Source organism: Pristis pectinata, chromosome 24 (genome assembly GCF_009764475.1).
Source record: "Pristis pectinata isolate sPriPec2 chromosome 24, sPriPec2.1.pri, whole genome shotgun sequence".
NCBI lineage: Eukaryota > Metazoa > Chordata > Chondrichthyes > Rhinopristiformes > Pristidae > Pristis > Pristis pectinata.
In genome coordinates, this window is record NC_067428.1 from 5,888,096 (window position 1) to 5,960,184 (window position 72,089).

Here is a 72,089-nt window from a genome sequence, read left to right on the forward strand (position 1 = left end):
AATTCATGGAAACTTGCAACTTACAACTCTGTTGCTAGATATACTATAATACAATGGTGACCATAATACAAAGTACTTCATTAATTGTAAACTCAACCATGTAGAGGTTGTGAAAGCCATTATATAATTCAAATCGTTTTTCCTTTCAAAACAGTCTTGTTTGTGGGATATCAAGGACAACACTAAAGGTTTTTACAAGTGTATCAAAAGAGTATTGTGGGCTGCTAAATGATAGACACAGCAAATATTGCAATTGAAAATCAGGAAATAGCATGCTTTGTTTCAGTCTTCATGGCAGAGGATATAGATAAAGTATCAAAAGGAAAAGGAAAATTAAAAATAACCAAAGCAAGGAACTAACTTAAAAATGATCACACCCTTTTAAATACTTCAGTCTGTAACACCATTCTGTAGATTATGGCTAACTCTTGAGCTATTTCCATGTCATTATCTCATATCCCTTACTATCTTTGATTGACTAAAGTCTAACAATCACAAATTCAAAGTAAACAATTGCCCAAACATGATTGTCATTTGCAGAAACTAGTTCCAAACTTTTTTTTTAAAATGTTTCCTAAGTTCTCATTCCAGCTTTTACTTTCAGACTATGTCCCCAGTCTTAGATTCCAACCCAAGGATCAGAAAAAGTTCTTTTTCCCTCTCTGATCAGTTCCCCCAACGTAGGTCTTCCCCAGATTGGAACTCCCGATCTATTGACATCTCATACATACAAATGAGTGTTTGGGAGACCGGCAGGGTGGATGGGGATGGATTTGCCAGCTGTTGCAGAACTTCAGGGATCTTCTGCTAGGTGTGCCTTCTCTCCCCCCCAAACCGACCGTCAAGCTGCAATAATCGAGAGCACTGAACAGACTCACTTCTTTACTCAGAGTCAGTGAGACCAGCTGGCGGCCACTCTTCCCATGCCTGCTTGCTCTCCCATCACAGCTGCTTCTGTGATCCTCTCCCATCACAGCTGCTTCTGTGATCCTCTCCCATGCATTGTTTTTGTTCATTTCCAATTTATGAACAATTCAGGTTATGAACAGTTCTCAGGAACGGAACTCTGTCAAAAGCTGGGGACTGCATAAAATTCTAAACCAAATCACCTTGTCCTTCAACATTCCTGTGTAAACATCCATGGTTTGTGTCTTCTCTCCTTTTAGTTTAACAGCTGTATAATTTGGGAAAGACCATGCTTCATTCCTCTTAAAGACCAATATGTCCTTCCTAAACTGCTGTGCTCAGAATTCCTTACAATATGCCTGGAGAGGTTGAACCAAGATTTTGAATAACAATGGCATAATCTCTACCACTTGCATTCTAGTCTTCTACATACAAATACTAAACCCAGTAGCCTTTTTTCTCTATATTTTAATGATCTTTGTTCATGGCCCCCATGTCCTTTCTAGCTTCTCACCATTTAGGAAGCAGTCTGTTCTATCTATCCGAGTCCAAACTGGATGACCTCACATTTGGCTACATTGAAAACTCTTTGCTACAATTTTGTGCATTTGCTTAACCTGTAAATAATCTTTGGAAGTTTATGCTTCCTTCTTCACTGGTTACAATTCTATTTATCTTTTTGTCAAGGCTAAGTTAGATATGTGGCTTGTTTTCCAATTATCTAAGTGGTTTATAAACATAGATCTTTGCAAGTCACTGGAGATATATTGCCAATTTGAGGGCCTCATCATCATCCCTACACTCTGTCCTCTGCCATTCAACCACTTCTTAATCAGATCCATAATTTCACTTCAATTCCAGAACCATGTATTACAGCTGACATTCTGTTGTAAGAGACTTGATAAAATGTCTTCTGCAAGTCCAAATAAATAACATCTGTAGACATTTCTAAAAGTGTGTCCATTAACTCCAATCAGCTTTGTTAAAAAATTGACCATTTACATAACCATGTGCATTTTCTGATCAGTTGAAAAATTTCCAAGATGTTCAATTACCCTTTCCTTAGTTATAGACTCAAGTAATTTCCAGACAATAGATATTAAGCTAGCATGCTTATACTTCATTTCAGCCATTTGCCTCTCGTACTCCCCTCCCCATACCAACCTGTCTGTTCTCAGCTTCCTCCATCGCCAGGGTGAGGCCAAACACAAACTACAGGAACAGCACCTCGTATTTTGCCTCGATAATCTACAACCCAATGGCATGAACATTGAATATTTTATGTATTTTTCTCTCTCCTCCTGATCCACCCTGGTCCAGTGGCAGTCTATAAAGCACTAGAGCACCTAAACTCACCATCCAGCATTTGGTCCATAGTCATAGAGGTCACATCCAAGTACTTTTAAATGTGAAGAGGGTTTCTACCTCTGCCATACTTTCAGGCAGTGATTTCCAGACTCCCATCACCATCTAGGTAAAAGGATTGACTATCTCTCCTCTAATCCTTCAACCAGTTACTTTAAGTCCATGCCCCCTATTTTTTTAACACCTCTGCTAAAGGAACAAGTCCTTCCTATTTATCCTTATTATGCATCAGTTGCAACTTTCCTGTCCTGCCAATGTTCTTGCAAATCTTCTCTGCATATTTGCTAATGCAATACATCTTTCTGATAATGTGGTGATCAGCACTATACACAGTATGCAAGCTGTGGCCTAACTCATATTGTAGACAGGTCTAGCATACGTCTCTGCTTCTATATTCCATACCTCAGCTAATAAAGGAAAGCATGCCGTATGTCTTTTTAAATTATTAATAAATTTTAAGAATTTGTGACACCAAAGTCTCACTGTTCTTCGACATCTTTTGATATCCATCCATTTATAGTGTAGTCCCTTGCCTCAACTCCCAAAATGCATTATGTCAAAATTTTTCAGATTAAATTCCATTGTCACTTCTTTCCCCAACTGACCAGCCCGCCGATATCATCCAACATTCTGAAGCTTTCCTCCTCACTGCCAAACACATGGCCAATTTTTCTATCCTCTGCCTTTTTTTTTTGTTGTCATGGCCCCTACAGTTAAATCTGAGTCAAAAATATATATTACAAAAGATCAAATGGTAAAGGACTGAGTATGGAACCCTGCGAAATCCATTGATAACAACCTACCCATCATAAAAAAAAATACCCATCAACCTTTAGTCTTTGATTCCTGCCAAAGAGATTTCTGGATTCAGTCTGCAACTCTCCCTTAGATCACAAGGCCTTTTACATTTTTTTTTATCTCCTGCGATGAGACACCTTCTCAGAGGCCTTGCTAAAATCCATGTGGATTATGCCATCTTCATCCTTTCTTGCTATCCCCTCAAAAAGAATTCAAGTCATACATGATCCCCTGCTCTACTCCCTGTATACCCATGACTATATAACCAGATACAGCACAAACTTGATCTTTAAGTTTGCCAATTATACCACTGTTAAAGGCCAGATCAACAATGATGAGATGAAGTACAGGATAGAGATTGTGAACTTTGTGTCATGGTGTCAGAACAACCACCTAGCCCTTAACGTCAGCAAGACAACAGAGCTGGTTGTTTACCTAAAGAAGTGGGGGATGTGGGAACACAACCCTGTCCTGATCGATGGACCTGCAGTAGAGATGGTCGACAGCTTCAAATTCCTTGGCATCAATATCACCAGCAACCTCATCTGGTCCCTCCACATTCATGCGGTGATCAAGAAAGCACATCAGCAGACGTACTTTCTTAGGTATCCGTTTGCCCATGAGGATTCTCTCAAACTTCTCCAGATGCACTATAGAAAGTATACTGGTGGGTTGCATCTCAGCCTGGTATGGCAACTACTCTACTCTGGACCAACAGAACCTGCAGACAGTGGTGAACATTTCCCAGTGCATCACATGCTCGTCATTTCCTTCCATCCGCTCCATCTTCATGGCACATTGCTTCAGGAAAGCTAACAGTATCGTCAAGAATACATGCCACCCTGGCCATTCCCTTTTCCCTCATTTACCTACCGGGTGAAGGTACAGGAGTTGAAAGCCTGGATGACCAGACTTAAGAATTCTTCTTCCCCACTGCTATCAGACTCCTGAATCAGTTATCTCTTTCTGGTCCCCTTCCTAGTGGTGGTGCCACATTCTCGAACCCTTAATCCTACCTCTCTCGGTAGTTCTGTTATTGTCACTTTAGCATTTCTTTTTACACTACTTCTGATTGCACTACTATCTTTACACCATTCTGTTGTTTTGTGCTCCTTACTGTATTTAGTGTTGTATTTATTATTACCATGTACACTGCTTTACTCTGTGAGCTTCACACTAGTAAGGAAATTCATTGCACCTTGGTGTATATGACAATAAACTATTCTGAATCCGAATCCCTTAACCTATGCAGATTGTCCTACAGATTGTCATGCGTTAATTTAAATTGTCCCTTAGAATAGATTCCAATAACTTGACAGCTACCAAAGTTAATTATAATTATCCATTTATCCCTTTATTTTCCTTTGTAAACAACAGTACAAATATTTAACAGTCCTCCAATCCTCTGGCACCACTGAAAACAGTAAATTTCAAAATGATGGTCAGAACCTCTGGAAGCTTCTTCCAACAACTTGAGAGGTACTTCATCTAGGCCTGGCAATTTTTCACTTTTAAAGTTTTGAAACACCTTAATACTGTGTCACTTACTATGTCTATCACGTCTAATACTGCACATTCTTCTTCTTTAACTGCAACATCAGCCTCTTTTGTCAAGACAGTTGCTAAGTATTCATTAACAACCTTATCCACACCCACTACCTTGACACATACATTACCTTCCTTATGTAGTTAATAAGCCCTGCTCTTTCTTTAAATTACCTCTTTGTTTCCATGTAATCAATTTGCTTTCCTAAATTTCCTTTTAATTTCACCCCTACATTTACAATCCTCTTCTGGGCTTTATGCAGTATTCAGCTCCTGGTGTCTATCATACCCTTTGTTTTATTGCTTTATCTTTACCCTTATTGCTCCTTATCATCTGGGGGTTATAGATTTGATAGCAGTACCCCTTCTTTGTGGGAACACTCTGAACCCCTTGAATTTCCTTCTTGAATTGCTCACCACATTAGAACATAAAACGGTACAACACGGGAACAGCCCCTTCAGCCCATAATGTCTGCACCAACATAAAGCCAAATTTTAAAATAAATCTCTTCTGCCTGTACATGATCCATATCCCTCCATTCCCTGCATATTCACATGCCCATCTAAAAGCCTCATAGACGCCACTATCGTAACTGCTTCCACCACTTGTATAAAAAAAAGTGCCCCACACATCCCCTTTAAACTTCCCTCCTCTCACTTTAAATGCATGTCCTCTAGTATTTGACAGTTCTACCCTGGGAAAAAGATTCTCACTGTCTACCCTATCTATATCTCTCATAATTTTATAAGCTTCTAAACCATATAACTTTATCAACTATAAACCATTGTTCTGGTAGCAATTTATTTCGAGTCACCGTTTCCAATCCACTTTGACTAAATCACTTTCTCAGTCTAATAAAATTGCCCATACACCTATTTACAACCTATTTGTTGTTGCTCCCCCACCCCTCCATTACCACATTAACCTATGATCACTACCATAAAGTGCTTTCACACTGGTACTTCCACCTGCCCAGCTTGATTCCCTAAAACTAAATCCAAAGTTGCTCTCTCTAATTCCTCTTGTTGGGCTTGCTATGCATTGGTGAATATAGCTCTATCGAATGCAATTTAGGAAATTTGTACCCTCTATCCCTTTTACAGTAACTGTACCCAACTTAATATTAGGGCCACCAAAATCTTGCAGTGCTGCTGCCGCAGTATTTTGGAACTTATCAGGAATTGGCCTCTAACGTTCCTCAGACTGTTTGTTGGTCTGTGGGAGATGAGGGGTACAATTTCAAAAGTATGATTGCTCATTTTCCCTTGTATTGAACTCTTTTTGATGATCCTTCTAAATAGATGTCCCTTCTTACAGCTACGATTATTTAATATTTCCAGCTCCCCCTCTTATCCGCTATGCTAAGCATTCATTTCCTTCACCACCAGTTCAATATGGCTGCAGTGTACACCATGTACAGAAATATCCTTAAGTTACTTGCCCCACCACCCTCCCAATCGAATTCACAACCTCTATCTCAAGGACAGCAGGTATTTGGAACTACTCCCACTTGTAGGATCCCCTCCAAGTTCCACACCATCCTAACTTGGAAATGTTGCATTGTCACTGGATCTAAATCCTAGAATTCTATCCAATAGCCAATAGGAATACAGTAATTCTAGAAAGTGAGTCACCACAATTTTCTCAAGGGCAAATAGGGATGGGCAATAAATGCTGTCTCATCCCATAATGAAACGATAAATTCTTCTTTACTGTTACTTTTGTTGACAGTAATCTTGGTGAATCCCCATGCTTAATTCAACATTGTTTCCTTGTCATATCTGGTATGCTATCCTCATCCCAATTGCTAATGCAAAGTAATTATTTAATGTGTCCACCATTTTCTTACCTTAGTTTCGATATTAATTAATGCTATCAATTTTAAAGCGGCACATTTGTCCACTTTACTAGTCTAATTGTGAAAAAATACTTGTCGGTCTGGATATTGCTTATTTAGTTTATTATCCATTTTATTATATCTTATTCTTTGCATTTCTTCAAGTCATCAGGATCTGTTCCGATAACATTAAGAAACATTGCATTGCAATATAATCTAAAAGGGTACAATTCTAAAGAGCTGGCAGGAATAGCAATACCTGGGTCACTGCGCACGGCAGGACAGGGTGAAAAAGTGATCAAAAGAGCATACTGGAATCCTGGACTTATAGACAGATGCATGGAGTCGAAAAGAGTATGTTGTACCTCATTCGATCACAACTGAAATATTGCATCCAATTCTGGATAAAGCACAATAGATTTTCTATGAAGACCCTAGAGATACTGAAGCAAGAATTAAAGAGAAGGGTCCTGATGATGACAATTTTCACCTACTTGGATAAGTGGTGAAATTGGGCTTGCTCGCCACTGAAGAAAGTAGAGAAAGGACAGAGGTATTTCAGGGATGTATTCAAAATCATCAAGGGTCTAGATAAAGTGAAATTGTTCCCACTGGAAGAACTAATGGTGATGTAAGGAAAAGCTTTTTCATTCAATCATCAGGAATTCACAGCCTGAAAGTGGGGTGGAAAGTGATTGAATTGGAACTTCCAAAATGGATTGAACAGAAACTCAAGGCAGAAAATATTGTAAAATCATGAAGAGTTGGCTGCAAATTGAATGCATTGCTCTTGCAGAGGAAATATAGACACACCCTCCTAAAGGCCTTCTTCTATGCTGTACATACAAACATCTATAAATTAAACCCTGAGGGGTTTTCTTTTTATTCATTTATATAAAAAAACATCACTGGCAAAGATAGATTTATTGTCCATCCCTAATTGCTTGTGGGATCCTGCTTTTGTTTTGAAAGTCTGCAGTTCCTGTGAAGGTAGTTCCACAGTGTTCTCAGGTAAGGAATATGCTTACCATAAAAGTTGCTGTGTAACTTTAAGAGAAGCTTGCTGGTGATGATACTCCCATGTGGCCACTGCCCTTATCTATCTAGGCTGTGATATTTTTGGGAAGTACCGCTAAAAAACAATCCTTCATCTTGTATTGGCAGATACACTACAGCCACTAAGTTTCAATGATGGAGGGATGGAAAGGTGGGTAGCCAGATACCAATCAAATGGGACGCTTTATCCTGCCTTCAATGTTTTTCTAACTGTATTCTTCAAAGCAAAGGTAGAAGCTTCCATCATTCTTCTGATGTGCCGGTCAGATGGTTGAAAGGAATTCAGGAGTTAAGAAGTGATTCACTCACCAGAGAAACAGAGCCTCTGACCTGCTGTTGCAGTCATGAAACAATTAAAAAATAAATCAATGCTACTGGTTCTGTATGTATATTGTAAAGGCTGAATATCAAGTGGGATTCGTTAAACTTTCTTGCCAGAGATAGCCATTGTCCAAGACTACAGTAAAGCCTAAAAGAAACCACAATGCCATACATGCCTAAGGCAGATCAGCAATGAACAAAGTGAGTGGACTGTTTACAATGTTGTGAAAATAACATGTCAGATAAAAGAGACCATGGGCTACTCAAATTTGAAGGGTGATGTCATATAAGTAAACGATAAAGTTAAGAGGATGGAAAATATAAAGCCAGAATATACAACTTTAAAAAGTACATAGATCCTAATGAATGATGTACAAAATTAGGTCTTAAACCAGGAATTATTTTTGCATTCTGATCACCGTTTGTAATAAATCTGAGGCCAGGGTTGGAAGATGAAAATCCACAAGCTGAGGTGTGAGTATGCTATTATCACTGAGTCCAATGAAGGCAGATGCACTTGAAAACTGAATACTCCTTTAGTTTGCCAATTATTGCTGCAGATTCTTTTCCAGTGATAGCATCCAAACTATGTCAATTCACTAAACGTAGTAAATAAGGCTAGAGATAAAAGGGACTGCAGATGCTCAAATCTAGATGAAAAACACTATGATGCTGGAGGAACTCAGCAGACCAGGCAGCATCCGTGGAGAAAAGCAGGTGGTCAACGTTTTGGGTCAGGACCCTTCGTCAGGACTGAAAATAGGAAAAGGGGAAGTCCAATATACAGGAGGGAAAAGAAGAGCAGTGATAGGTGGACAAAAGAGGGGAGGTGTGGTGGGCACAAGCTGGTGATAGGTAGATGCAGGTAAGAGATAATGATAGGTCCATGCAGGAGAGGAGAGGAGAGCAGATCCACTGGGGGATGGGTCAAAGGTAAGGAGAAAAAAAATGGGGTAGAAAAAAGAGGGGCTGGGAAAGGGAAGTAAAGAGGCAGAAGAGGCATGGTTGGGTGGTGGTGGGGGGGGGGGGGGGGGGCAAGGGGTATGGGAATTACTTAAAGTGGGAGAATTCTATGTTCATGCCATTAGGCTGCAAGGTTCCAAGACAGAAAATGAGGTGCTGTTCCTCTAGTTTGCACTTGGAATTCTCCTGGCAGTGGAGGAGGCAGAGGACTGACATATCTGAGATAGTGTGGGAGGGGGAGTTGAAGTGACTGACAACGGGAAGATGCAGATCGCGGTTACAGAGCGCAGGTGCTCTGTGAAATGGTCACCTAGTCTGTGTTTGGTCTCACCAATGTAGAGGAGGCCACACTTGGAGTACTGAATGCAGTAGATGATATTAAGGGAGGTATGGGTGAATCTCTGTCTCACCTGAAAGGACTGTTTGGGTCCCTCGATGGAGGTGGTGTAGGGGCAGGTGTTGCACCTATGTAGGAGGCAGTGGAAAGATCCCGGGGTGGGAGAGGAATGGGTGGGGAGGAGTGAACTGGGGAGTCGCAGAGACAGCAGTCCCTGCGAAGTGCAGAAAGCGGTGGGGGAATATTCTTGGTAGTGGGGTCCCATTGGAGATGGTGGAAGTGGTAGAGAATGATGTGTTGAATACGTAGGCTGGTAGGATGAAATGAGAGGACAAAGGGGACCCTATCCCTATTGGGTCTGGGAGGGGTGGGGGAGAAAAAACCAGTGTGTGGGAAATGGCAGAGATATGGGTACGAGCTCTCTTGACCACAGTAAGGGGAAAGCCATGGTTGGAAAAGAAGTTGGACATCTTGGATGTTCTGGAGTGAAAAGCCTCATCATGGAAGCAGATGCGGCACAGGTGGAGAAATTGAGAAAAAAGGATCGCATCCTTGCAAGAGACAGGGTGGGAGGAGCTGTAATCGAGGTAGCTGTGGGTGTCAGTGGGTTTGTTGAAGATATCAGTGGATAAGGACTCTCCTGAGGTGGAAAGATAGAAGAAGGAGAGACAAGTGTCAGAGATAGTCCAAGTGAATTGGAGAGCAGGGTGAAAATTTCTGTTGAAATTTACGAAACTGTCGAGTTCCGCACAGGTGCAAGAGGTGGCACCAATGCAGTCGTGAAAATAGCGGAGAAAGAATTGAGGAATGGGGCTGGAGTAGGCTTGGAACAGAGACTGTTCAACGTAACCAACGAAGAGGCAGGCATAGCTGGGGCCCATGCGAGTGCCCATAGCTACGCCCTTGGTCTGTAGGGAGTGAGAGGAATGGAAAGTGAAGTTGTTTAGGGTGAGGACAAATTCAGACAGGAGGAGAAGAGTGTTAGTGTAAGGGGACTGGTTCTGTCTCTGGTCAAGAAAGCAGACGGCGGTGAGGCTGTCAATGATGGGGAAAGGAGGTATATAGGGACTGGATGTCCATGGTGAAGATGAGTTTGTGCATGCCGGAGAACTTAAAGCTATGGAAGAATTAGAGAGTGTGTGATGTGTCATAGATGTAGGTGGGAAGGGATTGGACTGGGGGGACAGGATAGTGTTCAGGTACAATGATACAAGCTCAGTGGGGCAAGAGCATGCAGAGACAACAGGTCTGCTGGGACAGTCCATATTGTGGATTTTGGGGAGGAGATAGAAGCAGGATGTGTCACGGACTATCCACAACTGCGATCTGCATCTCCCCATTGCCAGTCACTTCAACTCCCCCTCCCACACTATCTTAGATATGTCAGTCCTCAGCCTCCTCCACTGCCAGGAGAATTCCAAGAGCAAACTGGAGGAATAGCACCTCATTTTCTGTCTTGGAACCTTGCAGCCTAATGGCATGAACATTGAATTCTCCCACTTTAAGTAATCCCCATACCCCACACCCCTCCCCCCCCCCCCACCCAACCATGCCTCTTCTTTACTTCCCTTTCCCAGCCTCTTGTCTTTCTACCCCCTTTTATTTTCTCCTTACCTTTGACCCATCCGCTGGTGGAGCTGCTCTCCCCTCCTCTCCCACACCTGCCTGTCACTATCTCTTACGTGCATCTACCCATTACCACCTTGTGCCCACCCCACCTCCCCTTTTTTGTCCACCTATCACTGCTCTGCTTTTCCCTCCTATATATTGGACTTCCCCTTTTCCTATCTTCAGTCCTGACCCGAAACGTTGACTGCCTGCTTTTCTCCATGGATGCTGCCTGGCCTGCTGAGTTCCTCCAGCACCATAGTGTTTTTCATAGTAAATAAGGCAATACCTAATTAAGTGTTTGGCCTGTCAGGGCAATAAATCCATTCTTGGGCCATGCACATGCTCCTGTTACCTCAATGTGCTGAGGTTGAGAGCTTCAAGTTCTTGGGAGTGAACATCACTAATAGCCTGTCTGATCCAAACACGTAGAAGCCATAGCCAAGAAAGTACACCAGCATCTCTGCTTCCTCAAGACGGCTAAAGAAATCAGCATGTTTCCTGTTTGACCCTCACCAATTTTTTATTGATGCACCATAGAAAACATCCTATCTGGATGCATCACGGCTTGGTACGGTATCTGCTCTGCACCTTCTCGCTGTCTCGGAAAAGCATCCAACATAACCAAAGAACCCTACTCACCCGGACATTCTAGCTTCTCCTGCCTCCCATTGGGCAGAAGACAAAGCCTGAAAGCACATACCTCCAGGCTCAAGGACAGCCTCTGTCCCTCTGTTACAAGACTATTGAACGGTCCCTTTGTTCAATAAGATGGAGTCTTGACCTCACAACCTACCTCATCATGGCCATGCACCTTATTGTTCTGCCTACACTTCACTTTCCCTGTAACTGTAACCACTATATTCTGCAATCTGATATTTACTACCTCAGTTTACTGATGTGATGAAATGTGTATGAATGGCATGCAAGTTTTTTCACTGTACCTCAGTACATATATGACAATAATAAACCCAATTACAATTTTTAAATGGAAATGATGAGGAATTTTTTTCCTGAAGGTTCAGAATCATTTAGAATTCTCTACCCTGAAGAGTTATTGAAGCAGAGTTTTTGAATTTTTTCAGTGCAGCCATTGAACCAAACAGACTGTCTTTGACCTCCAAAGTTGGTACTTATAATAAGCTCATAAAGCAATTTGCACTATAACTAAATAAAAGTGGATTAAAATGCAGGACATTATGAACTGGTGGAAATTTTTTTATGTCCCAATTAACCAAGAGTATAATCAAAGCAATAAGCAACCTTCACCGAGAAACTAATTATAAACTGTACACAACTACAAGTAACTTCTGGAAGGAGACTGTTGCTGTTATTATGACCCTGACTGTGTAATTCAATTATGCTGTCATTTTGAAATAACATACTGTCCAATTAGCTGAGATGGACTTATGGCTGGGCATTATCATCCAGATACCCATTTACAGCTCAAAACATGCACAGCCTATCTTAAAGCAAGAACTCACATCCGACAGTACATCAAGGATACATAAATGAGTCAACATACAAGGGAGAAATTTAAAAACTTAAACTACAATAATGAATTTTAACTAGAGTATCATTTTTAAAACCTCATCAGTAACATAAGAAAGGAATAGATATATAGAAAAATATATATTAAGCACACAAAAATCCAGGCCTGGCCATGGCCTCCAATACAGTATTGACGAGAGAAATGCACGATATGAGGCGATAAACATAAGCCAGGTCTCCCAGGAGGGCATAAGGGATCCCATGACACTGTTTTTTAAGGCAATGGAGTTTTTCCCTGGTGCCCTAGCTAAGATTTCTCCACTGGTTTACTAAAGCTGGTTATCACACCTGTTAAGTGAGTTTGCTATGCGCAAACTGGCTACAACACTCCCTACATTTCAACACCTGAGAAAGTGTTTTATCTCTGTGAAGCCTTTAGGTCGCCCAGACGTCATAACCAGCTTTACACAACTAGTTCTTCATTCGGTCCTCAGCATAAAGCTCACAATCATCTGCTGGTAGATCCCAATGCCTCGAATCTCGCTCCAAGCAACTTGACCAGAAACTCATTCCGCATCATGTGAGCTCGCCCCTCCCCGCATCACCACACAACCACCGCCGCCAGACTTTACACCTTTAGTGATGGCGTACCTCGGATCGATCATGGCGGAAGATGATGGACGTTGAGGGTATCCAATATGTGCGCGTCCAGAGGCGGGATGGGTTGTGAGATGGATGGCCGCTTGGTCCAATCGAGGGGCGCGGGGCGGTCTCATACTTGCCGACAGTGCGCGCGGAGGCGGCTGAGCGCGGGGTTGACTTTGTTTGATTTTAACGGATTTTTTTTCGCAGCTCTTCCCTGCTGGGGATTTTTTTTCCCTCCTCGTCCTCAGCTCGTGTCCCGGAGAGACGCTAGAGCCGCCCGCCACCATCACCCCGTGCGATTACGGGGCTCAGAGAGAAGTAAGTTTGCCTTTGTCGAGGGAGAAAATAAAACCGGCGAAGAGCCGGGAAACAGGCCGCGGCCATGCGGCATCGGGCCTGCGCTGGCATCAACTAGGCCTCTTGCTGGTTAACGCTGATAATAGAAGAGTGCCACAGCAGAAGCCTGTACGAAAGGGCGGTAATAGAGCGAAGGCCGGGATGGGTTGCGGGAAACGCAACAGTGAAAACCGGGCTGTCTGAGTAGCTCCAAGGGAAAATGTTCAAAAATCCAGGCTGAGGATGTACTCGGTGAGAATAGGCCCTTTATCAAATGCGATGCAGGGGTTGGGTGGGGAAGGTGTGGAGATCTCTGGCTGCGGGATGTTGAGGCTTTGGCTGCATCACCCCAGCCGCTTGTTTTCAGTAACCAGAAAAGATGGATGGCAGAACGGGGCACTGCACCCGGCAGAACAATGCGCCCACACCCGGGTCAGCTGCTTTTATAACCGACACTCAGCAATTTATTGCACAAAGGGCTTTAAACTCGCGCAGAGATCAAAAGAAGAGCATCTGGATTTGGGAAAGAATTTAAAGTAATACACCCAAAATATGTGAACTACCTTTTCAAAAGCATAATTAAAAATTATCTTGTATTTCCCACAAATCATTTGTTGGGAATTTCAGGCTTGTTCGAGGTCCTTCAAACAAACCTACATTTCCCAGCGAATGATTTATTCTCTATTTTCATACCCTGCCACCAGCTTGTCACCTATACACCTTTTAATATTTCCTGTTGTTGGTTATGTTCCAATCTTGCATTTCCTACAAAGTGCAATTAACTAAATGCAGAGATTTGCATGATTGAGTTAATATACAAGCACACGTTTTCCAAGTAAAGGTAAATGTGTCGTGTATTTTCTTTTAGGTTTTTAATTTTCTGAAACTATCCACTTAGTATATAAGATCAGCTAAATGCTAATTGGCAAGGTCTTTCTGCTCCGGAATTATGCCTTTCTGCTGTAGACATACTCTCTGGAGAAGGGTCTGAGATCAGGGGGGATTTCTTCATTTAGGGGGTTGTTAATCTTTGTTCTCTGCTCCAGATGCCTGTGGATGATGTCATTAAAATGCATTCAAAATCGGTGGATTTATAAAAATACAAGGAAATTGAGGGATACGAGGATAGTGCAGGAAAGTGGAGTCGAAGCAGATAAAATGAGATAAATGATGAGAGTTTCTTGAATATTTTTGGTAATAGTTGAGGGTCAAATGTTGGCCAGGTGTCTAGTGAGGTTCTTGTTCATTTCGACAGTAGATGAAGACTCTGGATGTTAGAAAGTACTGCAGTCATGTATCAGTCTAAATCATTAGCTGTAAGTCAATATTAAGAAACATGACATCTTGATGGTAAGTTTAGTGTGGTTTGGGGTTGACTTCTACTGTTGACTATGGGGTTTTAATTCAGAAGAATATTTTGGACATCCTGTATTTCAGGGAAAGTTACAGTGCTGATAACTAAGGCATCCTCTTAGCTTGCAATTCCTGATTGTTTGAATGTAAGCAAGCATTTAGGATTGATCATGGAAAGATTTTGCCTCTTTCCCTTAGAATATTTTGAGACTGATTCATTTTTAATCTTTGGAATTGTCTGGATGCAGAATTAGTTTCTGGTATCCAGTTTAATAATTTAAGTAAATGCTCAGCACTGAATCAAGCAGGAAACTTCCCTCTTTGTGAACCAAAGTCCCACAGGTTAATCATTAGACGATGGGGTGTGAAGCCTGAGTGACTACATCAGAAAGAATATAATTTTTTTCTCCCTTTTTGGATCCAGATACTGAGAGATAATGAAAACAGTTAAAATGTCTAACAGTAGGTCAAAAAAATGAAACTTGGTTCTCCTGTCAATTTTAGATGGCACAATGGTCTTCACCTGCTTGCTGCCACCATGTCTGTCATGTGAAAGGGAATTTCCACAGATGCATTTTGATTATAGAATGGGAATTGTAAATGTCAGAATGACAGTGTCAAATATGCAGTAACCAGTTAGTTGTTTACTGATCACTTGAATGTGTTCTTTTAAAATATGCAGTGCAAGAATTTTTTCATCTTTGAAGAAATATTATGGTTCAACATTTTGTTGCAGTAGACTGTGAATACAAAGATAATAGAGACAGCAGATCTGTCAATATGAGCATTAATGATGTAACCTTCAATTGTCTGTGCCAATTTAAAAGCTATTGAACTGCACCAACATGACTTTTTATGCAAAACTTAATCCTCCTATTTGATTGTCCTTATTATCTCTATCGTAACTGCTTAAACTCTTGATCAGTAAATTAATTTTAAGTACAATGCTCTATTAAAGAATTGTTTTTGCCTGCTGGTTTGTGAAAACACATTGACTATTAACACTTGTTACACTTACCCTTTGGCTGATCCTTGAACTCAGTGGCGACTAAATGTATCTCCTGTTTCACGGAAATCACAAGGATGGATATCATTCATTCTTCCCTGGAAGCTACTGACCATCCTACTCCTGCTTGAACAATTGCAAAATTTTTGTCTGTGTATCAGGAAATTAACAGTCCAAAACTTATTCTGTATCTAATCTCACAGTCCTGCTGTCGTGGTTTAATTTGATGTAATACTCAGAATTAATCTTTTCTATCATGCACGGAATCCAAAATTTCTTTCTATACTTTAAATACCAAAGGGTTGATGACCCAGTTGGTTTAAAAAAATGTTTGCGTGGATCACTATACGTAACTACTATTGTGCTGATCAGAAGCTGAAATACAAGATGAATAAAACGAAATTGTTGAAGTGTTTCCACTTCGTAGATTCAGTAGATTTTTAAATGGTCAATTTGGAAGAGCTTTCAAGCTGAACTTCCTGATACTGTCAATATTCCATTGCTATTTGTTTATTACTGTAATTTTTTAAGACAACAGACTGCAATTGATATTCACTTTTTTCCAGGATGAATAGGGCATTCAAATCCTGCAGTAAGCCATTGAGTGAGAGTTGAGAGTGATCCTATCAGTTTTATTGCCCCCCACGTGTTCCTACTTTTCTTAAGAGTCCCCCAAATTATCTCTTAAGTGCTTATCTGGTTACCTTTAGAAGGCATTAATTCTGTTTCTACTACATACCAGCAATAAATTCTAGATCTCAACAAAAAAAAAACATGTCACATTGCCCTTGTACCTCGTGCTCAGAATTTTAATCTGTGTCCCTGGCCCTTGAACCATCTGCTTATGGAACAATTTTCTCTGTATTTTAAATGAGTTATGATCTTATAATCATCTATCAAACATCTCACCAGAATTGAACATATTACTCCTGTTATGACAGACAACTGTTCTGTAGATTCAACATCATTTTGTACTCTACGTCTCTATTTATGAATCCCTGGGTTCTTTACTAACCACGTGCTGAGCGTATCACTACACTCTTGCACCCAGGTGTTTCTGCAAATCTTTTAGAACTGTTCCATTTTATCTATGATGTCTTTCATTAATCATTCTGTTCCACTTCACACTTCTCTATATTAAATTTCATATGCCACTTGTCTTCCCATTCAACCAGCTTGTCTGACTTGCCTCTTTACCAGGCAGTGATGTATGTATGTTTTATTCTTTTCACAGGTGAGCTTTTTTGTGAAATGTCAAACGGCCACTCCTGCTACAGTAACGGTTACCAAGCAGGGCTTGATCTCATGGCTGAAGATTGCAAAGATCATGGGGATGACAATGCAAGAACTAACTTAATTGTCAACTACCTGCCTCAGAACATGACACAGGATGAGCTACGGAGTCTTTTCGGTAGCATTGGTGAAGTGGAGTCTGCCAAACTCATCCGCGACAAGGTTGCAGGTAAGGGCCTTTTGGGTTAAACTTCAGCCAATGGTGTATTTTTGTTCTTAGATTTGTATGTAAGCCTCTGGTAGCCAGTGAGGTTATCATTTTCTTTCTGGACTTCTTTGGACTTGGAGCTAGTTTCTGGAAAATTGCATTTGGTATATTCAAATGTGAAACACTTTCCACCCCACCTCCCCTCTTTAGTCCATCTGTCACTGCTCTGCTTTTCTCTCCTACATATATTGGGCTTCCCCTTTTCCTACCTTCAGTCCTGAAGAAGGGTCCTGACCCGAAACGTTGACCGCCTGTTTTTCTCCACGGGTGCTGCCTGGCCTACTGAGTTCCTCCAGCATCAGTGTTTTTCATTCACATTTTCCACCTCGCTGAGTAGGAGGTAACAATATCTGGGCCACCAGCAAAACAAAATCATTTTTGGGGAATTACCACTGACTTGTTTTCTTGTAGGATGTAATTAGATTTGTGAATGAGGAATTACATAATGCATATCAGTTTGGGTATTGTTTTGACTGACAAACAATTATTCCTTGTATTGAGAGGATTTTGCTATGTTGCTCTTGGGAATTGAACTATTAAAGCAAAGGGGCAGAGAGACATTTGCCTTGGGTATCTCTTAATCGGTAATCCTATTTGGTTTTTAGAAAATTGATGAAGTGTATTATTCTACAGCCTACCGCTTACTCTGAGGCTGACCTCGGTTCTAAATTTCTCAGACAAGAGAAATGTCTTTCCTGCATCCCATCTGTCGAGACCTGTAAGAATTTTAGGTTTCAGTGAAATCACTTCCAATTCTTCTAACCTCAGGAGTGTACAGGCCAAGTCTATGCAGCCTTTCCTTGTATGGCAGACCTGCCATCCTAGGAACTGGTCTGGTGAATTGTCATTGCCCACTTCCTCTGGCGAATATATACTCTTCTTAGTAAGACCAAAAGTGTACCAAGTGTGGTCTCACCAAATCCTCATAATTGCAGTAGACATCTTTTACTCTTGTTTTCAAACCCTCTTGTGACACTGAACATACTATTTGCCTTCTGGTTGCTTGTTGCATCTGCTTTCCCTGACTTATTTACAAGGATACCTAGGTCCTTGTGTGCTCCCTTCAATCTTACAGCATTTTAAAAGAAAACCTCTTTTCTATTTTTCCCATCAAAGTGGATGACCTCTCCTTTCCACAATTTGTCCTCACCATTCACTTTCCATCCATTTCCCCATGAATTCTCTGCATATTCCTCAGAATTTACACAGATGTTCAATGAATGTCAACATTTCACAATCTGTCGCCATTTTATAAATACTGAGCTTTTATGTTATGTGCATTAAAGTGCTGATCTCACATTTTTCCACATTACAGTTCCTTGACCATTTTCTTGCCCACTAGCTTAGACTGTCTTTATCTCATTAAAACCCCTTTATATCCTCTTTACTTACAATGCCGTAGAGTTTTGTATCATCAGCAAACTTGGATATATAACATTTGGTTCCTTGGCCAAATCTCTTGTAAAGATCAGCCCAACAACTGATCCCTGTGGTACTTCACTGGACACACTTGGCCAAACTGAGAAAACTGTTTATTCCCACTAAGCTTTTGTCTATTTACCAATTCTCAATCTATGCCAGAAAATTTCCCACAATTCCCTGTGCTTGAACCTTGCTGACTAAACTCCTGTATGTGGCCTTATCCAAAATCTTCTCAAAATCTAAATACATGACATCCATTAGTTTCCCCCCTTATCTTTTCTACCAGTCAAATCCTCAAAGGACTCCCAATAGATTAGCCAGATATGATTTCCTTTTAATAAATCTTTACCTAATTAACTGTAGGACTAAGAAGAGTCAATCGGTTACTATATTATTATAAGTTTTTGCTTTCCCCTACTTCTGATGTTGGGCTGACAGTCAGTGATTCCCTATTTTTCCATAAGAACACAAGAAATAGGAGCAGGAGTAGGCCATCTGGCCTGTCGAGCTTGCTCCGCCATTCATTAAGATCATGGCTGATCTGGCTGTGGACTCGGTTCTACCTACCTGCCTTTTACACCATAACCCTTAATTCCCCTACAATGCAAAAATCTATCTAACTGTGTCTTAAATACATCTAATGAGGTAGCCTCTATTGTTTCCTAGGGCAGAGAATTCCACAGGTTCACTACTCTCTGGGAAAAGCAGTTTCTCCCCATCTCCATGCTAAATCTTTTCCCCCGAATCTTGAGGCTATGTCCCCTAGTTCTTGTCTCGCTTTACCTACCAGTGGAAACAACGTTCCTGCCTCTATCTTTTTTTATGCCTTTCATAATTTTATATGTTTCTGTAAGATCCCCTCTCATTCTTCTGAATTCCAGTGAGTACAGTCCCAGGCGGCTCAGTTTCTCCTCATAGGCTATAACCTCCTTATCTCTGGAATCAACCAGGTGAACCTCCTCTGCACTGCCCCCAAAACCAGTGTATCTTTCCTCAAGTAAGGAGACCAGAACTGCACTCTGTACTCCAGGTGCGGCCTCACTAGTACCCTGTACAGTTGCAGCATAAACTGCCTTCTCTTAAATTCAATTCCTCTGGCAATGAAGCCAACATTCCATTTGCCTTGATAATCTGTTGCACCTGCAAACCAACCTTTTTTGACTCATGCACAAGCACTCCCAAGTCCGCACAGCAGCATGCTGCAATCTTTCACCATTTAAATAATAATCTGATCTATTTTTCCTTCCAAAGTGGATGACCTCGCATTTACCAACACTGTACTCCCATCTGCCAGACCCTTGCCCACTCACTTAACCTATCTGTATCTCTCTGCAGACTCTCCACATCCTCTAAACAATTTGCTTTTCCACTCACTTTAGTGTCATCAGCAAATTTAGATACGCTACTCTCGGCCTCCTCTTCCAAATAGTTAAGGTATATCGTGAGCAGTTGCAGGTCCAGCACCGACCCCTGCAGCACCCCGCTCACCACTGATTGCCAACCGGAGAAAATCCCTTTATCCCAACTCTCTGCCTTCTATTGCTTAACCAATCCTCTGTCCATGCTAATACATTACCCCCAACTCCATGCACCCTTATCTTGTGGATAAGTCTTTTATGCGGCACCTTATTGAACACCTTCTGGAAATCCAAGCATACAACATCCACCTGTTCCCCTATATCCACTGCACTCATATATCCTCAAAGAACTCCAGTAAGTTTGTCAAGCAGGACCCGCCCTTCCTAAATCTATGCTGTGTCTGCCTGATGGGAACTACTTCTATCCATATGTCTTGCTATTTCTTCCTTAATGATAGCTTCAAGCATTTTTCCGACTACAGATGTTAAGGCCTATAGTTACCTGCGTTTTGCCTACATCCTTTTTTAAGCAGAGCCGTGATATTCGCTGTCTTCCAGTCCGCCGGGACCTGACCAGAGTCCAGAGAATTTTGGTTAATTATCACAAACGCCTCCACTATAACGTCTGCCATTTCTTTCAGTGCCCTGGGGACTTGACTACTTATAGGCCCATTAGTTTGCTCATGCCTTCCCCTTTAGTAATAGTGATTGTTTCAAGGTCCTCTCCTCCCATTGCATCCATAACATCTTGCTTTGGCATGATAGACGTGTCTTCCACCGTGAAGACCGACACAAAATAGTCGTTCAAGGCCTCGGCCATTTCCACATTACCCAATATTAATTCCCCCTTCTCATATTCCAAGGGACCTATGTTCACTTTAGCTATCCTTTTCCACTTTATATAATTATAAAAACTTTTACTATCTGGTTTTATATTTTATGCTAGTTTTCTTTCATAATCTATATTATTTTTCCTTACTGCTTGTTTAATGGTCTTTTGTTGCTTTTTAAGGCTTTCCCAATCTTCCAGTTTCCCACTACTCCTGGTGACTTTGTATGCATTTTCCCCCTTCCTTTCTTAAATGTTGGGGTCCTGTTTGCTTCCCTCCAATCTGCAGCAACTATTCCAAGTTCTGTAGAATATTGAAGGATGATAATGAATGCATCCACTAACTATAGCCACCTCCTAAAACTCTGGGATGTAGATCATTGAGACGTTGAGATTCAGTGGCTTTGTCACCCCTACTTTTTGTTTTGACTGATACTGCTTTCCTTTGGCTCCTTGCTTATGCTAGACCTAGTATTTCTGGCAATTTTTTTGCTTATTTCCTTAGTCTCCATTATTAATTCTGTAAAGGACCCACATTTGTCCTTGTTCCATTGTCTCTTAACAGGAAGAGGATATAAAGAGATAGTTGTACTGCCCGCAAAGTACTAAATTTAGGCTATCATACCTTAAAGTTAAAATTGAGACTGATAAGTAATGCCATTCAGATGATACTAAGGTTGCTTGTATTTTACATTTAAAGTGTTGAGTACTTAACACTAATCAATAGATGTCTGCTTGTTTGATAACAAATGGTGCTTATCTCATCATAAATCAAAAAATTGTTTTTATTATATTCAGTTATATTTTCTTAGTAAGTTTCCAGGAAGGCAACATTGTTTAAATGTATAGATGAGACTGAATATGAGAGAATATAAAGTGCCTCTTTTTTTAAAAAAATTATTCTAATCTTTTGGACAGTACATTTCTCATTTTGTTTCATTTGGGAGTTGGACAGAGCAGTGATTTTGTTCAGTGATGGTAATAGCAAATCTCAGTAAAGATGCTGTTCAGTAATCCTGTGTCGCTGAATTAGGGATCTCACTGTTGCAGTTAGGTTTTCAAATGATTGACTTTTTAACTGCAAAAGGTTTTATTATGTATTTTTAAGTATTTGGAGAACAATCACGGCAACATGAAATTTTCAGTCTGTCAAACATACAACTCTTGTTAAGTCATATAAAATAGTTGCTTGTCAACTGGTACCTTAATAGTCAAAGCCAGGTGATTCTTTTAACTAACAGGTCAATATTAGTAGCTGCTTAATAGAATGATGTAACCAAAGATGCATATGTTATTGATGGAAATTGGACAGGAAACTTATGACGTCTTGAGCACTGCTGTCCCATTTTAAATGTTCCTTTTAGGACCAATTGGAAAAGGCCTGTATTCCCCATAACAATAGAATTTGCTTTATTCAAGATTTGTAGATTGAAGCTTGGAATTTTTGCAAGTTTTCACTGATGTGCTGTTGATTACGAGATCTTTTGCATATGTAGCTTATGCAAGTACATCATAAACCCAGTTGGGCAGTTGGCTTTAAACAAGACTTTGCAGGGTTGTAAGAATGCTTCTACACACTCATTTTCTCAATAAACTTCTTGTGTTGAATGGTATCTGTAATAGATATCATGCCTTTGAATGTATCTTTAAAATATGCTTGACTTTTAAGATATTTTGAGTGATATTAATCATAATTTGATTTCCAGAAAGACAGGACTGTTCTACATAACAATTCCTCAAAAAAATAGAATGGCGGTCCTTGCACTAGATAAATTTTACATTGAGTGCAGCCAGCAAAAGGAGATATGTTGAGCCCTTCAGTTCAGAGTGTGTTGTACAGACAGGAAATTATCTAGTACATGTATGCTTCCCCGATAGGATAGAAAAGTATTTTAATAAATATTGTATTTTGACTATTAATCACAGAAGTGCCTAATTATTTTATGATGTGTGTCTAAATGTAGGCTTTTGTTTCAGTTGCAGCTGCATGTTTTGATCCATTTTGTGCGGCACAATTATGGTTCATTTAGCTTCATTCTTCCATTAGCATTTATGTTGACTCGTAAGTCATAATTACTTGGATTTGTTTGATCTCCATCCTTGCATGGAGAAGGAAGGGATGTTTTTTATTGCTAGCCAGTGAAGGAATTACCATTTTGACGGTCTTGTATTCATTTAGATCCTTTACCTCTGCTGATGTACAGGTAGATCGACGAATTTCCCCTAGCGCTCTGTTAGAGGTGTGTGACGATGATCTCGTCTTCCTTTTTCAGCATGTGCAGCATCTCCTTTCTAGCACGTTTAATATGGCAGCACAATGCATACCAAATCAAAAACATACAGGCAATTATTATCAAAGGTGAATTACTATCCTTTCACCTGTGATGTTAGCTCCCAACTCCTTATCCTTCCAAACCACCCAGTTCTTATTCATCTTTAAACAATTCATAGTTGAACCATTTATGGAGCAGATGTTCTTTTGGTTTGTTCATAGGTAAATGTACGATGTGGGTGATACAGAGCCATACAGACAGGTAGGACCCATCCCTGTTTTCTGATGAATTAGTTGCCTTTCATTGGGGCTCCAGTGGGAAACTACAATTGGGCTTCTGGTTTCCTTGCATGGGGAAGGAAAAGTTACTAATACAGTAACTCAAAATTTATACAGTAAAAACAGGGTTGAAAATCAGGATAGAATGTTGAGCTGACTTTCCTACCTTCTCCCATGGTTGCATATCCTCAACCTCCAAACCATGCTGACTGATGATCTGAATGGACCTGAGATTATTTGGCCTGTTATAACATTCTATGCTGCTTATTTGCCTACTGGGTCATTGGCAGGAGCTATCCAACATCTGTTGCACTTTTTTTGATTGCAAGAAATTCCATAATGTTCAAGTACTATTTCAAATCCAATCTTTATTATGCCACCTTCCAAAACAAAAGAAAACCGAAGCTTTTGATCCCTGTGTGTCATTAAAGCTGAGCAATGAACTAATTAATTTATTCACACTTCTATGCTTGTATTTAAAATGAATAGTATTTGCCATGTATTTAAATTACAATATAGCTTTGCCTTTTTAAACCCATAATTTTAAACATAATTTTAAATGCAAACATGTTTGTATATGGATATTTACCTTTTGCACAAAATGACAATGCAATATAAAGAAATTCTAATTTTTAACTATTCCAAGATAAAGTGTGGACAAGAAATAACTAGGAAACAAGGGCAAATGATATTAAGAGTTTTATCCAATTTGCCATTGTGTGCGAGTCTAGACAGTCCTTGGGATAAATTTAACCATTGGGAGAGAACAAAAGATGTGGTCAAGTTGATTGCTGATTCTAGTGTGTGCTAATTTTGTTTGAGATGGACAGGTTTACAGAAAGGCACTTAGAGCACTTATCTGTGCGTGTTTATTTGTCTCATCTTTGATTTCTGTATGTGTTCAGTGATCAAAGGTTATGCTGCTCTACAAAAGACTCCTAAGCTAAGGGAGGGATGTATAAAGTGTCTTCATCAGTATGTATTGCTCCTAGAACGTCAACAAATATATCTGTTGTTCTTTGAGTGGTTGCAATATTTTCTCTATTCAGTGGTCAGTTTTCCTTTGTGCTGTGACTCCATTTGACTGTGCCTTAAAGAAACTGAGTTAATGCTACTTGCAGTGTCATATTTGGTTTCAGTTTTTGGTCAGCAATGGGACTGGTAAGTGTCCATCCATCACTGTCAATTAACTTATCATCAAATGATCAAATGGAATCCTTAATAACCAATTGAAAAAGACACTAATAATATTTCATTAGAAGCTAAAGAAAATGTTTTACAATAAAGCACATTTTAATTGTACAACTAAATAAAGGAAAGTACTGCTTTCCTGAAATTTTGAAATAAAACAGAAAATGCTAGAAAGACTCAAGTTCGTACAAGTACATGAACAAGGCTATCCAAATCAGCTACAATGCCTCTTTCCTGAATTGAAATAGTTTAATTGAAGCTGGCTCCCACAAGGGCTCCACTTTATTTAAAAAGGACACAGTCACTACCATTCCCAAAAGGTCTCCAAATCATAAGAAGCAAACGAAAGCTGTTCAGCCCTTTGTGCCTGTTTTGCCATTCAGTAAGATCATGACTGGTCTTTTACCTCACCACCACTTTCCTGCCCTCGCCCTGTATTGCATAATTCCATTCATATCCAAAAATGTTTTGATCTTTGTCTTGCGTATAGTAAGCAACTGAGCCTCCAAAGCTTCACTATCCCCTTGGTAAAGAAATTACTTCCTAACTCTGAATTGTCAACCATTTGTTTTAAACACCCCAACCAGGGCAAATAATATCCTGCATGTGCCACATCAAGCCTCATAAGGATTTTGTATGTTTTAATGAGATCACACTTGAAAGCTCAAGAGTATAGCTTTCATCTCCTTAATCTCTTTCTTTCTCTGGTAACAAACACACCATCCCAGTAATCAATCCAATGAACCTTTGTTGCATTTCCTCTTTCACAAGAGTAATCTTCCTTAGTTTGGGAGCAGACCTGTAATTCCCAGAAAATGCCTTTACTTTAGTACTCTAATTTTCTTGTAGCCAAGGGTGGTTTACTAATTACCTTCTGAGTTGCTTTCATCCACATACACATTACTTGATTCATATACAAGGACACCCAAGTCCTACTTTGCTTTTCTATTTTCTACTTTTTCTTACAAACTGGATAACCTCACATTTTCCACGTTACATTCCATCTGCCATATCCTTGTCCATTTATGTAGTCTATTTAAATTGCCCTGAAGCCTCCCTGCACCTTCCTCATAACTGACAATTTTGTGTCATCAACAAATTTAGAAATATTACACTTAGTCCCCTCGTCTAAATCATTGGTGTAGATTGTGATTAGCTGGGGCTCCAACACCAATTCCTGTGGCACCCAACTTCTTTCCATTCCCTACACAAAACTAACCTGTTTAATCCTACTCTGCTTTCTGTCCATTAATTAATCTTCAGTCCAAAGCCATTAAATAAACCCTAATCTCATATGATCTTGTTTAATAATGACTTGTCTGGCACCTTATAGAAGGCTTTTTAAAACTTCAAATGCACCATATCCATTGGTGCCCCTTATCTAAGATGCTAACTATGTCAAAAGTGATTTCCCTTTCGTAAATTCGTATTGACACTACCCAATTCAATTATCCATTTGCAAGTGTTCTGTTACCACTTCCTTAATAAAGACTGGGATTTTCCCTGCTACTGAGGCCAGGTCGACTGGTTTATGATTCCCCATTTTCTCCCTTCCTCTCTTAGACAGTAGGATTAAGTTTTCTGCTTTCCGGTCTGTGGGAACTATTCTAGAATCTTCAGAATTTTGGTAAATGATAACCAGTGCTTCCACTATCTCTATAGCCACCTCTTTCCAAATTGTGGGATGCTAGGAATTTATTGGCTTTCAGTGTCATTAATTTCTCCAACACTTCTACTAATGTTAATTTCTTTCAACTGATTCTGTGTAAACCTGTTCTCTTTACCTGGGAAGTTTTTTTATGTCTTCCATGAAGATAGCCACAAAATATTTGTTTAATTGCTCAGCCATTTCCTTATTCCCAATAAAATTCCCCATCTCAGTCTGCAAGAGACCCATTTTAACTTTTGCTAATCCTTCCCTTTTTGCATTTCTCTAGAAATGAGTTTTATGTTTTGAACAAAATGTTATCCTCTTATTCTTTCCTTTTCCTTATCAATGTCTTGGTGCTACCTTGCTGATTTCTGATATTTTCCCATTCCTCGAGCTTACTGGTTATTTGTCCCTTAAAACGGTGTATATTTACTGTAAACTTAAATTTTATCCATTGTGTATGTACTGTTCCTTTTAATGTAGTTTTCCAATTAACCATACCACACCTCATGCCTCGAACTGTTGAAGTTTGCTTTGTTTGAATTTAATCTTAAGAAATTCTCATTTTTTTAGATATTTACAAATTAGAGATTTTCTTCGATCTCAATTACATTCTTTTCCTTTGAGTCCTGATAAGAATTTATTAGATGTAAGTTTTAATTTGGAACCTTTTCAGGATGGCTCAATATCTAATATTTATGACAGATTACTAGGAATGAGTAAGGTGCCACTAGATAAAATTAAAAACATTTGGGAACAAGATTTGCAGATGTTAATTTCTGAGGAAACTTGCAATGAAATTTTCAAGTTGGTTAATACTTCGTCATTATGTGCTCGTCATTCTCTCCTTCAATTTAAAGTGGTCCACAGAGTTCACTTGTCTAAAGATAAATTATCCCGTTTTTATTCTGACATATCTCCTTACTGTGACAAATGCAATAACAGAGTGGCTTCCTTAATTCACATGTTTTGGATGTGTCAGTGTCTTAAAAAATATTGGACAGAGGTCTTTCATACTTTTTCTGTACTTTTCAAAATAAATTTTAAACTTAATCCTTTGACTGCACTATTTGGGATTGTTGGAGAAAAAGATATAACTTTGAAGGCTTCTGATTTACATATTCTGGCTTTTATTTCTCTTATAGCCAGGAGAGCTGTATTGCTTAAATGGAAGGAAGTTACTCTGCTTACTCATGCTCAATGGTTACGGGATGTTATGTCATACTTGAATCTGGAGAAGATTCACTGTTCAGTTTTTGAACCTAACCTGGACTTTCAAACCCTGTGGGGACCTTTTTTGAATTATTTTCAATATTTCTGATTTGGGGACTAAAATGCAGATATTGGCTGACATGGTTACATTTTTAAAAGTTTTTCCTTGTTTTTTCCATCTAACAGCTTTGGGTTTTGGTAGTGGGAGTAGATTTTTTTTATATAATAAAATATTTCAATTTTTTCTTTATTAACTAACGACTATATGTGATTATTAATTTAGAGTGTTGTAATCTAAGTGCGATTTAATACAATGTATTCAGTAGTATTTTTAGTCTCTTTCTTGATGCATGTACTCTTTTTCATGGATTCAATAAAAATATTGTAAAATAAATTCTATCATAACTCCATCTCTTCCCTAAAGGCTTCTGAACTATCAAGTTATTCATTAACCTTTTCTCATTGCACAATACAGCCATTCTTCAATGTACAAAAACAATGAGTTCCTCGAAAATGTTAAGTGAAAATTTATAATTAAAATTTTAAAATTTGTAATTAAGTCCATTATGTGTATTTTGATACACCGTGTTCCAGTGGATGGAATGTGACATGCTATTTATTACAGCAGAAAATAAATTTGTAAATTGAAGACCATGGTGTTAGTGAAAATTGAGGACTACTTGTACTTAAAATAACAGTTCCCTATTAGTTCCTCATCATAAAGTACTGATCTAGGAAAGCATCTTCATGCACTATATCTATGTGTAGGTGAAAGCTCCGTGTGATTATTACATGATCCTTGTTACTTCTACCACTAATTTCCTGATGGCCTGCCCTGTATTTTCCAATGTTGTTTGTAGCCCTGTAGACAACGCCTGATTGTCACTTAACTTTCTCTCATTCTTTCTCCCTTTTGTTGTTCTCGTTTTCTTTCTCTCTTGTCCTTGTTCTCTCTCTCCCTCCACAGTCTTTGTCCCATTTTGTCTTATCAGCACTACTTTTCCTTTTCCATTTTGCCTATCTTCCCTGAAAGTATCCTGGAATATTTAATTCCCAGCTATGGTCACCTTGCAACCATGTCTACGTAACAGCGGTTAGATTGTACCCATTTATTTTTACTTGTGCCATTAATTCATAAATCTTGTTTGGAATGCTACATGTATTCAGGGAAGAGACTCTAATTAGTCTTTTTACTTTTTTTCACTCTGATTTTAATTGGAGGTATATTCCTATGTTTGTATTCTCTGCCCTTTTCTGATAGACACTGATTATCATCCAATTCCCCACCGTGCATTGTTGCATTGACATTTCTCTAAGTTTATAAATTTCCTCTCACCAGAGCACTCTGCATTCCCTCCAGCTCATGCGAGAGAGCATGCATGCACATGCTCTTGTTATTTGATTCATTCGGACACTGGTAAAGCCCGTTCCAAAAGAGCAGCACCCTCTTCCCCAGAACTGGTGCAGAATCCCAACAATTGCAACCCTTTTCTCCCACGCCAATCAATGAGCCATACATTCAGCTCTCTGAATTTATTGCGTCAATGCCACTTTGCATGTGGCTCAGGTCATAATCTAGAGATTATTTACTTTGTGGTTGTGCTTTTTAATTTGGACCCCAACTGTTGATGGCCCTCCAGAAGTGGATCCTTTTTTTGTCCTATCTATGTCATTGGTTCCCACGTGAACTATGACAACTAGGTCTTTCCCCTCTTATTCCAAGTTCCTCTCCAGAGTTAAAGACATTGCCAAAACCTGGCATCAGGCAAGCAGTACAGCCTTTGAAACCTGTGCTACATAGAACAATATCGCTCTAATTATGCTGTCCCCTTTCAGTATTCTATTCCTTTTCCCTCCTGAGCTTGAATGGTCCCCTGTACCACATCCCCATGGTCAGTTTGCTCATCCTTCCTGCAGTCTCTGCTCTGGTCCACAAAGGCTGCAAGAAGTTACGTGCATGAAATTCTAACTTAATGGAAACTGAACAAATATATTTTTGTGTTCTCCCAGTGCTGTCATTGTTCCAGTAAATGTACACTGCAAAGGATGGACTGGACAATGTTACTTCTGTATTTGGTTCGGTTTATATCGCAGTTTCAGTTTGGTGTGAGGATGGATTATGAATTATGAGGTTTACTTTATTCAGTCAGCATACAGTAATTCTATAGATGAAATTTAGTACAATTTATAGTTTTTGAGTTTTGACATATTGCTGATATTGCTTGCAATTTTTATGCTGCAGATGCTTGGAAAAGAAACAAAAATCCCAAAAGGAAACATGTGATGCATAGTCTTGACTGCTGATCCAAGGCCAGGCTGGCTTTTTATAGAAATTCTAATGTTGCATGAGAGAGCTGCTTCATTCTGTCAGTCTCTTTGGAACATGCCTCAAGTCCTGGGTTTTATTCAGATGCAGGGGATTCTATGTGCAATATATGCCCAGGAATTATTAACATAAAATTGCTAGTGGGTTTTGAGAAAATTATAGTCGGCAGTACTTTAATTTCTGCATCTGTTCATGTAAGCAATTATTTTCACACAATGCAGTTGACAAAACTTTGTCCTAAGTAAATTACTTTAAATGGAAACTGGAATATGAAAAGATAATGTTAAGAGATATTAACCGGGATGTTGCTGACAAAACACTTTGTTTAAAATAGGGCATAGCCTTGGATATGGGTTTGTGAATTATGTGGACGCTAAAGATGCAGAGAGAGCTATTAATACGCTCAACGGTCTGAGGCTGCAATCAAAAACTATAAAGGTAAGATCCTAAAGCAATATTATTTATGTGTGTCTAAACTCTTGCTAAGGTAACGGCTCCCAAAATAGGGAAGATGATCTGAATTTTCCAGGGGCTCATTGTGCACCTTTATTGCTTCTGTATTTCCTAATGACATAGAAGAAGGCCATTCCACCCATCAAATCTATGCCAACTCTGAAGGCACTTTTACTACCTTACTTGTTTCCCAGTAACCTAATTTCTAACACATGCCCATTAACAACTCCCCTGGTTCTCTCACCACCCACTCGCACTCGGGGTAATTTACAGTACCTAATTAATCTAGAACCAGTACATCTTTTGGAATGTGCAAGGAAACAGGACCGCCCAGGGGAAACTTGCATTGTCACAGGGAGAATATGCACTCCATACAGACAACACTTAAGGACAAAATTGAACCTGAGATGCCAGAGCTGTGAGACGGCTGCACTACCTACAGTGCCTCTGTGTTGAGCAGCTGTACTATGCAGTGAAGAAGTTTGGTACACACTTTTTGTCTTATGGGTGTTTAGTGAAGCATTCAGGAAAAAAGCCAACAATGGCTTTGAACGCAGCCTCCAAGTGTGTACACAGGCAAATGCCACCTCCGTACTACAGCTGGATGACTGAGATGGAAGTGACCTTTGTTCTATAGAGGAGCTGATGAAATCAATGGTTTCCCATTCCTCCTGTGGATTAGTTGCACTCTATTGGGGACCTTTATGGAGATAAGGTGGAATATAATGGTGTGGAAGATTGGGAAGGGAGTTGGAGTACTGGCATGATCTTGCTTGACGTCATTCTGCGTGGGGATTGGGTCTTTGGTGTTCCTGCTAGTTAAAATCAGAGCTTGCATGGCATTGTTTAGTAGGAGTAGAAAGGAAGTGAATTGCTGTGGACAGTCAAATTGAGGTTTCTCCCCAATCCTCCTCGGTTGGCATCATCAAATTCTTTTGTGAGGTTAAGAAAGACTCTATAGTATTTGATGCTGTTCCCTGCATTTTACTTGGAGTTGTCACGTAAATGAAGGCCGTGGCCATTGTACCTCTTCATTGAAGAATCCATTCTGCTACTCAGTAACTCTTTGACCACTGGGAAGAAATGACTGAGGAACATTGTTGCAGTGACTTTCCCCGTAACAGGTAGCAAAAACCATCCTGTACTTCCCATAATCAAGTTTGGAACCTTTCCTGAAGGTGGTCATGATCATGGCATCACTGAGGAAGGACATGAGGCTGTATATTTGTGCAACTCCCTTCTGCCATGTTATAGAAGTAATGTTGTTTGCTCCAGAAATCTTGTTATTTTCCAGCTGCACTGGCCATTTCAACCTTTTGTCATACTGTGAAAGCAGTGAGACTGGATTGGATAATGTTTTATGGGGTGGAATAGAGGATACTTTTGCTAGTGGATGCTGACTGCCTCACTCTCTTTGATAAGCTCTTCTTTCTATGCTCAGTAGGATAGGCCCTTGGGTGTTTGGGCCATGAATGGCCTTGACAGCACTTATGAATCCATGCAGGTTGTTATAGCTAGTTGCTGGATATCCTGCATTCTTGCACCCACCACCTTTTTTTTGAGGTCACAAGTTTTTTGTTGAACCTCCACCTTAAGGTGCTTGTAGATCAGCTGTTATTTCCCTTGAGGCATGTGGAGTTTCCAGTCCATTAAAGGCTTGTGCTATGGTTCATTAGTATCTGGGCATTCTGTTCAGTCTCAACAAAACCTGGTGTTACCTGGTGGAGAAGGGAAGAGTCTCCCTCACAGGTGCCAATTATGGTGAACATTGGGGTAGACTGGGAGCTATGGGCTGTCTGTGGCTCCTGTTGATTGGGAGTCTTCAGATTGTTTGTAATCTTCTGGCTGAGAAGAGCTTTCTATGCCATGTACTTTAGAACATTGTCTTTTCCCAGACCAATATGCGTTTTATTGCAAGTCTGCTTATGCTCAACTATTTGGAAAGGGCAGACCACATCATCCACACACTTGATACAAGACACCCAAAACAAGCACTCCAAGCTCCAACCTAGAAATTTCTAGGAGGATAGAGAAAATGCTTTAAGGGTGTTTTCAAAGTGTTTGTGGGGGGAGGATAATTTCTTCATTGACCTGTGAGAACTCCTGGCCTATGATGATGTTGTGAAGAAGGAGAATCCAGAAAGACACTAAACACCTGGAGCCTCTCCAGGAGGATGTGAGCCAAGAAAATACGACAGAAATCTCTCAGATATCCACTAAGCTGACCTACTCGTAAAGTCTGCAGGTCATGCACATGCTTTAGCAGCCAAATTAGAAGCCGCAGAACCGGAGGGGAACAAATTCATTCTCAACCTGAAGTCTAGGAAGATGATGAGCTTTAAATCCTTATCTCTTCCCCCCACCCCCCCCCCCCCCCATCCGTTTCCTCCTTGCATTGTTGATTTGTTGTGTTCTATGCGTGTTTTATCTTTTTCTCAGTGGAGATAAGTTATCAAACTAGTGGCAACATATTGTTGCCCTAGCTGAGATAAAATAACTCGATTAAAATATGATGCCTTCCTGGACTCTTCAGCTGAATTCCTTACTGGATGACTAGATATTTGTAAAATTTTGCACTTTCATATTTCAATTATCAACAGCCACACAAAAATAAAATTGTTAGTTGGCATTGAAGCATAACCATGCAGCCACGATTCTCAGTAAAAGTGAAGTTAAAGCTTTAGAAACATAGAACATAGAAAAACTACAGCACAATTCAGGCCCTTCGGCCCACAAAGCTGTGCCGAACATGTCCCTACCCTAGAAATTACTAGGCTTACCCATAGCCCTCTGTTTTACTCAGCTCCATATACCTATCTAACAGTCTCTTGAAAGACCCTATTGTATCTGCCTCCACCACCATTTCCGGCAGCCCATTCCATGCACACACCACTCTCTGAGTAAAAAAACTTACCCCTGACATCTCCTCTATATCTACTCCCCAGCACCTTAAACCTATGTCCTCTTGTGGCCACCAATTCAGCCCTGGGGAAAAGCCTCTGACTATCTACCCTATCAATACCTCTCATCATCTTATACACCTCTATCAGGTCCCCCCCCTCATCCTCCATCTCTCCAAGGAGAAAAGGCCAAGTTCCCTCAACCTGCTTTCATAAGGCATGGTTCGCATTCCAGGCAACATCCTTGTAAATCTCCTCTGCACCCTCTCTATGACTTCCACATCTTCCCTGTAGTGAGGTGACCAGAACTGAACACAATACTCCAAGTGGGTCTGACCAGGGACCTACATAGCTGCAATGATACCTCACGGCTCCTAAATTCAATTCCCCGATTGATGAAGGGCAATACACCATATGCCTTCTTAACCACAGAGTCAACCTGTGCAGCCGCTTTGAGCGTCCTATGGACTCGGACCCCAAGATCCCTCTGATCCTCCACACTGCCAAGAGTCCTACCATTAAGACTATATTCCGCCAACATATTTGACCTACCAATATTCAGATCAGAGACAAAATCCTTTCTTGCATTAGGTGGAGAAAACTCGGCTGTTTATTTTCGTGCATCTCCTTGGGAGATGCTAACTGTGTTAGTGGACACACAATACAAATTTAGAAAGGAAAAGAACAGCATAAGAAGACATTGTTCATAAAACTAAATTAAATGGTGATGAATTATCCAACAGCAATATGTTTCAAAAAGATGTTCTATAAACATAGTCCAGTGGCAATTAAATCAATAAGCATGTCAGCAAAGTTCTTAATATTCAGTAATTTGCAATTTCTGCCAGTCTAACAGGATTCCATTGCAAGATGCATATTCCCTGTCCCTCACCTTCTGGCATTTCAAAGGGATCATTCAGTTCTTGATTCTTCCACTCCCACCAATCATTCCACATCTTATTGCACTTTCCTATGCATCAACAGGAGATGGAACACAGCATTTCATCTCTTCCCTTCCCACCATCCAAAGACCCAAATAGTCTTCAAGTGAAGTAGTGATTCATTTGGAGAAATCAAATGCAGATAGGGTGATCGCTATGTGGAGCATCTGCTTCTGACTCTGAGCTTTGGGTTGCCTATCACTTTAATTCTCCATCCCACTCCTCCTCTGACCTATCTATCTGTAGCTTCCTGCACTGTTATAATGAGGCCCAATGCAAGCTTGAGGAACAGCAGCTCATTTTCTGTCTCTGAATATCGTAGCCTTCTGAAATATTGTTGAATTCTCCAACTTTAGATAACTAACTCTTTCTGTCTGTATCAAAACTGGCCATTTTTTTAAAAATATATTCATTTGAGGGATGTGAGTTTCACAAGCTGAGCCAGCATTTAATTGTCCATCCCTAGTTGCCCTTGAGAAGGTGGTGGTGAGCTGCTTTCTTGAACCACTGCAGTCCTTGAGGTGTGAGTATACCCACAATGCTGTTAAGGAGAAAGTTCCAGGATCTTGACCCAGCCACCATGAAGGAACAGTGATATATTTCGAAGTTAGAATGGTGTGTGGCTTGAAGAGTAACTTCTGGGTGTTGGTGTTCCCATGCATTTGCTGCCCTTGTCTGCTGTCATCCATCTGTATACCAACTCAGTTTTTTCATCTCCATTTGCACAACCTGACCTTCAAGTCGCAAAGCACTGCTATCACTGCTATGAGCTGCCCTATTGAACCTCAGCAGTTCTTGAGGTGTGGATTTTGACCCAATGACAGTGAAGGAATGACTATAAATATCCAAGTCAGGATGGTGTGTGGCTTGGAGGGCAATTCCAAATGGTGCTTTAGCTGCCTTCGCCCTTCTAGCAGGTAGAGGTGGTGGGTTTAGAAGGTGCTGTCTAAGGAGTCTTGATGGTTGCTGCAATGTATCCTGTAGATGATATAAAATTGGTGTGGTGCTGGAATGAGTGGGTGCCTATCAAGCAGGCTGCTATGTCCTGTATGGTTTTGAGCTGCTTGAGTTTTGTTGAAGCTGCACTTTGCCTGGCAAGTGGAGAGTATTGCATCACACTCTTGACTTGAGCCTTGTAGATGTGTGGACGGGCTTTGGGGAGCTAGGAGGTGAGTTACTCATTGCAAGATTCCTAACCCCTGACTTGCTCTTGAAGCCACATCATGTATACGGCTATGCCAGTTCAGTTTCTGGTCAATGGTAGCCCCCAGGATATTGATAGTGGGGGATTCGGTGAGGTTAATGCCATTGAATGTCAGGGAGTGATAGCTGGATTTTTTTTTGTTGGATTTTATCATTGCTCGGCACTTGAGTGGCGCAAGTTTTACTTGCCAGCTATCAGCCCAGACCTGGATATTCTCCTTGTCTTGCTACATTTGGATGTAGACTGCTTCATTATTTCAGGAGCTGTGAATATTGCTGACTCTTAGGTAGTCATCAGCAAATGTTCCTACTTCTGACCTTGTGATTGAAGGAAGGTCATTGAAGCAGCTCAAGATGTTGTTCCTAGAACACTGCTCTAGGAGCTCTTGCATATTTGTCCTGTGGCTGAGATGAATGACCTACACCCACCACAACAATCTTCCTTTGTGCTAGGTATGATTCCAACCAGTAGTGGGTTTTCCTCTGATTCCCATTGACTTCGTTTTAGCCATGCTGCCTTGATGTCCAGGGTAATTAATTTTGTTTAATCTCTGGAGTTCAACTCTTTTGTCCATGCTTTGACAAAAGCTGTAATGAGGTCAGGAGCTTAGTGACATTGGTAGAATTCAACTGAACTGCTCTGAGTGAGTTGCACTATCGATTATCCCTTCTGTCACTTTGATGATCAAGAGCAGACTAATGGAGCAGTAATTGGCCAGGTTGGATTTGTCATGTTTCTTGTGAACAGGACATGCCTTGTAATTTTCCATGTTGGGTAGATGCCAGTGTTGTAACTGCACTGCAACTTCTTGGCTAAGAGCACATCAAGTTCTCGAGCGTGCCTTCAGTACTATTGTGGGAATATTCTCAAGGCCCATGGGCTTTGCTCTATCCATTGCCTTTAGCTGTTTTTTGATATCACATGAAGCGAATCAAATTGGCTGAAGACTGGCATCTATCCTGCTGGGGACCACTGGAGGAGGCCAAGATTATCATCCACTTGACACTTCTGGCTGAAGATTCTTGCAAGTCCTTCAACTTTCTCTTTTTGATGTGCTGGGCTCCCCTCATCAGGGAATGGGGATGTTTGTGGAGTCTCGTCTTCCAGTAAGTTGTTTAATTGTTCACCACCATTCACAACTGGATGTGGCAGACTCTAGAGTTTTGATCTGATCCGTTGGTTGTAGGATGACTTAGCTCTGTCCATTGCATGCTGTTTGTTGTTAGGCACGCATGCCTCATTCTGAGGTATCTGCTGCTCCTGGCATGCCCTCTTGTAATCTTTAATGAATTAGGGTGATTCCCTGGTTTGACAGTAATTGTAGAGTTGAGAATATGCCAAGCCATGAGGTTGCAGATTGTGGTTGAGTACAATTCTGCTGCTTCTGATACCCGCAGCGCCTCATGGATGCCTAGTCCTGAGCTGCTAGATCAGTCTGTAGGCTGCCCCATTTAGCATGGTGCTACTACTTACATGACACAATTCACTGTATTTTCACTGTGAAGATGGGATTTCACTGTGAAAGACTGTGTGGTGGTCACTCCAACTGATACTGTCATGGGCAGATGCATCTGCAACAGGTGGATTGGTGAGGCGAGATCAAGTAGGTACTCGTACTGTACTACAGTTACAATGGTTAACTGCTAATGTAGGCGATGGATATGATTTTTTTAATCTGTTTGAAAGGTTTCATATGCCCGGCCAAGCTCTGACAGCATCAAAGATGCAAACCTATATGTGAGTGGACTGCCAAAGACGATGACTCAGAAGGATTTAGAGCAGCTATTTGGACGTTATGGTCGCATCATTACATCTCGTGTCCTTGTTGACCAAGTCACGGGTGGGTGCCTTTCATATTTCCTTCAATGATAAAAGGAATCTTTCTAAACATGCTTGTAGGTCATTTTATAACTTAGAGGTTTTGGGCTGAACTCTAAACTCTATAAACAGATGGTTTGTTAAAATTCACAGAACCTGAGGTTGGAACACAACTTGAATCCACCCTTGTGCAATTTTTACAAAACTAGGGCAAGGGGCAGCAGTACAATCTATTGAAAGAAAATAGTTTGGTTATTTAACAATTAGGTTGCCTACCTTCATTTAAAGTCATCCTAATTTGGATTTATTTTGACTGGATATCCACATGCTCAAGAAATTACATAGTTGCAAGGTGGTGAAAAGGGCTAAAATCTGATGAAAATATCTTGCAGCATTGCTTGTGAGTCAAGAAAAGGAGTGGCTACTCTCAGGCCCAGCAAGCTATCGAATAAACCATCAACCTCCAGCCATCATCTGTTTATAGAGATATTATGGTACAGTAATTCCACTGGGAAATATGTCATTGGTTAAGTTCTGTGTCACATTGCTAAATGGAATTAATAAGGCTAGTAATTTGCATCTTTGACTTTAAAACTATTGAAATGTTTAATTCTGACCTGTGACTTTTTATGATGAGTGCTATTTACTTGCTAATTTGGTTCCAAGTATTTGCAATGAGTTTTTTTCAGTAATCTTAATCGCAATCCATCTAAATGCCACTTTGAAAGTTCTTATGAAACTAATATAACAATGATGTATACCAGAACACATCAATGGACTACATTCATAAACTGAAGTTGAATGGATTGCTGGCAACCTAATTACTTCAATAATTAATTTGATGATGATTTTCTATTTTCAGGTATGTCCAGGGGAGTGGCTTTTATTCGTTTTGACAGGAAATCTGAAGCGGATGAAGCTATTAACAATCTGAATGGGCACAAACCACCAGGTGCTGTTGAGCCAATTACGGTAAAACTTGCAGCCAATCCTAACCAGAAAACAAATGCATCCCTGCTGGCACAGCTGTATCATTCACCAGCAAGGCGGTTTCCAGGACCATTGCACCATCAGGCACAAAGATTCAGGTATGTTACTCTTACCCAAGCAGGTGCTAATTTTTGGGGGTTTAATGGGAAGGAAGTGAAGAGTACCATGAATGACTGCATGTCCTCTTGTGGATTTCAAACATCCTCACTTTAAGGTTTCTTTGTGCAACTCTGACAGTTGATGTATTTGGCCATTTACTTATTTGCTTTTCAATGAGCACCAATTTAGAACTTGATTAATTTAAATAATTTATTAGATTTTAGTTGACTTTTACAGAGATTTTTCACATAAGCTCTTTGTTTCTGATGAAAATGAGTGATAGAAGCAAGACAGCTGTAATTGGTAAGGTTGGTTCCTCTTGGATGAGTTACTAGTGCAATGTCATTTGAAGAAAGGGTACCCAAATATACAGATTAAAAGGCCAAATCCACTGTTCCCAACTATCTTATGGATTTGAATTTGGTTTAAATGAAATCATCATTTCAGCACCACTGCAGAGCTCTGCAGTTTGGAGGTCATGACATGTCTACTATTTTCCTTTTTCCCCTCTTTACTTTTCAGTTATTTTTTATTGTCGCTGCAACCATGGAGGAAAGAAATGTTAATGTTATTTGCTACTGAGTCTGGGACTTGCTGAAGAATTTGGGAGAAAGTGATCTATGCTTCAGTCAAGTGACAGTCTGAGAGTTTAATTTAATGTTGTTGATGAGGAGGTTATCAAAGGGCATCAATCTTGGTTGGATTCATTCATCTCATAGGTCCTCTAATTGTTCTAGGTAATGTTGTGTAGTTTAATTAAGTCCCAGCAGTCGTCATTCCTCCCTTTTTGTAAGATCCAGACTGAGTAAGGACTTTTGAGTTCAAAAGACCTCACTTATGAGGGAGAATGGGGTTGGGGAGAAACAATTTCATGAGCTATTAATCTTCCAATGAGGAATTAACTACCAGAAAAATAACTGCAGATTAATATCTCAACTTGCCAGCCAGGGTGGCTGAGTCTTGATGAGGATGTGATTGAAAGATTTATGGTCCTGTATGGAAAAAAAAGAATTGGTGGGGATTGTGTACAAACACAGAAGGAATGGTGTCTCAGTAGAAATTGGAACTATCAGGTGGGAGTTGTTCAGAAGCCACCTGAGGGGGTGGCATTCCAAAGGTGGCGAATTTTTGTTTGTAGAGAAGAGGTGGAACTATTTACAATTGGGAAGTGGCCTAAAATTAAAGTAGCATGGAGATTGAACAATGTTTGCATAAGGTTTAGATTTTAAAATGTTCACAATTGTACTGCTTATTCCAGAACTCACGTTGCCATTTTTGGTTGCTTTTCACATTGAAAAATATCTTGGTATTTTTGTCAAAATGTCTGTCTTATCATTTTGCATTTATTTGGATGTTTCTTTTTTGAGGAATTCTACAAAAAAAGTTGGTATTTATCATGAGACACTAACTGATGTTATGAGGCTTAGTTTTTTTGGTTAAATAAAATTGAGACATTTTCACTTGACACATCTGGTTAATACTGCAGTACCAATTTAGATCAAAGTGAAGTACTTGAACCAGTTCAGTTTACAATGATAATGCTCCCAAGTCCCAGAGGGCTCATAAAAAGGTGTAATAAGGAGCAGTACTTGTTTACATGAGAATGTAGTAGACAAGAGGGATTACTTGATACATTGTTTGACTGTATTAATTGTAAAGGTGCACAATAGAGTTGTATTGGATTACAGTATAGGATTTTATACTACAATAATGAGTATGGTTGAAGTGTGTTAGCTTTCTGCATGTGATCTGCTTTGATCTAGCATCTTAAAATTATTAGCTTCCCAATAGCCTTATGATCTGAGTTTTTTATTATCTGTTTGATTTTTGGAGGTGGTAAGAATTTTTACTAATTTTTGTTTGTTTTTATTACTTTGAAGTTTTTGGCACCAACTTCTTGAGTTAATTTTCTTTGTTTGTTTGTTAGGTTTTCGCCGATGAGTGTTGACAATATGAGTAGTTTGTCGGGTGTGAACGTTGGTGGTCATAATCCTTCTGGCTGGTGCATCTTCATCTACAACCTAGGCCAAGACGCAGATGAGGGAATCCTGTGGCAGATGTTTGGCCCGTTCGGAGCTGTGACCAATGTCAAAGTTATACGCGACTTCAACACCAACAAGTGTAAAGGGTTCGGTTTTGTAACCATGACAAACTATGAGGAGGCTGCCATGGCCATTGCTAGCTTGAATGGCTATCGCCTCGGAGACAAAATCCTCCAGGTCTCCTTCAAAACCAGCAAGTCTCACAAGGCGTAATTTAAAGCTTGTGCGCATTTGTAAGCATTTGATTTAGAAATACACTGCTGAAAGGTAAATAAGTCCACTAGTGTAAAGCAACTCTTATTGTTGTGACAGAAGTGTTTTGTCTACCATTCTAGAATAAGTGAAAAGGATTTTTTTATATTACTATTACTCTGGGATGCAATTAACATGAAATGTTCAAATGTTTGATACCTTTCCTTCCATATGTTTTCCACCCACCCAAAAAGGAGGGGAAATACTGAACCAATGCTATAGTTCCGTGGATTTTGAAAAATATCACTTTAAATTGCAATAGCCTCTCTTTTTAGTGTTAGTTTTGTAACTAGGAGCTCTTGGTTGAATCCTTTGGTTGTAAGCAATTTCATAAATCCACTACCTTTTAGCAAAGGCTTCATACATTAGTGAACCTTTCTGAATATGCTTGTTTTCTTCCCTTTAAAGTTAATCTGTTGAGGATTAGTTCATTTACAGTCTTGAACCATGTTTGTAGCCGATATTTTCTGTAGATAATATAAATGGCATCTTTGTCCTCCAATTTCTCATGGAAAACAGTGCTAGGAGTGAAAAAGGCCAATTGTATTTGATTAGTATACAGTACAAGAATGGAGTGTGATAGCTTCAACATACTTTGCCAAATTTCAAGGTGGAAGAATGTGGTTGGGAAGTTGTAGTGTTCGAGAAGATTAAACTTAACCTGCAAGTTCCTGGGAGATTCAAACCTTTGAACGTTTGTAGGTTTGTTGCACCCCATCTAGTGAACTCCATTGCATTTCTTTATTAACTTTTTTTGTTTTTGCATAATTGACATGCTAAACTGGGATAATGCGTCAGATTAGAAAGTACTTAAATGTTTTTTTTCCATGCAGGTTAGCTGTCAACACAAAGCTTTGTTAAAATAGATTTAAAGACTAATCTAAAAGTTTTTTCAAACTGCCTTTGAACTTCGTTAATGTTCTGTTATATAATTTCTTTTCATTTTGTTTCCTTTGTTTTGTTTGACTATTGATTTTACTTTTGCATTTATGATCATTAAATTTGTTTTGTTTTGCTCCAATTTTGTTTTGTTTTTGGGTTTTTTTTTCTGTTTTAAAGTTCATTTGCTGTTTAGTGCTTAAATTTTATTTTACAATTTATGGTAGGGATTGAGGGACCAGTGTGCCATCAGGCACCTGACCTTTAGGTATCCTGCCAAAGAGTTTTACACCTTATACTGAAGTGGGCTTCACAGAGCATCTATTTTTGTAAACAAACTTTTTACAGGAGTGCTAGCAGGGGATTTTGAATGGAAAGTTTTGTATGCCAACCAGTAAACTTTTAAATAAGCTTCAGCAAATAGATTGCTGTAGCCGGCTTTTAAATCTTGTCAGAATTAAATGCAGACACAAATCCACTGGTCCTGTTTGAGTAAGGGCAGGCTGAAAAGATAGAAAAGTAGGATTGTTGTTTAGGCTTAACTTGTGATTCGGGAGAATCTAAAGTTAATGTACAAATGAGCTTGATCTTAAACTTGTGGTATAAGGAGCTGACACTAAATGCTGTAGCAATACTTTTAAACTTTTTCTTTGTGCCAAATGCCCTGCTGCATTTAAATACGAGACAAGATTTTGAGAGTGTCTTAATTAGAATATCTCAAAATAGTTTGTATACTTAAGTTCCTTTTCTCATTCCCCAGCTTCCAAGCTTTTTATAATACACCTGGAGGAAACAGCAGTAGAAACATGCAATTCATTTTTCATATGTAAATATTGAACTGTAACAAATTGTAGGGAAGTTATTGCAAGTTCAGGCATCTGAGGGGAATAAGACCATCCAATTAAGGGAGACTGATTTAAGGGGTTCTCATATCTCATTATAGGCCATTTTCCTCCTAATGTTGCTGCTTTGAGTATTAGATGTAATTTGCTTTTATTCAGATAACAAGATGATTGTAGAAGTCTTTTAGAATTTACTTTAAAGCTTTTACTTGAAAATCGATTACATTGTGGTAGAAAATAGAAGGACTTTTCTCCATTTGAATAGTGCTTGAAGTAAAATGTACCTGAAGTAATTTGGAATAGTCTCTTGGAGAAAAGTAACAAAGTATTTATCTGTGTTGACTTGCACCACAATTGTCATCTTTAATTTAAGGCTAATTATTCATCAGTGCAAACTGATTTATTATTCAACCAGTTAAATATCTTCAATTTACTCAACTACATTCAGCACTTGTAAGACTTGTAAGCACTTCTGGTGAAATGAGAATCTGTCTGACAGCTTGGGTACTTAATGATGAGATCAAGTTTACATTGTAGAAAGTATGATTTTGGTTAGGTCTTTGTAATACTCAGCAATATACTACTCTGCCAAAAGGTCAATAAGTGACAAGTGTTCCTTTTGGTATTTTGTATATGATTAAAGTGACAAAAGCTTTTGATACCTGAGATTTTTCTTAGTGGAATTTTGGGCCAATATTTCTTTAATGACAAGCTGATTATTCCACACTGATAAGTGAATGGTCAACAATTAATTTATATAAGTTGGATTGGTGGCATATTTTTCCAACTGAAGGGCATTGTGCAATTATATTTGGACATATCTTGGTCATTGATCCTTAACCTCCCATCTGACACACTTTAGGACAGATTACTGCCTGGAGATTAAACTTAATGAATTTAAACTTGCATCCATTTTCTATAATTCACATTTTCCTTCTGTTTATTTACTGAACAGCATCTAGTTAATATGAATTGGCTTCTGCTTAATACCATTAGCTTTTTATGGTATGATGTGTGGTAACCAATCTCATGGCACTATCTTTTTTTAAAAATCTAAACTTGAGTTAGACACCACATCTATCATAGCTAATGAATATCAGAGTTGGCACACTCTGGCCTTCCTTTTATGTTTGTGTGCTTTCATGGATGGAAAGGCCTTGATGATATATCCAAAATTAATTGTGCTATCCAAAAAAATATTTGTTCTATCTAAAGCAAAAACAAAGTCAAGAGGCTAACCATGAGATTGCATCTACTGATAATGGTTCGTGACAGATCATTTGTCTTTCAAGGGTATAATCCATTGTTTTGCTTCCAGATCCTGATTTATATCAATTTGCAGAAACTTTGCTGGGTTTTCCAATATTACAAGCTCTCAGTTGTCTACAACACTTCAATTGCAGAATAAAAGTAGAAGGATAGCTACAAAGTATGTCCCTCAAGTTTGGATATATTTAGTGATTTTTTTTTTCAAAAACTCTATTTTTTGAATTGTGAACATTCCCAAAATAGCTGAACATCCATGTAGCACAGGATTAGATAATCAATAACATCCCTGCAATTAATTCCATCCTCTTTTATTCCACTGCCCCGGTAATATACCTGAAGACTTCCAGATTTCTGTTTGCTCTAATACCACCAAAACAGACACCTACCACCCCACCTCTGTCCTCTTATCAAGAGGAAGTGATGTGTGAACTCTATTTTCTTTAATGTAATATGAAGAGATTGTAATTTCTTGCACTTTGACACTGTCAGAAGGATGTGCGTCAATCTGAAACAGGATTGACCTTTTTTTTTAAAAAGAATGTCCAACCAATATACTATCCTGGTTTCATTCTCAGCAAACTTTGTGGTTTTGTTTATTCTTCAGAGAGTGCTGTTCAGTACATTTTGAAGAGCCACAGTCCATAGTCACTTACTCTATGCATCTGTATGACAGCTAAGCCCTCATTTTTTTTGAACAGTTCGCTGCATGACAGATTATAATTTGAGATGAGTTATTTACATGTAAAGACTTGGACTGGAATGGCAATGACAGCACCTGTACCAGTAAAATTTGTTTAGTGGCAGCTGAGCATTACAATCTGGATTTACAAATTGGAGAGTGCCAACCGGGTTGTCTTGATAGAACATGCAATCATAGCTTCAGATAATTGGGTTTCATGTGGTTATTCCTAATTTGTAATCTGGTTTAAAAAAAATTGATCGAAGTTGAGGAATGTTGGTTAAAGACATGCTGATTATAAGTACAATGTTAATCATATATAGTATACTGGAAGTCATTCCCTGCAAATTGGTCTTTTGAAGAATAGTCAGCATATACTCAAAGGTATATATTTCATTAAATTATCAATTCTTCAAAGAATCTCTTCCTCCCACCCCCAGACAAGTGTGCTGTTTTTTTTAAGAAAGAAAACTCCATTAGTTATTTTAGTAAAAGGTGGGCTAAGAATGATTTGGATTCCAGGGTTAAATCACTGTGCAGACATTGTAAACGTGTATCTTTTCTTTGGTTAACCATCGCTTGCAAATTGGGGAGCAAGTCTGTTTGCAGTTGACAAAAAGTTTCATTTCAGGAATTGCAAGTAACAGTTTGGTCTTGGATGACATCAGTGTGGCCATGTTAATACCTAAATCTCTAAATTCCATTATACAGTCTTTGAGTTTAATGGCACATGCATTATATCCAGGGTAAGATGGTTCTTTAATTTCCTCACCATTAACAAGAACTAAACTAAGGTAGTTATGAAGCTCTTATTTTGTAACTGCAAATCATACAGGGAAGACTTGATTCCCTCCTGGTCTTGAGTGAAGTGCAGCAATTAGCCTTGATGTACTTGAGTTGGGGAACAATCAGTCACTGATTCCACAATATAAACACTTGTAGGAAATGATGATGGGATGGATATGGTGATTTCTTTATACTTTTTCTCACTGTACCCCATTGGTTTAATTGAGTACTGATGTGGCATATGAGAGTGGCCGCTTAGACAAATGATTGAAGCTTGATGCCATCACAAGTCTTTATCTCTAGGGAAAGGGCGGGGGGAGAAGGGGAGTTCAAAATAATAAGGAAAAATGGGGTTACTTTGGACCCAATTACTAGGCAGGTTTTATTGAAACATTTGGCCTATTGAAACTTTTTTGCGTTTTGCACTTCTACTGTAAACTATTACTTTATTAAGAACCTACCCTCCCCTCAAACTTGCATTCCTTTACATTTTAAGTAACTGAATTTATATCCAAGTAATCCATTGAGTTCAGTTAGTGATGATTTTAATGAATTTTTCATTTTGTTGCATTTGTTGTAATATTAACCCAATCACTATTAATTTCAGCAGTTGAGAATGAGTGAGTGGGATTGGGGAGGAGGGAGGGAACAGAGGGGGAGCATGCATGTCCAATTCATGTACAAAGGGAGGTTCTTTCTGGACGCAAACGGAGTGGGTGTTAGTCTATCTGAATGGTTTGCTTTTTTATGTACTTTATTGTGATTAATTTTTACCAAGGGGAAAAAGACAGAGAATATCAGGCTAGGCCTGTCAATGTTGAGAAGTTTTCTTTTTTGGAAGGATCAGTGCTAGTGTATGTTGGATCCTCCATCTCAAATTAAGCAGCTGAAATTGAGGCAGGACCAGTGGATATTAAAAGCCTCCCAATATCTGAAGTGCAGGCAATGCCGGTGGATCTTTATATTCTTCCTCCTACCAAAACAAAATGAAAGGCAGTGTTTTATGTTCAAACAAAAGGCAAAAAGGCTTCACATGCCTACCACACTAACATTGGGAGTGAAAGTGGGACCAAGTATTAATTAGCTCCACTTTAGAAAAGAATGCACCTTCAAATACTGCCATGAGGTGATACATGAAGTTACTTGATCATTAGATTGACTGCTGTATAGGGCATCTCCTTTATTTTAGTTGCCTCATTTTTTTAATTTTATATCTTCAGTCATAGTATTATATACAGAATACTTTTGATGCTATCTCAACTAGTTTTTATTTTTTGCATTGTGCTTGTATAGCTGTTATGGGAACTTAAGATTAATTTATAGTGTAGAATGCTGAAGGCATCTTGCACTTGAATCCAGCACCCCGGTAATAACAGAAATGTAGCAATCTGTTTAATGCTTTTTTTTAATTTCTGTGTGTGTGTACAATTCATGCACACCATAAATTCAAACCCCATGACTTGCTAAAGATGCAGGGAAATAAATGCTGCAAAAATGAAAGATTTTATGATCCTTGTATCTCCAACCAGAGGAAATGGTTTATATTCATTGTTAAGGTCATTCTGTTTACTTTGTGGCTTAATTTTCAACTGCCTTCAGGATGATCTGTCTCTTAAATTTCAACTATACCTCTTATTGTATATAGAGGCAAAAAACAGCACTTTAAAAGTGTAGCCCTTAACAGCTTTAATTATGCTTTTCCTCTTTTAAATTACACAACTGCGCACAGATGTTCAGCCGTGCATAGTTACAGTAGACAAACTTGATTTAATTGCCGTATCCTAACCAATTCAAATCCTTGACATTTGTGGCACCGTTGTCTTGCCTAGGTATTGTGTTCAGTTGGGGACAACCATTTTTGATTTACTATTATATGAAATTGACACTAGAGAACAATGAAGATGGTGTAGTGTGACTACTTGGATAAGAGAATGTATTATAAATGGATTTTCGAGCTGAAACACAAGAAATTCAACATGGCCTGGACTTCAGAGGGTGAAAATTATTTTGCAAAAATTTGTATTTTGGTCAAAGCTGCCAGACTTCTGTAAAATGAATATGGTGGTCCACAGATTAGCCATTGAGTTGCACTAATAATTTCCATTCTAGATTGTATCCGTGCTTAGAATTTTTTTTGGTAGAAGCAACAGTGCTTAAATTAACTTTTTAATAAGAGACATGATGGAGTAATTTGAACAATTAATAACAAAATAATATGCCCAGCCCATTTTTATAGTTTTGATTGAATTCAGAATTCAATCAAATTTTGGTCTTGTTAAAATTAACACTAATTTATGCATTGCCTTATGTGTGGTACAGTACCACAAGTTCTAATGCATGCATTGGCATGTGCAATGAGAAAGATGACATGGGGATTTGAATCTTGCAGGTTGTAGCCAGATTCAGATGCATGTACACAGTTTTCAATTTGGCTGCAAGTGTTTTATAGCCTGTGTACATGGTTGTTCATTCAGTTTTTTTTCCACTTGAGCCAATTGCAAACTGACTCTAGTTCTGTAATTCAAATAAGGCTAAAGTCTGGAAAAAAAAATACTTTTATGAATTTTAAGAAATGTTGAGGTACAATAAATATTCATGTTAGATCTGTTATACCTTGAACCAATGTTCTGCAGTTGGTTAGACATTTCTACAATTTAGTGCCCGAATAAACATGGTACAAGACAAAGTTATAGCTACTTGAAATGAAAGTACATTGTATCTAATAATGCCACTAACTTGAATATTCAGCACTGCAACTACTAAAAAGTGGAATCATTCCAGAGTGAGACTGCAAGAAGCACAACAGAGCTGGGAATGTTCCAGGATTGAAAAAATTGGTACAAAGCAGATTGGATGTTTGTCTCAAGTACCCTGAGTAATCAGCCATAAGTTTTGGGATCTAGTCAAAAAAGAATGGGTGGGTGTAATATATTTTAAAGTTGTATGTTACATTTTTCTTTATTTTTCAAGAAGTTAAGTAATGCATGGCAGCTAGTAGGAGTTATTTTTACTAATGCAGTACAAGGTATAGTTCCTGGCAAGACTGATGTGCCTGGACTTAATGTGTACTGTGAGTTCATGGATGTAAATGTTCAAATACTGTTGCTTTATTTTAGTTTGCTACAAAGCCAGAAGAAGGCTGTTTTAAGTTATTAAACATTTTGTACTTAATTTATTTTCTCACCAATATTAAATTATGTTTGATTCTGTTTTAAAAGACAAGTCTGACTGAACTCTTGATTTGCTTTTTTACAGTTTCTGAAGGGAAAAGTAGCGTTCATAGGTTTTGTATTCAGGTTTTAAAGACAAATTAAATTGTGTATCCATGACTATCTTAATTTGCCTAAAGGGATTAAACTAAATAGTTTAAGATAGCATTTCTAAATGTTTTTGAGTTCTGTTCTCCCCACCCTCACATTGATGTGAACTTCAGTATAAGAGTAGTGCATTGATGTACCAAATGATGGCAGCATCACCTGCTGATATTTGCACTATTGTCGTTGTATTTTTGGTGTTTCACTCAAATTTTCTCGGATCAGATTTGGGCCATGACACACTTGCATCAAAATACTCATACTAAAACACTTTTGTATTTTCTCTACTAATTTATTTAGTTAAATGCATTATAGTCTTAATAAAATTATTACATTTTAAGTAGGAATTAAGTTTGCATTGCTTGATGAATTGACTGGTCCTTAATCAACAGGGCAAGTCCTAAACTTCACTTGATCTAACACATCTGTATGTCCATCTGTATCTTCTCAAAATTGCCGTTGAGTCACATTGTGGCTGTTAAATTCTGATATATATTACAAATGCTATAACTTTAACCTGAAGTAATTAGTTAATCAATTGAGATAACCCAGAACAGGTCTGGCTGCGGTAGCAATTTTGTTTTTAGGTAATCCACTGCTTTGAGCTATGGATTTATGGACAATAGTGTACCTTTCCGATGATTTTTCAGCAAGCTTATCTAACTCCATGTCTGATGTGATTTTTCAACTGTGAAGAAACACAGCACCCATTTCTAACCTGTTTCAAGATTGGATGAGTCTGCCGTGTAATTGTACACTTTGTGGCTGGGTGAATATGCACTTAACCTTTATAGATTTGCAGTAGAGAATTTGACTTATCAAATAATGGTCTTGCTTCTTCAGACTAAATGTGCCATAATTATGCATTCTGTTGAACTTGGTACTGCACTTTTCAACTTCTGCCAATTGATTTGAGTGCATGGATTTGTTCTTTGTCTAAGTTCTATTTGTAGGAAACATGAAATGTCTGTAGAGATCAGCCTTAATGAAGTCTCACTGATCAATCAGTTCCTCAATCTCTGTGGTGATCAGAACACCCTGCAGAAATTTCTTGGGTTTGAAGAGAAACTATTAATAAACTCCTTGATTTAGTTTGATTTTTGTTAATATGGAGATTAAGCTTACTTTACGAGCTCACATTTGGCCTTTAGCTCTTTTTCTACCGAAAATTGTAGTTGTACTGCTGGATGTCATCAACAGTGCACTGAGAGCAAATCATTAATGCTGAAAGTCTTGTTGATGAGGTGAGAAGAGTGTACGGGACAAAGGATGAAATCATTAATGAGGCTTTTTAGAAATTGAACATAAATCATTCTGCTGTACAAGTCATTAACTAACTGTCAGCATTTAATCACTGATCATTTTACAACCGAAGTTACCCATGTTTATGTCTCTGAGCCAGACATCAGCAAATAGAGTACTTATTCAGCTTGAGCAATGAGGATAGACCTAAATTGATACTGGTGTTGTTTGTTTATGGAACAGCTAACAATGTTCCTTCACCTGTTCTAAAAGTCTTGCAGTGTTGAATTACTGTACAAGTTTACCTGGTTCCAACTGCTCTGCTGTCTTTGCAGCATCTAATTAAAAATGTGGTTACAAAAGGCTACAAGGAATCAATGGGAAAGTTCCATAGATCATTTGGGTCTTACTGTATGTTAATCGTGCTTCTACATTGAACATCGCTACTACTTGGGTTGTGATACTGAACAATAATCAACCAAAGATCATAATTATAAAAGTCGTATAACTGTTGAGACTTTTCTTGTCAACTTTAAGGATTACTTTGTCTGGGAGCCAGTTTTTTGCTCCTTTCAAGGTGCAGAGGCAAGGCCTGGTGTTTACTATCAGATTAGATTTTGGGTCATCAATGGCTGCAAAGAACAGATTATTAAATGGGATTTGAGGGAGTATTTGGAAGTGGACAATAATTATCATTCAGGTGGATTTGCATAACATCCAAGCCTTTTTTACTCATCATTGGCAGCTATGGTAGTTAAGAGTTATATTCTTGCATCTGGTAAATCTAATTAAGTATTTTTTATATTATTACCATTCATACTAAAATTAAATTACAGAATATTGAACTGATGCCAGGAGCAAATAGTCTGGTGTCTACTATTGTTGGTATTACATACTTTATTGATGATCGTATATCCCAGAAACACCAAAATGTAGATTCATAGATTTATAGGGATTCATAAGAGTTATACAGCACAGGAGCAGGCCTTTCCTATCCATGTACCTGTCTGAATGTCTTTGAAACATACCCGCCTCTACCACATCCTCTGGCAGCCCATCACCCTCTGTGTGGGGGAAAATCTTTCCCCTCTCACCTTAAACCTAACCTGCCAGTTTTAGACTCCCGTACCCTGGGAAAAAGGCAGTGTCTATCTACCCTAAAGACTGCAACTATTCAGCCTGTCTATGCCCCTCATAATTTTATAGACCTCTGTAAGGTCATCTTTCAGCTTCCTTTGCTCCAGTGAAAACAGTCACAGCCTATCCAATCTTTCCTTATGACTCAAATCTTCCAGTCCAGGCAACATTCCTGTGAATCTGCATACTCTCTAGCTTAATCGCATCTTTCCTATAGCGTGGCAACCAAAGCTGCACATAATACTTCCAAGTGCAGCCTAACCAACAACTTGTACAACTGTAATATGACATCCAAACTCCAATATTCAATGCCTCAGCTGACGACGGCAAGCATACCACATGCCGCCTTCATGACTCTGCCTACCTGTGTCACCACTTTCACGGAGCAATGTATTTGTACCCCAAGGTCCCACTGTTGTATAACACTCCCCATGACCCTGTCATTCACTGTGTATGTTCTGGCTTGATTTAACATCCCAAAATGCATTACTTTGCACTTATCGGAGTTAAATTCCATCAGCCATTCCCTTTCCCAGGTTATCTAGATCCTGTTGGATAAAGGTACTTGCATTTATTTATGACTATTGTACTCCAAAGTGCTTTGATAGATCATTCCTGAAGTGTTCTTACTTATGTTAGAAGTAAGTGTAGCAGTTTGGCTGTGCCAAAGAAGATCTCACAATTAAGGCATGATACAATCTCTGTTTTGTGGTGGTGATTATGAAAAGAATGTTGGTTCCCTGTTCTTCAGGTTCTGCCATGGAATCTTTCGATGTTCACAAATAGACAGGGAGTTGGTGGGGTGGGCAGGAATGAGATAACTTTGCACCACTTCTCCAAAACATCACATCTCTGATAATGCAGTATACAAGATCCATCTGACTCGGGCACAAGGGCAAAGTGAGTCACACTGGCAATCTATTTATTTTAATTGGGAAAGAGCATCTCCCAAGTTTGTAGTTTTAATTAGCAGGAGTCACTTGTCAACCATATACATAACAAATGGAACCATGAAGCCTCTAAGAGCTTGGGATCGGTGTTCAAAGTAGCCAGAATTCTGACTGTTGGATGGTATAAATGTAAGTTATACCAGATCTTTGGCCATGCACTTGGGAGACTAAATTAATTTAAATGTAGAAAATATTTAAAACACCACCCCCGTCCCCCACTTTTTGCTAATACACTTTAAAATCTTGCTCTGACGAATTCTGCCCCTATAAAACTTAATTTGGATAACATGGTGGAAGTGAGGCTGTAATTAAGGACTAAAATATTAAACTTTTGTATCTGAAATGTTCAAAGTGGCTTTAAAATACAGTAATACTACTTACTGTGCATTTTTGGAAACTAAGTATAAAATTTAAATCTGTCCTTCCCATAATGTGTACATTTGAAATTGTCCATTGTGTGCATATCTGGGATTTATCCATAATTAAGGTAAGGATGTTTTTTTTTCTTAAGACGTGTACCTTTTAAATTGAATGCCACCTAATCAGTATAAATTGGCTGTATGTTGTATGCTGGATTGATGAGACAGGAGCCACATATCTTCTTTGATATGTAATTTAGGTATTTTATTGAGCTAGTGTTACTGAAGGTTAGCAGTAGCTAAGGTATTCAGGCCAATCAAAGTGGATCTACTTCAGGGGATCAAAAGCAGACTACATCTAGAAATAAGTTCATGTAGTCTAGACAACTATATACTGATAGAAACAAAAAATTCTGGAAGAAAAGAACCACAACCCAGGTGTTGGAGAATGAATGGTTGGGGATTTGATTTCATATGTCAACTGCACAATACTTTTATTGTTTCATCAGTTTCAATATTGTAACTGCAGCATTGTAAAGGGCATTTATTAACTCATCTCATTATTGGATAAATGAGATTACAAATGAAGCACTATTGTGGCCATATAGATGGATATCTTTTATACCTGGGAAGCTAAATATGAATGTTCAAGTCAAAGGAAATAGGTCATTAAGATGTGATGTAACATTCTATTGGTCATGTTTTAAGTGGTGAGCATATATATTCCTCTGTAAATCAGAGAGCCGCAGTCCAGTTATTAGCCATTTTTTTTCATCTTTGTTACTGAGCCTGATACATACTCAGATCTCAGTGGTCTGAAATCTGGCACTTTTCTAACTAAAGTAGTAATGTTTCATTCCTACAGTCTGACTCCAAATGAATACTCCATTGTTAAACAATTTTGTTTTAAACCATGTTCAACAATCAACATTCTGTCACTTGCACTTTCTAGTTGCATAATTCTATCCAGAATTCAGACTTGTGATGGACAAAGTGCCCACAAGAAGTCTGCCCAAAACAGGCGTAACACGTGTGTTCTATATTTCAGTAATGAAATTCGCAGTAGGTGATTGATTTTATTTTAAGTCATCACTCTGGATTGTATGTCATCTGCATAGGAGTGCTTTGTATTGGGGTTGTAAGGAACCTTGCTGTACAGGTTTTTATAAGAAGTTACTGTTTTTATGACCAGTTTTCACTAAAATGCATAATTGCTGTACAGTCCAGTGGAAAAACAGCAGGCCTGAAGTATGTAGACTGGAATAAATACTCTTTGAAATAACACCCAGGCTCCTTTTTGATAACCTTTTTATCTAGCCTCTGTTTTCCATTTTGGATCCTCTTTATTTTGCACCCAAGCCTGATGATTAGCCGAATCATTTGGAAACCTTTTTCATGGAACACAAGTCATACTGTATTAATGGCCTCAGCCTAGTGTGGAAGGATAACATCCAGAAGAGGGTTTGTGTTCTCACTTATGGGTTCTGGAGTCAAATCACAGCCTAACTTATTGCACATCTAAAATTATTGCACATTGGCTCATGGGGGCTGGATAATTGTGACCTAAGGAAAAAATATGTTTAAAATTTAACCAAGGAAATTCTACATAAGTAGTTGTAACTGATAGCTGAAACTATTTACACCAGCAGCCTGGATTAATGTTTAACTTTACACAAAATTACAGGAGAAAATCTCATACTTATTTTGCATCCTAATTTAGTGCATATAGCTGTCACAGGGATGTGGGGGAAGAAAAGTATGACTATTAGGCTTGATTCTGACTTGAGCAACTTTTATGAAAGAGCTTTATTAGCCCTACTCCTTGTAGTCAATTGATGTGGGTCAAATTTAAACTAATCCTTGTCTTCAAATCTCTTTAGCCTAACCGCTATCCCTGCCTCCACAACCTTCTTAGCACTTCTCCCTAACATTTCTGTCCTGACTACAACCTAGTTTGTGTGTTCCCAATTTCTAGTCCACCAGAATTGGCAACAGAGCTTCCAGCGATACCTGGCCTTAAAAACTACCTTCAAACTGGTCCTTAGTAGATCATTTCCCTTAAATCTCTGCAACTATTGGGATATAATGCAACAGGAATTGTAGAAGGGAAGCAAATGCAGCCCCCTATGTAACCATTGCACTGATTTCTCCACAGTTTTCTCTCCTTAAGCTGAAATTCTCTTCCACAGTGGGACATAGGCACCGGGTGCATTCCACTCTCACTCAAATGGGTGGGTATCCCTCATGAGCCATGGCAGTCAGTTGCAATTGCATTGTAATGAGTCGTGATTCTTGCATGTCTATAACTTGCAGCAGAATTTTTTTAGGTGTTAAACTTGGCTTAATTTCTCACTCGCTCCCAAACATACATCATCTCAATATTCATAATCCAGATATTGTAAAACCGATATCAATTCCTGAGTTAAATTATTATGCAATGGGGCTTGAATTTTGCACTGATACCTTGCAGGTATTGTATTTGACTCAATCAATGTAACTAAATCTTTGGGGTTTTTAACTTTACAGACTAACAGATCTATGCTTCATAAGAAAGAAACAGGTTCTCACCTCATTCAAAGAGAAGCCATCTGTTATATTGATCTTTTGGAGAACAGAAGGAGCCCACTGACTCCGATTTGCTTCCCTTTCTATAGGTCCTGGCTTACAAGTTTCAGATCCAAAGTTTAGGTTCTTTCATCTGTTGCCTAATTTTCCATACTGTCACTAAGTCATTTTGGTACCTCTCATCTAACTATGTGGACTGTTGACCAAGTTGAACATGGCAAACAACAAATTGCTCTGTAATCAGCACTCCCGTGTTTTGAGGGGAGATTTATAATGTGTCCCAGTTTTTCTTTTATAGCTGCATGTGAAAATTGAAATCTGGGAGAAATTGGCCTCCTGTTTAATGGCCCTTCTGAATCCTAAAATTAGATTAAAATTGGCTTGGAGAAATTGTAGTAAATGAAGTATGTTCCAAGGTTATTATATGTCTCCAACATTGCCACTCTGCTCAAATTGAAGATTTTAGAGAACCTCGAGTAAGCTCTGCATCAGTGTCTGGAACTAATGTTAATATTTTGCTTGTGTGACTTCATTGTTACAAATATGCAGAATGTTCTTTTTTTACAAAAGCAACTGGATCCAGATACAATACAGTCATCAACATCATTGCCCAGCATCCAGGTGGAAATATCCTGAGAGAAATGGAGAGAGAATTGGGCTCATCTAGGTAAAACTGCGGGAAAAATCTATTTCCATCTCTTTATTTTGTCTTCTATAAAAAGATATGTTCTCCATTTTCCTCCTCCCCTCCCCGCAAGAGTACATAGAGCTCAGATGAAAGATTAGTAAATCCACACTTATCTCAAGCTTGAATAATTTTCCAAAGGCAAGATTTCCTGAAATAAAAAATTCTTCCTAATATTAATGTAATTGATTCTGGATTGTTCTTGTCTATTTCCTATTGCTATCATCCTATCAATCAAAAAAATATAATTTTGACAGAAATTAAACCCTTGGTTAACTCAAAAAAAAAGTGCTTCATATGCTACCACTGCGTCACCTTTGATTCTGGCTGCAGTATTGCAGCTTTTCCACTTGTTCTGGTTTAAATTGCATAATTAGAGTGTTTGTGTACCAGCTCCCAATGTTGCATGGTTAAATCAAGTTCCTGTAACTCACTCACTTTTGAGACTTGTAAAGAGGTAAGGCTCCACTATTTAAATAGCTTTTTTGAATTTGAAATGTAACAAACAGCAGGTTTTTTTAAATGGGAGGGTAAGAGAGATGAAATTAGGCCCTTTTTCATAATTTTACTGGAGATACCTGTAACCTTGTTCACTGTTCTGTAATTGGCTCTGGGGGATTCTACTTTTTGAAGGAATTTCAGTTTAACTTGCATATTCACTGCCTGTTTATGAGCAAAGATAAGATAAAGCACCCAGAGGTTACCTTAACTTTCTTCCTGTTCTGAAATCCTAATGGATAATTGTAGAATGCTATGATTCTTGTCAGTTTAAATTAGTAAAAATGTTAGTGTATTTGCATATCACTTACTGTAGATACCTATCATTACAAATTAATATTGCAACAATTAACACCAACAATGGAATTGCAATACCTAATTCCAGGTCTTCTGAATCGTTTAACAATAAATGAGCATTGATGGTCCAGTCTCATCTGAAACAGTTGCACTCTATAGGTAACTCCTCCATAGCTCTATCAGTGCATAAAGAACTTTGCCCCACTAAATATTTAACTGATAATTAGGCTAAAGTTTTCTTTCATCAGTTCTACCCCTCTTATTCCTGAATCTGCTGCCTAATGCTGGGTACTGGTCATAGATGTTATTAGGTAACTTGTCCATGTGGCCATTATTAATTTCTAGGCAGTTGGGGAGTGCAGCAGGGCTCCAGCTGATGCAGCATATCTTTATCCCAGCATTCACTTTTCAGAAAATGGGTGTTGTGCATTTCTGCTCCTGGTCCAAGGTTGCTAAAGCCTTTTGGAGCACTCCTGCTATAGCAGTAAACTGGGGCATCAGACCTAGCAAATTTCTGGTCCATGGGCTCAGAGCCATGCTTACCTAGTCAACCAGACCCTGTGTTATAACAGTTCAGGTAATGGAAATCTGTCCTTATGGAATTCATAAGTCACTACCATAAAATCTGGGATGTGGAATAAAAATTCATATGAAATTTATGTGAAAAAGTATTTTTTTAAACTAGCATTTCTTGATGATTCAGAGTCACAGCTTCATGTTATGGAAAATCGCAATGTGGACCGTTTCCTAGGAATGCAATCCCACCCCCCAAGGTCACATGGGGGTTTCCTGTACTAAAATAATTGTGAATGTGCAGTTGTATTGCTCCAACAGCCCTCTTTGTTTCAGTAGTTTGCTTCACTAACACTAGCATCAGATCTCAAATATAGAGCAGTTACTTGAATGATTATGGAGCACAAGCAAGAATCAGATTTTTTTTATCGGGAATTGGTGCAAAAAGAGATCCAGGTTGTTTTACATTTTCCATTCTTTAATAAAACATTTTCTTCTTGCTTTTCCTCACTTCACCTTGTGGTACAAAAACTGAAGATGATAGAAATGTTAAGTAGTGCATGTGGAAGAAGAAGCATGGTTAACATTTCAAATTGAAGATGAAGCATCTGCCTGAAATGTTAACTGTTTCTCTTTCCACAGATGCTGCCTGACTTCCTGAGTGTTTGCAGCATTTTCTTTTTTTTCCAGATTTCCAGCATTTCGGGTTTTTAATATTTTCATTTAATGGTGTGCTACAGTCCTGGATACCTTCTGAAAAAGGTTTCCACATTCTCTGTATTGAGAACAAGCTGGCTTACAGAGCAGTGGTTGGGTTGCAGAGGCTTGTGAATTGGAAATGGGAATATTCAAACCATGACCGTGGAGGAGCTCTACATAAGATTTCCATCACCAGGCTGTCCTGCTCAATAGTTTAAAGCAGACGAGTGGGGAGAAGCTGACAAATCTGAAGTATATCTTCCTTTTAAAATGAGGATTACCTGACATTTCAGAATACCTGAATCCCTTAGAACACTGTTTAAGAATTAAACCACTGACAGTGCTTCTGATGAATGTAATGGTTTAACTTCTCTTTCTATTGATTTTTTGAACACTGTTGCCTAAATAGTTAGCGCTGGTGGCATTATCAGTGGAGCTGATACAAAGGATTAACAATCTGATGCTGTGAACCATACTAACTTGGCAAAAATCTGCATGGCTTGATTGTGGACAACTTGTGACAGGTAAGAATACACTTATTAAGACTTTTGTGTACCTGTATGTGCATTCATCTCCATTGTGCCCATGCATTTCCACAAACAGTTCTTCCATCTTGTGTATGTCACGTCTTTTTTTAAAAAAGAAAGAAAAGCCTTTGTCCTTGGGTTCAATTAGGCAATTGGTTTATTATTGTCACATGTACCAAGGTGCAGTGAAAAACTGTTTTGCATGCCATCCATACACATCATTTCATCACATCAGTACATCAAGGTGGTACAAGGGAAATACTCCCAATATTACATAAAGCCATGAAGACCAAAACATTCCTTGATTACCAAGCACTAATGCCACTAAGAAATGGCTTCTGGCCATTGGTCAAAGGGAAGAACAATCTAACAATTGCCGAAATTCATAACCACTGCTAATAAAGTATGTTATGCAATCGACCAGTGAATGGTAGAGTTGCAGAAAGACATCAGTGAATGGGGACTTTGTTTGAGGACACCGGTAAGTAATTGGCATAGGTTAACAACAACCCTGTGATGCCTGATCTGACTGCATGTTGTTCACATGTGAATCAGGGCAGTAAGAAGAGAGGTTTTCTGAATCCACAACATCAAACTTAATTTACAAAATTTAATAAAGGTCTTGAAAATCAAGGGTTTTTTGATAGAGTAGATTAAGAGAAATTGTTTCCAGAGGGGACAAACTTCACAAAGCAGGAGGGGGTGGAGACAAAAAGATGCGTTTTTAATATAGATTTTGTTGTGATCTTGAATCCATTGCCAGCCTAGAAGAATAGTAGAATGGGATTCAATAATTTTCAAAAGAGCATTGGCCATATATACTTTGAAGAAATAATAAATGCAGAGATACAAGTTAAGATTGCTGATAATTTTTTATGCCCAATCTCAGTGGGCGCTGAGTCCATTTGCAGAGCTGGTTTTGGCCAGCCACATTGTCATAGGCCAAGGAGCAAACTTCATGTTTTCTACTCATACTTTGAAGAAATAATAAATGCAGAGATACAAGTTAAGATTGCTGATAATTTTTTATGCCCAATCTCAGTGGGCGCTGAGTCCATTTGCAGAGCTGGTTTTGGCCAGCCACATTGTCATAGGCCAAGGAGCAAACTTCATGTTTTCTACTCTCTATGATGTTCTATATTTATGTTCATCTCTGGTCCATCCCTATATTTAATTCCATTGAGAGTCTTCAACCACCAACAGGAAGTAAAGGACAATGTTTTATGCTAACTCAGTCAGCGGGTGGTTTCCATCACCATGAAATCCCACCCAACATTGCAGCAGAGGCAGAAATTATGGGTTTCAAACTACAATCTATTTTATAATTTATTTACCCATGGGATGTGGACATAGCTGGCAATGCCAACATTTATTGTCAGGTGAGGTATCACAGAGCTGCTATTAATCTATGTGCAATGCGCCTGCGATGCTGCTGCAGGTAAGATTTTCATTGCACCCGTGCATACATGTACTTGTGCATATGATAATAAACTTGACTTTGACTATGCCAATTACTAACTAGTTCCCTCAACCAAAGTCCCCATTTATTGTCCATAGCTAATTCCCCCAAATAAGGAAGCAGTTAAGAGTCAAACATATTGGCATATAGACCAGCCAGGTAAGGATGGCAAATTTCCTTCCCTGAGAGTCATAGTGAATCTGATGGGATTTTATAACAGTCCTACTGAGACTAAATACAAATGTGGAATTAAAGCTAATTACTAGAATTTAAATTCTCCAGCTGCCATAGTGGGATTTGAACTCCTATCTCTAAATCAACAGTCCAGAACTCTGGCTTCTAGTTGACTGACTTAACCATTACACCACTGCTCCAATGATCAATTGAGACACCAGCGTCTGGCACCCTTTGACACATTGTAGAATCATAACATGGGGATCTACTGGAAAGACCTATTTCTATAGCAACTTTCATGATCTCAGCACCAAAAGGGCTTTACAGTCAATGAAAGGATATCAAACGTAGATTTTGTTGTAGAGTAGGAAACACAGTAGTAAATTTGCACACAGCATTCTTCCGTAAACATAAAAGTGATGATGACCAGATAATCTGTTTGTAATGTTGATTGAAGGAGGGCAGCTGCTGCCCCACAGCACCAGTGACCCAGGTTCAATCCTGACATCTGATCCCACCTGTGTGGAGTTTGCATAGTCTCTTTGTTTTCCTATGAGAGCTTGAGTTTCTTCCCATATCCCAAAGCATGCAGGTTTGTAGGTTAATTCACCATTGTAAGTGCCCCTTGTGTAAGTGAATGATAGAACAGCAGGAAATGTGGGAAGAATAGGTTACAGGGAAAATTATTGGGAGAGTGGGATTACTCTGTGAGCTGGTGTAGACTTGATGGGCTGAATGGTCTCATGCCATATGAAAATACAGAACATCAAAATATGGATAAATGTTGGCAGGACATATGCTGACCCTTTGCTGTCACTCTGCTGTAAATTGTGGAAATTATTTTTTTTCTAACTGTGATCTCTCCCTTTTTGAATGCTGTACCTTGTCTTTCCTTTCCTCTCACAGAGGTGACGGACTCTCCTGTGAGCAACTGTTGCAGTACCTTGGTCATGTACAATTGTGAGATGGACAGTGGACATCAGGAGGAGGCCACTCAACCGCTGAGTGTGTTTTGTCTTTGCCTCCCTTTCCATTAGTTGTGTGAAGTAGGGATCCTGAGTTCTTTTCTCCCCAACCCTCTTCCCACTCCCCCCTTCCCCCAACACTTGCCTCTTCCTGGGTCTACTTCAGGTGCAATGAGGCCAGGTGGACCACATGAACTACCAACAAAGAAATCACTAGGGACTGTGGAACTAACCTGGAACCTTCCCAATCAATGTGGTGGGTTCCATGGCAGGCAATGCAGCTACAGACCGGGCTCTTGGAGCAGCTTCAAAGAAAGTGACCAACCAGAAGGAAATGAGAAAAGATTTGGATTTACTAACTAATCGGCTACACAGACATATAACTGAAAATCAGCTTATTAGCTGAAGACTGTTAAAAAGCAGTTGCATTAACTGAATACTCCAAGGCATTACAGAACATTATACAAGTAATGGAAGATACATTAATAAATAGTACATTTGAAGGATTCCAAATGAAAATCTTGAACATTTTCTGCTATGAGCCAGTTCTACGGTGCCTCATTTTTGCTACAGTCAGATATACAAACATATTATCTCTTTAATTCTAGGATTGTGTGATTGTATGTAACATTGTGAAAGCTGTTCCAGATTCAGTTTATACCTTCCCACTTCTCCAGTCTGGATAGGATCCATCATGTGGCTGTTGAGATTGAAGGTGACTCTCTTCTGCAGCACTATACCATTGGGCCTCATTGCTCAATGGATTTGCATTGACTGTCAAGGTAACTAGCAAATCCCATGGACAGTTCACTGACCAGGCTAATTATCATGATCCTACAGGATGAAAATACAAGAGTCAAGAGTTACTGAGTTGGAGTTAGAACCAGAGGGAACATGATGAAATAAGATCGCAGTGTTGTGTGCAATCCTGCAATCCACTTATCAGATGCATCGTGTAAATGACCTAGTTGATTGGATGAACTTGGATCACTGGTGCCAGTTCCTCATTTTAGATGCTGCTGAAAAATTGGCTGACTGCACTTTGTTATTCTGTTTGGAGCAGATGGATGACCTGCAATTTACAAGAAATATAGATAGAGTTCTTTATTTTTACATTAACACAGTCAACCAATCAGTCTATCAAAAAAACCTTTCAAACTTAGCAGTGAATTACTGAAGAACTTCAATCTCAGAATTATGTCCCACTAATAAAGTACTTGAGTTTCTTTCCTGAAATTGCTGTAGTGTGATCTGCTTTGGTGTTGCATGAGATGTTGGTGTCCCAGTTGTAAATGTAATTTGTGCATTACATTTCCATCTAACTCCATCTACATTCATCCCAAGTTCTGCCTTCCCCAAGTCCTTCCTCCCAGATGTGTCAAACCTTTGTTTCATCCTACAAAGTGTTTCCATCAATGAATATTTATTTGCTTGAAATTTAATACCTTTCTCTAAAATAAAGTAGGCAGTGCAGTTTTTCTCTGTCTCTCTCTACTCAATTAAATGGCAACACTTCCCGTGTGACAAAACTGGTTCCCTCAGTTCAACTCTTTTTCTGCAGTTTATCTAATATTAGCATTAAAAAAAAGTCACCCTCCTCCTTAAAGCCCCATGTAAAATTCAAAATAATGGACTGGGTGGGATAAGTTTAAAAAAAAATACACAAACAAAGGTGATATCTCCTGCACTTTGTAAGGTTAAGCGATGTAAGGTTCTGAAAATAATAAAGGGAACTGCTAAGGTGGATGAGGGGTAGCTATTTTCACAGACTCGCAAATCCAGACTAAAGGAAATAGTATAAAAATTAGAGCCAAGCCTTCTAGAAGAGAAGTTAGGAAGTATCATTATATGTAGATGGCAGTTAAAATTTGGAATACTACTGCAAATGGTCAATGTTGCGAGGTTAAATATTAATTTAAAATGGTTGTTTTCTTTTGTTTACCATGGCTATTTTGAGAGATTTTGTGAAAAGTTGAGAGTTAATTCACAAAGATCTCGAGTGGCAAAATGAGCTCTTGGGCCTAAGTAGTCCACCCCTGTCCCACACTGCTGAAGTGGATAACTATCCACATTTTACTGCATCAGCTGTGTTTTTGCCCACTCACTCAACTTGTCTAAATTGTGTTCTATCCTTGACTTTATAGCAAAATATTTTTAAAAACTGCGATGTACTATGCCATTATAACAATGGTTAAACCTTAGCTGGAGTATTGTGTTCCTTTCTGGATCTGGACACAGTACTTTAAGAAGGATGTCAAGAGCAGAGAATATGATGGCCTTCGATTACATGGAGAGATGAGAGAAGCTGCAGGTGTTCTCCTTAGAGCAGAAAAGGTTATTGTTCAAAATCATGGAGAGTTTTGATAGAGCAAATAACCAGAGACAAGATGAGAAGACCATTTTAACCAGGTTGATAATTCTGGACTGCACTGTAAGAAAGGGTGGTGCAAGCAGATCAAATATGATAAATATTTGCAGTGTAAAAGAGGTATGGCTGCAGCAACTGGAACCATTTCAAAGAACGATCGCAAGCGTGATGGTCTCCATCCTTTATCATTCTATGAGTGCTTCAACCACAGTTGGTATAGCTTACATTCAGCAAAAACCTGTTTCCCAATAGTGACATACTCAAAGGGCATATTTTGGTGTCTGTCACACAGTCTTAGCATAAAATAATTATAACAGATAAGACAAGAGTATTCCTGCTTAATATTGCAAACTGCTCTGTTACATTGTCTTGCCAGTTATAGCCAAAGAAAGTAGGGAGTATATTATCCTCTCCTGACACACACAGGTATAGCATTCCAAGACACTGCTACTACAGTAAACCTGCGATAGAAGTGTGGCTGAGGGCCAACCATGGAGTGGAGCATCAATTTAAAGGGTCTTTTCTGTAAGTGCTTTGTATTATTATGAGAAAAATATTTTTTTTGCTCCCCAGTATTTGTCCTGGATTGAAGCCCAGCTATATTTGAAATTCAGCTAACAAAAACTCTGCTTTATATGTACCTGCTTCCTTTTTTTCCCACACTGCATTGTAATTAAGACCAATCACACAGCATCCAGCACTAATTTATTCTCCCCAGGTACTCAAAACTGGAGTTCCTTACCTCTTCTTAAAATTTGGTGTTATCCTGCTACTGTTTGTTGTTGTCTCTTGTGCTTTGGTTCTAAACCTCTCACCGATTTTTTTAAAATGAAAATTCATCCTGAATGCCCAGCAACATAAATGCGGTAGTAGCAAGATCAAGTCGGAAGCTGAATGTCCTATGGTGAGTAATTCACTTCCTGCCACCCCAAAGACTTTCCACTGTCTGAAAACCCAAGTCATTAGTGCAACGGAATACTCGCCACGATTTTAACTTCAATGTGCATTCTCACCCTATCAACCAATCTAAACATCCATTCCCTTTCGGCCACACAGCCATATGAACCATCTACAAAATGCACCACGGTTACTCACCAATAATCCTTTGACACCATCCCTCAAACTTGCAAGGTCTCAATTTACATGGACAAGGGAAGCAGGAGTATAGGAATGCAGCCACATGAAAGTTCCCCTCCCCCCACCCCCAACTTGTGCATCAGCATAACTTGGAAAAATATCTTTGAACCTTCATTGACACTAGGTCTAAGCCCTGGTACTTTTTAGTCAATTACCCCGAGGTGTATTATCGCAAGAAAGACTGTAATACGTCAAATGGTGAATCGCCACCACTTAGCAGCAGTAGAACACAAGAAATAAAAGCAGGAAAATACCATTTAGCCCCTCGTTTCCACCTTTCATAAGGTCATGGCTGATCTTTAACGTCAATCGCACTTTCATGCCCAAACCCTACATCACTTGATTCTCTTGATAGCTGAAACTATGTTGATCTCTCTCATGAATATTCTCGGTGACTGAGCCTCCAGAGCTCTCCGAGATTGAAAATTCTCCAATTTCCCTTCACATCCATCTGAAAAGTGAAATCCAATATCCTGTATCCCTTTGTTCTAGATTCTCCATTCTGAGGAAACAGCACATTAACATCCAACCCTTTCAGACCTATGAATATTTCAATGAGATCTTTCATTCTTTTAAAATCCAAGAAATATAAGAAACTTTTACTCGGTCTCTCCATTTACAATGGTAACTTCCTTCTGAGTAAATCTATGCTGCAAGTCATGTAGGCCCTTAACTAGGAAGGCTAGAAATTTTATTAAACGCTTTTAACTTTGTACTAAATATTAAATTTCCTCGCTTCTAGACCCTTCTATTGATATGACTGATGGGGAAAAGCTTAGGCATCATGTAAATCTGGGTACCTGAATGTCCCAATGGCCACGTCACTATAGCGATCTACGTGGTTTACTGAGGCATTGACATAGCTCCCTCGGGCCACATTGCACTAGCTCAGCTACCACTTTGATGGGAAGCTGCAAACATTTGTCTGTATGCACAGCTCCTTACCTGTCACTGGAGAGGCGCAGAGGTTTGCAAAAATGATGTGGCTGTTGGGCAAGATGCATTCCTTACACCACGTGTTCCCCATTTCTAAAGTGTGAAAGTTCTCTCCCTGGAGCTGCCAAATCCATCATCCTTCGGTTCCAATCTATTGCTGCTTTCACAAATTGTCCCTCTGGTCATTTATCGACGCTTTGGTGGCTTTTAGCACTGTTTCAATCCTGCTTTGATTTGGAGGCTGCCCAACTTTTGCAATCTTCCTTGGGCTGGGTTAGTCCCGATGATAAGAAGGGGAAACTGAAGAGTGAAACAACGAATTAATTCTATTTTCTCCTAGGGTCATGAAATTTAAAAAAAATACAAGCTAGTGCACTGGACAAAAAGCGGCTGTAACAGTGCAGTTGTTGCTCCCTGCTCGCTCGAGCTTAAAGAATGAAGTGTCAAGTTGGACTAAATTTCTGTGGCTGCCTCAAAGCTGCTGAACCTGTGAGGTCCACCCGAGGATCAAAAGAAAATATAAGGACTTAGGTAAGTTTCTGTGTTTCCTTTATTTGTTTTCTTTAATTGTTGTTCATTTGTTACTTTTGGGAGATCACAAATATTCTTCATATATTTGTCGCTGGTGCAGAGTAAACCAGCCTGATTAGAATTAGATAAATATGGCTTTAATTCCGCTATGAAGTCCACTGCATTAGATGGAAACTGGGCGGGGGGCAGCGATGAACATCTCAAACAATTAAGCAAAGACTACACTTCGCAAAATATGCTACAGATACCAAAGTTACAATATGTGGGCGTAGGAAATGAAGCGGACAGAGTGATGAAAGTCGCACTTCCTCGCTAAGCAAGCAGCCTCTCTCTATTGAATAAACAGCTGGATTGTGCGACTGTTGCGGATATTTTCGAGGCTGCTCCTTGTTGAACTGTGCAGGAGTACACCTTCCCACTGCTCCAGTCTGTGCCAGGAACCGTCAGGTAGCTGATGAGACTGAAGGTGTTGTCCGTGTTCCGCCTCACCGCGCTGGTTTCCACCTCACTGCTCGTCGGACTCCCGTTCACTATCCAGCTGACGGCAGGGAAGCCCACCGACAGTTTACTGACCAGACAAACTAAGGTGTCCGCTCCTTTAATGGATATTTCCTTAACTGAAGGTTCAAGGAGCTGCCACGCTGCAATAGGAATCAGATATGGTGCTTAGCATCACTTAAGAGTTTAAAACAGCAGGTGAGAAAGTTTCCAGCTTACTACCGTGGACCCCGCCAGCTCACCAAGAGATAAGGCATTGCCCCATTTAAGATGACAGCTATAAAATTAATAATTTGCTTTTTAAGCAGCTGTTGTTAGCAGATTACAGTCACTGTAGGGTTTTTTTTTGTCAAAATCAAATCCTAGCATATTGGCATCATTGTCAAGATTGACATTTGTTATCCATCTTTATTTGACCCCCCCCCCCCAAAGTGCATCACCTTACACTTGTCCAGATTTAACTCCATCTGCCATTTCTCCACCCAAGTTTCCAACTGATTTATATCCTATTGAATCCTCTGACAAACTTCTTTACTATCTGCAAATTTTGTGTCATCTGCAAATTTACTCATCAGACCACCTACATTTTCAAACAAATCATTAACTTATATTACAAATAACTAAGGTCCCAGCGCTGATCCTTGTGGAGCACTAACAACACCCCTCTCCCTCTACCTTTCAGCTTCTATGACCAAGCTAATTTTGCATCCAATTTGCCAACTCACCGTGGATCCCACGTGACTAAATCTTCTGGACTAGCCCACCATGTGGTATCTTGTCAATGGCCTTACTAACGTCCATGCAGACAACATCCACTGTCGCACCCTCAATCATCTTCATCACTTCCTCAAAAAACTCAATCCAATTTGTGAGACAGGACTTCCCACACACAAAGCCATGCTGACTGTCCCTAACAAGTCCATGCGTTTCCAAATGGACGTCCCTAAGAACCTTTCCCAGTAATTTCCCTATCACTGATGTAAGGCTCACATGCCTGTGGTGTCCTTGCTTGTCTATCCTCCAGGCTTCTAACACCTGGTCAGTGGCTAAAGAGGATACAAAGACCTCTGTCAAGACCTCAATGATTTCCTCCCTTGCCTCCCTCAGAATCCCGGGATAGATCCCATCAGGCCCCAGGGTCTTATCCACCTTAATGTTTTCAAGACACCCATATAATTGCTTATCTTTGTGGCTTGATCTTTACGAAGGTACATCGTCTCCACTTAGTGTCCAACCAGTGTTTTTCATCTCATATTGTGACGCCGGGAAACCAACGCTGCTATTAATCTGACTGGCTCAAACATTACCCAATTTATTATTTTATAAAGCAGATGTTACGCCAACAGACAAAACCATCTTTCAAAGGGAAATCTCTTTGAATGAATGTGGTCAGACCATAGTTACTTCTGACTTCACTCAAAACACCTCTAATTCTTTACCTTAAATTCTTTACCCCCTGTTCATAGTCACCTCTGCTGAGAGGGAAGTTTTCCAATTATTTACCCTATCTCCCTCCTCAGCATCCTCTGCTCTAAGGAAAACAAACCCAGCCTATCCAGTCTCTCCTCATAATTGCACCCAATCAATCCATCCCAGGCAATAATATCCAGGTGATTCCCTACTTCACCTTCTCCAATATCATCATATCTTTTCTATAGTGTGGTGACCAGAACTGCACATAGTACTCCAGCTGTGGCCAAACCAATGTTTTATATAGTTGTACCATAACATCCCTGCTCTTATTTTCTGTGCCCCAGAGTAATAAAGGCAAGTATCCCATATGCCTTCATCACCACCTTATCTTGCACTCTAAGACAGCACAGGAGTGTGGCAATTCTCTGCGAGCTGTCCCCAGCAGATCCTCTCATTACATTTATCACAGTTGTTCCACTATTTTTAACTTCGATGCACATATGTATGGCATGATCTGCCTGGATGGCACGCAAACAAAAGCTTTTCACTGTATCTCGATCGACGTGAAAGTGATAATAAACAAGTGTGGTTAACCACATTGACTGCACGAATCAATCCCAGCACTGGGGCAAAGGGTTGGTCTCCTCCTTCGCCAGGCCGAATGTATCAGGATGGGAAAGAACACAAAGGTCGCAAGGCGCACCCAAAAGATACCTCCTGCATAGAAATGGGAGGGGGTGGGGGGGGGGTGCGGGGGGAGGGGGGTTTTGTGGAAGGGAAGGGTTAGACAGATATTAGAGCAGGATAAAATGTTGGCACAACATTGTGGGCCTGTACTGTGCTGTAATGTTCTATATTCTATTGACAATTATTATTAATAGTTAATCGCCGTTACACTTTGATACAAATGATAGATCACAATGCATTCCTTTATTTTGATTAAGTCCATGACTGGTGCTGAGGAAACCTCTCTTTTCAACTGCAGTTTTCAATTAAGCCAAGTAATTGGTCGCTTTTGCCCTGTGTAGCCTCTTGATAGGAGAAACAAGGGAAGGAAAAGTAACTTCTGGTACAAAATATTCAACTGACACAGCAGAATTCCGGGAAGTAAAGCAGAAGTACAAAATACATTGAATGCAGAACGCAGAGTGGCGGGGGGCCAAAGGCGTGGTAGAGTGACAGATGCAAGGCAATGATCTCCCGGTAATCAGGGAGCAAACACGCCCGCAGCCGCGCTCTGTTCAACAGCTGGACTGTGCGACAATTGTGGATATTTTCGAGGCTGCTCCTTGTTGAACTGTGCAGGAGTACACCCTCCCACTGCTCCAGTCTGTGCCGGGCACCGTCAGGTAGCTGCTGAGACTGGAGGTGTTGTCCGTGTTCCGCCTCACCGCGCTGGTTTCCACCTCACTGCTCGTCGGACTCCCGTCCACTGTCCAGCTGACGGCAGGGAACCCACCGACAGTTTACTGACCAGGCAAACTAAGGTGTCCGCTCCTTTAGCGGAGATCTCCTCGGCTGAAGGCCCAAGCAGTTTTACTGAAGGGTCCGGGAGCTGCTGAGCTGGAACGGGAACAAGAGAAGACGTGTTTCAGTTCACAGAGGAACTCGCGTCATTTCACAGCTTGAGAGAAGCGCGAGTGAAATGTTCCAGCTTACTATAGTGGGGCCCGAGTCTCACTGAGGGACAGGGCAGTGTCCATGGAGGACAGTGGATGTTGGCCAACACTGAAGAACGATATATTTGAGGTCAAGTTCTTGTTTTAAGATCCTCCTGGTGACTCTCTGATTTCCAGCATCACCCGCTCGGTGACTTCGCCTCCAGCTCCCAGGGTCTACCCCGGCCTGTGCCTCAGGAGCTGATTGGGGGAGGGTCGCCCAGGGAGGTCTCACTTGGCTTCAGTACCTCTGGTTCGTGAAGGGAGGGATCCATGATCCCACTTCCGACCACCAATCAGTCACCCCTTGCTCTGGGACCAGGGATTGCCAGTGGAAAATCTACTCCAACGGGTGAGGCTTTCGGCACCGAGTCATTAACGGACTTGAGACACACACCGGCACCAACAGCGACCCCGCATCAGTTTAATGTGCCCACTCACGGTGCCACCAGCGACACGTTGCTCCTCTTCCCTTCTCCCCACCCACCCATCACTAATGCCCCCGCTGTGCCACCCACTGCTGTCGGGAGAATAAACCCATCTCACACTCTGCACTGCCCCAGTGGGCGAGGGCACAAGGTGCGCGGTCCTGAGCTTCACGGAGCAGGACAAGGCAGGTCGCTCTGTGATCTGGGATGATGTCGAGGGATTCGGCTCCCTCTCACTGTGGGGGAGGGGAGGTGGGATTCTCCCCAGACCCGGAGCTCCGGCCTCAGTCGGTGCAGCGACCGCAATCGCTGAGCAGCGGTCCCCGGAAAGGAGCAGCGCTCAAGGAAATAGATGGCAGGAGAGAGGGGGCAAGGACTGGGCAATGGGAGAGGGGCTTTTATTGGATGGGTGTCTGCAGGAGATTCCACCCTCACTGGGAGGATTGCAGGTTCAGTGAAAGTCCAATGGAGGTTTCGCTGGCATTCTCCTGTCTTGACAACCGTGGGCTGTCTTCAGTCGGCAATGTCCTGTCCCCAGTGAGACTCCGGGCCCCACTTTAGGAATCTGGAACAAGAAGAGGACAGACTAACTGGATTGAGCGTCGCAAACTCAGAGAGAGGAAGAGTTCGTGTCAGAAACACAACATTAAAGATGTCAGGGACGCAGCACACGGCACCAGAAATCGCACAAATTCACACAAAGGGTTAACCCAGGGTTTATCAGAAAACACGACTGAAAAGAGAAATGTGATCATTCAGAGACGGTAACAATTCACTGAACACATCGAGCAGAACTGACGCTGGACACGAAACAGGATTGGATTGTAAATCAACATTTTCATTGTAAAATTCGCCAGGAAATTAAAACGTATAAGTTATTAATTGCCAGGTGACCGTATTCATGCCGTCAGCAATTGCAGAAAGGATTTCCCAGACACTTACCTGTAACAAAGGTAACAAAGGTTCGTCCCTGGTCCGAACACCCTAAACACGGATCGCTGACACCGACTTCAGACAGTAATAGACGGCAGCGTCATTCACCTCCACGTTCTTTATGATCAACTGGTAAACCGTGCCGGCGCCGTTGGCTTTCGACGTGAAACGGTCGCTGTTAAACCCAGGCCCATAGGTCGGGGCGCTGTGTGAGTGCTGTTAATACAGGATAAACTGTGAAGTTGTTCCTGGTGTCTGCTTGTGCCAAAAAAAACATAAACATCATCCTTCTTCCCGATTTTACATTCCAGCGTGGCCGTGGCTCCTGGATTCACCGACACGGTCGGAGGCTGAGTCAGGGTCTGGGACTCTCCAGCTGGAAAAGAGCAGGGATTCAACTTCAATCGTTGACTCTTTAATGTGACCCCAAGAGCCCACATCAGCAACTGCTGGCGGTGCAGACTTGCTGCCTGTACTTACAGCCCAGCCACAGTGCCAGAGACCAAATAAAGCACAGCGTCCGCATCGTTGCTGCCCGTCAGCTTCCTGCCTCCCTTCAGCCGCTGTATCAGTGACAGACTGTGGCCGCCGCTGCCGATGGAACCCAGTTATAGAGCCATTCACACCAGGGAGGAAATCCATGCAAATCAGGGTGACTGACACTGACCAACGAGAGCAAGGATCTGAAACCCTCCCATTCGCCGTCAGACACCGTCGACTTGAGGCGGTGACACTGTCGGCAACTGACTGATCTGTTCAAAACAACCCGGGAATGAGCAGGTCGCTCATTGTATGATGTTTCCCACTTTCTCCCTTTTCATTCCCCTGATTCAGTTGTTGCCGCACTCCACCCCTCAGTCCAGAGATGCCCCTCACACCTCCAGTTACAACAGGGTAGGACACTGCAGGCTTCCAGTTCCCACATCAGTCAATCAGACATTGAGTTCAACCCCACCCTGACAGATTGAGGGTTTGAATTCGGTCTAAATGTGGGGATGAAATCTGGTCTCAGTAACAGTGAACTGTCGGACGGCCCGAAACACTGGAAGACTCATTAACCCTTTGTGGGCGGGAGCCTCCCATCTTTACCGGGTCTGTGTCCGTCTCCAGTCCCACACCAGGCCCTCTGGTGGCCTCGCAAACCAGCCCGTTGTCTACAACCACCAGTAGAAGACCCTCACCCCTCGCCTTCTCCGGCCACCTCTGGATGGCAACAAATGTCGGCTTTGCCAGTGATAGCCACATTCCAGGAATGTGCAAAATCCGAGTTTGACCAGCGTCTCAGGGTCTGGATAAATATTTTGGAGTAAATGGAGCGCAGAAGACAGGGTCCCATTGAGCTAACACAAGCATTTGGCTTCATCAAAGACCCAGGGAATTAAATAAGTTTGTTGGGTAAGTCAGGCAATAAGGCATTGACTAGTAATGGTGTTTTGAGGTCGTCTTTATAAAAACAGGCCTGGCAGGGAATTTCAGAGCCATGGGAATGGGCATCCTGGGCAATGTGGGACCTCGTGATGCTTCCCGTTCCCTGGACAACCACAGGGACAGGAAGTGTTGGCAGCTGGAGGAGCTCGAGCAACAACAGTCCATTCCCAAGGCTGAAGGTTTCGTGTGCAGCAGGTTTCAGGATGTGGTCATCCTGCAGCTGAAGTGAGTGCAGGCAGCGGGGGACCCGGAGACCGGCAGACATACAGAGAAGAGCAGGCAGATGAGTCAGGAGAGCCCTGAGGTCACCCGGCTCTCTAACTGCATGATATTCAGAGTACTGACTGGGGAGAGTTTTCCCCTGGGGATGGAGAAACCGCCACACAGGTGGGTCAGTTATGCAGGGAGAGAGGTAAATGGTCTGGAGAGGTACAGGAGAAGGGATTCTAATAGGGAGCAGACCAGTGTTTCTGTGGATTCCAGGAGGGTTTGTTGTCTCCGTGGCACCTGGTGTCAATGATTTCACTGAATTGCAGAAAATTCTGGAGGAGGAGAGTGAACAGCCAGGACTGGTGGTCCATGTCGGTACTGATGTCATGGGTAGAAAAGGGA

General features: G+C 40.0%; 1 protein-coding gene, 1 pseudogene and 1 gene segment (V, D, J or C); 1 reads left to right on the plus strand and 2 right to left on the minus strand.

Annotated features, from left to right (window-relative positions):
• The first annotated feature begins 16,802 nt into the window (after positions 1-16,802).
• LOC127582393 (ELAV-like protein 1) lies at positions 16,803-53,127 on the plus strand. The gene is made up of 5 exons (XM_052037585.1): positions 16,803-17,030; positions 29,944-30,047; positions 36,794-36,947; positions 37,788-38,013; positions 39,942-53,127. The coding sequence occupies exons 1-5, from the start codon at positions 16,820-16,822 to the stop codon at positions 40,267-40,269; spliced, it is 1,023 nt and encodes a 340-aa protein (XP_051893545.1). The 5' UTR covers positions 16,803-16,819; the 3' UTR covers positions 40,270-53,127.
• A 12,304-nt stretch (positions 53,128-65,431) lies between these two features.
• Positions 65,432-66,831, minus strand: LOC127582702 (Ig lambda chain C region-like). The segment is given in 2 exon segments: positions 65,432-65,760; positions 66,822-66,831. Coding segments are annotated over 2 exon segments (339 nt in total).
• Positions 66,832-68,188: 1,357 nt separating this feature from the next.
• On the minus strand, positions 68,189-70,657 carry LOC127582766 (immunoglobulin lambda-1 light chain-like; annotated as a pseudogene).
• Between the last annotated feature and the right edge of the window lie 1,432 nt (positions 70,658-72,089).

What these genes read in the sequence shown, in the direction of transcription:
- LOC127582393 (XM_052037585.1), top strand. Translation starts at nt 16,820, where the DNA reads ATGTCAAACGGCCACTCCTGCTACAGTAACGGTTACCAAGCAGGGCTT. An exon ending in CATCCGCGACAAGGTTGCAG is followed by an intron (nt 17,031 to 29,943) that starts GTAAGGGCCTTT and finishes TGTTTAAAATAG; the next exon opens with GGCATAGCCTTGGATATGGG. An exon ending in CATCAGGCACAAAGATTCAG is followed by an intron (nt 38,014 to 39,941) that starts GTATGTTACTCT and finishes TTTGTTTGTTAG; the next exon opens with GTTTTCGCCGATGAGTGTTG.